This window comes from Amphibalanus amphitrite, unplaced genomic scaffold (genome assembly GCF_019059575.1).
Source record: "Amphibalanus amphitrite isolate SeventyFive unplaced genomic scaffold, NRLGWU_Aamphi_draft 000017F_arrow, whole genome shotgun sequence".
In the NCBI taxonomy this organism is placed as follows: Eukaryota; Metazoa; Arthropoda; class Thecostraca; order Balanomorpha; family Balanidae; genus Amphibalanus; species Amphibalanus amphitrite.
The window spans coordinates 1,134,366-1,206,454 of record NW_024881513.1 but is presented as its reverse complement, the minus strand read 5'-3'; the positions used below and the strand labels follow the sequence as shown (position 1 = coordinate 1,206,454).

The 72,089-nt window shown below is 52.3% G+C and overlaps 1 protein-coding gene across 2 annotated transcripts; it reads right to left on the bottom strand.

Moving 5' to 3' along the window:
• Positions 1–44,922: 44,922 nt before the first annotated feature.
• On the bottom strand, positions 44,923–61,019 carry LOC122387602 (homeobox protein engrailed-1-B-like). Of its 2 annotated transcripts, none has more exons than XM_043377945.1 (3): positions 60,432–61,019; positions 46,618–46,878; positions 44,923–45,975 (listed from the first exon to the last, which is right to left on the bottom strand). In XM_043377945.1, exons 1-3 carry the CDS (start codon positions 60,997–60,999, stop codon positions 45,947–45,949), a joined length of 858 nt encoding a protein of 285 aa, XP_043233880.1. In that variant the 5' UTR covers positions 61,000–61,019; the 3' UTR covers positions 44,923–45,946. The 2 variants fall into 2 exon arrangements, with proteins under 2 accessions (XP_043233880.1, XP_043233890.1); XM_043377955.1 differs by having other exon boundaries at positions 46,539–46,878; positions 60,432–60,946.
• Positions 61,020–72,089: the final 11,070 nt, after the last annotated feature.

The following is a 72,089-nucleotide window of genomic DNA, read 5'->3' as shown; positions in this document are numbered from 1 at the left end:
TTTGCAGGTGGGAGAACTGGGTCATGGCACAGGTATGCATGTACGTTGCAGACATGCGCATGGATCCGAGCAATGGATCTATGATCTCAGTGGATCTCAAAGCAAAGTAAGGTTAGGATCTATGATCCTATCGGATCCGGCGTGAAAAATTTATATTGGATCTATGATCTCATACGATCTGACGATAAACCAAGAACATGGATCTATGATCTGAGTGGATCCCACCATACACAACATTTGAATCCATGTTTTAAAGGGTTTTATGTCAATAAGTGCCACAAAACTATGGAATATGACGTGCAATCACATAAAATTACTAAAACAGAACGTTTGTGAGTTGCAACAAGTGTTTTTTTTTATAGGTTTCTGTGTTGACAAAAGAAGGTGAGGATCTAAGATCTCACTGGATCTCAAGCAAAAAGTGTGACTCGGATCTATGATCCCTACGGATCTCTCGATAAATGAGAGAGCTGGATCTATGATCCCGTCGGATCCTAGATCAGGATCCGTGGGATAAGATCCCAGACCCATTTTCTCGGATCCATGCACATGTCTGGTACGTTGTCCCAATTTTTCCCATACCCTCGCCTTAGTGGGGGGGGGGGGGGCATATGTTACCACCCTGTCACGTTTTTTTTGCGTGTGAATAAAAAACCGCTTGGGGTAGCTTTTGGCAGTGGCGTATCCAGGGGGGAGGCCAAGAGGCCATGGCCTCCCCCTTTGGCATCAAACATGCAAGTGGGCCCTTAGGGTCACTTGAGTGCAGTGACGTACCCAAGGGGGGACACGGGGGTCCCGAGGGGCCCCTGGTCACTTGAGGGGCTCCTGGTTATCTGAGGGGCCCTTGGCTACCTAAGGGGCCCCTGGTTATCTGACAGGCCCCTGGTTGTGTGAGGGGCCCCTGGTTATCTGAGGGGGCCCTGGTTACCTGAGGGGCCCGTGGTTATCTGAAGGAGTCCTGGTTACCTGAGGGGCCCTGGCTATCTGAGGGGCCCCTGCGTTACCTAAGGGGCCCCTGGTTATCTGAGGGTCCCCTGATTACCTAAGGGGCCCGTAATTACCTGAGACCCCCTGGTTATCTGAGGGGCCCCTGGTTATCTAAGGGACCCCCAGCTACCTGAGGGGTCTCTGATCCCTTGGGTGGCCCCTGGCCAGTGTCCTGAAGAAACCCTGGTCGCCCAAGGGGCCATGTTTACCCGGGGATTACCTGGTTATATGAAGGGCCCCTGCAGTCACATGAATGCATTTAGGTACCCGTGGAGCCCCTGGTATAACCGGCCCCCGGTTATCAGAAAGTCCCCTGGTCACCTGGTGGGCCCCTGGTCAATTGAAAGGCCCCTGGTCACCTGAGAGGCCCCTGATCACCTGAACAGTCCCTGATCACTTGGATTCAACGACATAGCCAGGGGCGAGGGGCACATGTCCGTTATAAGGTTTAGGGTCCCCACGGGCCCGAGAGGACCTGTGGTGCCAATTGGCAGCAGAGGGTTCGCGCTGGCCACGCTTCAACTGGAAAGGACACCACAGGGCTTGTGAGAACACCCCATGGTCTCTTGTGTAGTCACACTTATCTCCAGAAGGGCCCCACGCCGGGTTCTGAGGGACCTTGCCGGCCTCTGAGGGCCGTTGCCGGCCAATCAGGGATCAGCTGTAAGGGCCCCATACCCGTTTGTTATGGCCCCACGGTCCACACCAGTTGGCAGTTTCTGATGGCCTTCACTGCCACCTCTAAGGGTCCAGTGCCTCTTAAGGGCCTATTTCGGTGGCTCTGAGGCGCCTCTGGTGCCTCCGAGGGCCCTAGGCCAGCGCATCTGACGACCACTTACCAGCGACTCTGAGGGCCTCCCGGCCTCTGAGGGTCCCTTGCCGGCCTATGAAGGGCCACCAGTAACTTTCAGGGTCAAACTGCGTCAAACTATCTTAAAATGCCATTTGATGGCCCTCATAGGCCAGCGTAGGGCCCTTAGAGGCCAAGGCTGAGCCCCCAGAGGCCAGCGTGGAGCCCTCAGAGGTCGCTTTGGCGGCCATAAAAAAACTTAGACTTGAGCGTGGGACCCTTTGACGCTGGCGTAGAGCCCTAAGGAGCCAGCGCTCAGCCCTCTAAGGCCAGCGTGGGACTCTCTAAGGCCATTGTGGGGCCTTCTAAGGCCAGTGTGGGACCCTCTATATCCAGCGTGGGGCCGTCGATGTCCAGCATTGGGTCTTTTAAGCCCAGAGACATGGGACCTTCTTAGGTCAGATTGAGGTCCATTGGCCACGGAGACCAGCTTGGGGCCCTCTGAAAACAATGTGGAGCCCTTTTAGGCAAGTGTGGGGCCCTCTGTGACCAGCGTGAACCCTCTGAAGCCAGCGTGGGGCCATCTGTCATCTGACTCCACACTTCTGAGGGCCAGAGGCTGGTGCTTGGCCCTCAGAAGCCAGCGCGGGCCTTCATAGGCTGGCGTCGGGCCATTAGAGACCACCTCGAGGGCCTCGGCAGCCACTCTTCAGACCTTATGCATGTTTGGGACCCCTGAGGCCCTAAGGTAGGGGTGGCCCTTAAAGGCATGCGTGGGACCCTCAGGGGACATCGTGGGCTTCTAGAGACCGGCGTGGGTTCGAGAGCGGCATAGGGACATCAGAGCCTGACTCAAAGCCTCCCAAGAGCCAGCGGGGGCCCTGTAAGGTCAGCCATAGCATGGGTCTCCTGAGGCCATTATGGGGCCCGGAGGACAGCGTGGTTCACTCTGTTGCCGGTGTGGGGCTTTCAGAGGCCAGAATGAGCCTTCAGAGGTCGGAGTTAGGCCAATGTGGGTGACATAGAGCCCTCAGAGTCTAGATCAGAGCTCAAACCGAGTCGGGCCCTTCTAAAGTTAAGGGTACAGCCCTCAACCAGCGCAAGACACTAAGAGACTAAAATCTGCCCTTTGAAAAATGTTACAATCTTTAAAAAAAAATTGGCAAAGACATTTTGCTTTTGATGATCTTTAGTGACCCTAGCGACGACCAAAGCAAAAAAAAAAAAACTATATGCCTACTGCTGAAATAATTTTTTACGCTACAGAGCTATCGATGTCGATGCCTTTTTCACGTTTCAACATTTTTTTTTTAAACTAGATTGCCGAGTGTGCCTAAAAAGGCTCCCTCACATGGCAAAGGTGGCAAAGAACCGCACCTGGGCGTGAGTTAAGTACGCTTTACTACTGGGGCCCCTAAGGTAAGGATGGGGCCCCTCGAGCAGGTTTGGCCTCCCCCTTTCCAAGATCCTGGATACGCCACTGGCTTTTGGTACATCAATTTTGGACAATGTGTGACATTTTTGACCCCAGGTCATGTCAGGTCAGGTCACCAGGTCAAGTTAACTGACCAAGCCTAAAAAAGTTTGCAATCATGTCCAGCCTGCAGTGTTTGTCAGAAATGTTTTAAACTTGGTGGATTGCATGCTGTTATGGGCGCCTACAATTTGTATATCTCGGATTTTTTATATCCGTGACCTAAGGTCAGGTCAGTGGCGTGACCTTTCCATTACAAGTCAATGAAGAAAAATGAAAATGCCTCTAGATCCGTGTGTACGCATAGGAACAGTCCAAATATTTCAGAATCACAATGATTTAGTCCACTCGTGATGACCAAGGTGTCATTTTTGCTGATAGCCTCTAGAAAGGTCATCCGAGGTCATTTGAGGCTACAAACAGTTTTTTGCCAATAACTCGCGATTGATTGGAAAGAGATAGAACGCTGGGGATGGTCTCATTGTGTTTGTCTTGTTGAGACGCATCGACTGATATGCAACATGACCTTTTCCGGTCAGGTCATGACCTTGACCTGAGGTCAAATTTTCAAATTGACCTTTTAAGGTCAAATTATAGTTCATTCGACGCGTCGCGGCGAGGGGAACACGATTCTGGCAATAGAAATGTCGTGGCTTTTTGTAGTCGAAAGTTATTGTCGAAAAACACTTTTTGTAAAAACAGCTATTTTTGGAGTTTTTGCCCTCTGGAGGCTAAACCGTTGACCTGAGGTCAATATTGATAATGACCTTTTCAAAAGAAAAGTTCAAAAGCTATCGATTGCTCTTCCATGCGCTTTTCTAGCTACCATAGTTCCTGAGATAGCTGCATGTTTTCTGAAAAATATAATGACAATTGTCAAATTTTGACCTTTGATGACCTCTGGTGACCCCAATATTGCTCTAAGGTGAAAAATGACCGAAATACTTTCAAACGAACGCATTGAGAGCTATCGACTGCTTTTTACCGCGTCTTTCTAGCCCTCTTAGTTTTTGAGTTAGAGGTGGGTGGTAACATATGCCCCCCCCCCCCCACTAGGGCGAAGTTGGCTGAGACCGCCACTGGGGCGCGGGTTGGACCTGGAACACCCCCTGTGTGTGTTGTGCGTGACTTCAAGCATGATCCACCTCTGACTGGTTGGCGGAGAATGCCTGTATCTTCCTTAGATACCCTTGAGTGAGTCACTCTCTGCACCGTGCACCTTAAACTGTGGCTATTGCCATTTACTCTTTTTGGCTTGGTGCTTCGGACCTGTTTGGAAAAGTGACACGGCCACCGAGCTACCAGAGTGAAACGTGAGAACCTGGCCACGAAACGCCAGCCCCCGGCTGCCCGATTGATGGACTAATTACGCTGCAAGACCTTATCAACGGCCATTTGGGCGCAGCCGTGAGAAGCGATATTCAATCCCTGTGTACTTTCCGCCCATTACCACTAATCACAAGAAGCCTATTAGCAAAACCCTGGTACTTACAGATGCCACATTTCAAAAGCATTGATAGATCCATCAAACCAAATCTATTGGAAAATACAGAAGCTAATTAAGAGGTCTTTGTTTGGGATATCTTGGCAGGAAATTAACTGTGATCCATTGCCCCAGCCTCAGCAGTCAGATATCTTTGTCTGAAATCCTGACATGCACCTTTTGACGTCAGGAAAACAGCGTGTATCCATGAATCAGCTGTCAGCCGAGATACCGATACGGTGCCACCGACACCGCGGCCGCCGCCGACGGGCGCCGCAATCAGCTCTGTCCCCGATACTTGTAGCTCGTTCATTACGCCCTCTAATTTGTCTTCATATAAACCTAAGCGCCCATTACTGAAACAGACACTTTTACTTGCTGGAAACAGATTCTATTCCGCATCGCTGGTACTTACACGGGTCATATTCATCTGGTTGGCAATGAGAACAACAAATATTGGAGCCGTAGATAACTTTTCTTGCGGGCATCAAGGTGATATGCCTTAATTGTATTGATTTTGCAGTTCATTTAAGACCCAAGAATGCAAAAATTCTTACAAAGCGAAGTAATGAACAGTTGAGTGGAAGAAAAGAACTAACTTTTAACCCGCGCCAGTTTGGGGCTGTTTGGATATCAATATGTCGTTTTCCGCAAACCGTTTTAAACACACCTTTTGGCGCATCTTTTCTACTATTGTTGTGAAGAGCTTAGAACCACATGTTTGGAGACCAGGTCACCAGGTTACGTTAAGTGACTTTACCCCCAAGTCGCCATAGCGACACCGACTGAACGATCGCTTTGAAACTTTCGGAGATTGACAAGAGTAACAAAACACGAAGAAATAGTATGCAGTGCTCTAGCGAGGAACATCTTGATATATGTAGTTAGGATTTCAAATGACGTTTTCCTTGATAATTAATTGGAAATGCAATAAAAATCAATTATTATATTTGCCAAACAATGTAATAATTGCTTTTTATTGCATTTGCAATTAATTACACTATGCAACAAAAAATGAAAAATTTTCTGTTCCTGGAAAGCGACCGAATTTTTCTTATTCATTGGGTCCTATTATAACCGAAATGGGCATTAGTTTTGATCTGAAAATGCTTTTCCGGTTTTCAGAGACGATTTTCGATTTTTGGCCCCGAAATTCGGTTTTTGGCCCACCGTGTCCGATGTAATTGAGTAATCGACTCGCGGTAACTTTCATCGCCTTTCCTATGCCACAAGCTTTCGAATGATATCTGGTTTTGCATATTTGCGTGCAAAAATAACGTCATAAATCTATGTTAAAGGTAGTGTGCCAGCTTTCCTGGACCGTATGGAGTTAATGGCCCAGATAAGGAGAACCGGATTTTTAGAACTTATCCATACCTTCAAAACTCATGGAAACGTCTTAAATTCTTCAAATTTTGAGTACCCCAGTGCGAAATTCGCCCCGACGGGTTGTCGGTCGTACCCCAACCACATTTCACACCACTATGAACAATAAATGCACACACTGAAATCGCTATTACCGATATGCTCATCCAATCAAGTTTCGATAAACCCGTTCATCATCATCTCCTGCGGTTTCGAACACGCCTGTTAGGTGGTGCGGTAGACCGCGCCCAAAGCCAGGGCCCCGGTAACGTGAGGTAGCCGAGTCGGGGCAGCGTGCGCTGACCCAAGCCGGGGCCGCGCGTCCTCCCGGTGTCATGTAATAGCCCGGGGCTGCCCGCGGGGATGCGGTAGACCGCGCCCAAAGCCGCGGCCCCGGCTTGGGTCAGCGCACGCTGCCCCGACTCGGCTACCTCACGTTACCGGGGCCCTGGCTTTGGGCGCGGCTTCTGCTAATACTTTGTGGTGCGGTGGTGGTGCGTCGGGCCGCGCGCTCTGACTTGGGCCAAGAAAAATGCGTCAGCTGATCATTGTCATTTCTGCCACTTGCGTGTGGTGAAATGGGGTCATAACTTAAGAGACGGCTTTTTCATATCAATTATTTTACATAAAATCATATTTCAAACCATAAATAATGTTCGACAGCCAAATAAAAGAAACTTACAGTTTAAGGCTCGACATTGTGTTGTCTACGATTAGACAGCTGATAACTCATTCCCGTACGTCGTAACTCTATAATGACCTTTGCTTATTGTCACATGTGCGCCGCATTCGCGATTGTTGCCGACGCCTGTTTACAGGTCAGCCCACTACAATTGTTATACATATCGAAAAACCGATAAACTTTTAGGCGAAAAAGGCACTATTCCAGGCCCATTTTTGATTTTCTTTGCGATACTAGGTAAAAACAGAAGCTTCTTATCCTAGGAAAAATGAAATGGGAAATCTTTCAAAGGTGGCACACTACCTTTAAAGTAAGAAAATGTTGAAATTTTGTAAAAATTTGACATTTTTTTCGATTTCATTTCAAAATAGAGGAAAAACTAAAGGCCCCATCCAAATTCTGAGCCCAGTTCCTTGAAGAGCATTCAATTTCCGTTCGGAAGGTACCTTTTTAGTGCATTTTATCGGATTCCTGTGGCGTCCAGATTGAGTTAACCTAAACACATATCCTATGTCATATCACATAGCATTAACCTGATAACGTATGTTAACGCCATAGGATCAACGAGGGGTCAACTGAGGTCATTTTGTTGACCCCTTGTGACCTCGGGTCACACGCAGGAACTTACTTTTGAGCAGTCCTGTCGCTCAGAATCTTGATCTGTTGGGGGCCCGTTTTTCAAGTGACTCAATCTGGACGCCACAGTAAACCGATAAAATGCACTAAAATAGTACCTTCCGAACGGAAATTGAATGCTCTTCAAGGAACTGGGCTCAGAATTTGGATAGGGCCTTTAGTTTTTTCTCTATTTTGAAATGAAATCGAAAAAAATGTCAAATTTTTACAAAATTTCAATATTTTCTTACTTTAACATAGATTTATGACGTTATTTTTACACGCAAATATGCAAAACCGGATATCATTCGAAAGCTTGTGGCATAGGAAGGGCGATGAAAGTTACCGCGAGTCGATTACTCAATTACACCGGACACAGTGGGCCAAAAACCGAATTTCGGGGCCAAAAATCGAAAATCGTCTCTGAAAACCGGAAAAGCATTTTCAGATCAAAACAAATGCCCATTTCGGTTATAATGGGACCCAATGAGTCCAAAAAAATCGGTCGTTACTCAGGAACAAAATGACTGTTGCATAGTGTTATCGAGGAAAAGGTCATTTGAAATCCTAGCTACATATAGTAACAAAACACGTTTATATGGGAACTTCGATATCAGTGACTATAAGGTCCGTCTAACTCGGCTCCTAAAGCCGAGTTATGCGGGGGGGGGGGGTTCCAACAGTACACCCTCTCGGTCCGGCGAAGGTCAAGCCGAGCACCGGCCCGGCGAGGGTTAAATGTATTATCAGTTTTTCCTCAAAAATTTCGGAGGCATTGTGCGTGACGTGTAGTACGTAGAAGGCTGAGGTCCCAATCCGAAACTATTGATCCCAAAATTGCTTAATTTCCGAATGCTGGCCCTCCAGCGGTGGTTTCTTGGGTTTCCGGCAAGCTTCAGCTTCTCAGCCTTTTTGTTTGCTGCATTCGATTTCATCCAGGCTTCATATACAAAACTGCTAAGCCGAGAAGAAATTCGAAACGTCTGGTGCATTTCGATTTAAAGGGACTATCCCACCTTCAAAAAAGTCCCGTTTAGGATTCGGAAATGTTACTCATGATATTGTGACGAATTCTGCAAGTTTTTACGCGTTTTCATCGTATACTTTTTGAGATATTGCGACTTTTATATTTCATCGTGACGTCATTTAGATCGGATCTGTGACGTAATGAAGGATTTACTTCATGTCAGTGTGGGGGAAATTTGGCAGCAAGTATAGGTATTTGCTCTCAAATATGACTCGGCTCAAACAATGACAAAAGTGTCTCTGATTGGCTTATTCGTAAATCAAGTGATACTTCACTTGAACAGGCGTTCAAAAGGCAAATGACGTCAGCAGATTACCGTTAATGTTTAAGAGATCGGGCCTTGCGCAAGGCCCATTTTCAAATGAAGGGAACGAATTTCTTCAACACCACGAGGCCGCGGGGGTTGCAACCAAGATAGATAGTGGTTTCTGGACCTCGCCGCAAACTTGGCTATCTCAACTCAAACCTAATGTAACGGTGGGATAGTCCCTTTAAACCTCGCCGGCCGGTGAGGGGGGGGGGGCGGTGCTCCCATAGATTTTTGGTCGTGATAGCTCGGAACACGCTGGCGATAGAGAGCCAGAGTCAAGTAGATACCTGACCTTTGATTCAAAACGGATCTTGTGCCACCAACCTTATTTTCAGGTCAGGTCAGGTCACTGATCTATGCTAACGGTCCGAAATGTCGCAACTTCGCAACGCCCTCAGTGCCAGAGGAGCTTTCACAGGGAGATGAAACATCGAGTATCTATAAGTGACCTATGTGTGAAACCTATGCATGAAACCTAGTATCTAGTATCCTCCAGAGGTCAGACAGCTTTTATATCTCAATTTTTCCTTAAGGTCGCCTGAGGTCAGCTGGTAAACGTGATCTCACAATTATAAGTCAAGTGAGGAGATATGAAAACTGTTATTTTGGCCTTGGGAATGATCTTTAACTACAGGGTGACAGAAAAAAAACGGTCATCACCAAAATTCGAATAACTTCGGAAGTTTTATTCAGATCATCACCAAACTTCGGCCACTTTAGGTCACACCTATGTAGCAGACATCCACCAAGTTTCAAGTCTTCACTACGAATACTTTTAGTACAGTGTGTGTTTTACGGACGCTCCACAATGTGCTCCAGGTGAGCGCCCCGGCGCTGCAGTGCGTAGGCACACCTGCATCCGGCGGGCAAAGTTGTCGATAACCCGATAAGAATAACGTTTCAGGGGTAGCACATCCCCTGAGCACTGTCTCCAGAGGCCATTGCACTCTGTAAAGTGCACAGCCATCGGGTTATCGACAACTTTGCCCGCCGGATGCAAATGTGCCTACGCCCTGCAGCGCCGTGGCGCTCACCTGGAGCACATTGTGGAGCGTCAGAAAAACACACACTGTACTAAAAGTATTCATAGTGAAGACTTGAAACTTGGTGAAAGTATGCTACATAGGTGTGACCTTAAGTGGCCGAAGTTTGGTGATGATCTGAATAAAACTTCCGAAGTTATTCGAAATTTGGTGATGACCGTTTTTTTGTGTCACCCTGTATCTCAATCGCATGGAAGCGCGATTCCATGCATAGGCGGCGGAACGGGGAGGGCACCGGGGCACCGTGCCCCCCTTTGATTTTGGCATTTTAACATTAGCCCTATCGGGGCGTTCCGCGTTGCATGGAAAGAATGGGACCAAAAGTCGTCAGTGCCCCCCCCCCCCCTTAATTGAAGGTGTTCCGCCGCTATTGATTCCATGCACTTCTTGTAAGGTCCAATACTTTACTTTTGCTTCATTGACCTTGCGTGACGTCATTTAGGACGTCAGTAAGATCATAGGAGTGTTTCGTCAATAAATCCAGATCACGTTGAGCTAGCGAGTCGGAAAAGCCACCATTGGACTTGTCAATATCTACCAATTCGAATGAGTTGTAATATAACCTTCGACCAAGCTAGTGACCTGAGGGGCTCTGACTTGACCTTGACCCGAGATCAACACCTAAAGTTGAGCTAACCTAAACCAAAATTATATCATTCAACATGCTTGAGCTGAGCATTGAGAACACGATGGTGCCAAAATCGTGACTCTGCGACCATTTTTGGTGGAGTCACCCAAAACCAAGACCGTACCTTGGTGCACTTGACTTGACCTCAGAGATAATCAGCTGACCTGAGACCTTCAAAGCGGGCACAGGTTGCTGCGCTTTGTAACGGCGCACAGGTTCGCTTTTTCTGCGAGGGTCTATCTCAATTAGGAAGGAAAGGGCGATGGGGCGGAACGGGCCAAAGAGCGAAAGGGCGTCGTACCTGCTGCTTTCCCCCGCTCGGCCGGAACGTACCTAAGTAGAAAACCGATAGGTCCGGCGAGGGTTAACCGAAGAGCTAGAGTCAGCAAGACGTCTGCCATCTGCAGCTGAGTATACTTAACCCTCGCCAGGCGAGGGCCTTTTCCATAACACGGACGCACAATAGGCGGGCGGCCGCATTTAGCGCGACAAAAATCATTTTGGTGACCTCCGACAACAATATACAACAGCGATGCGTTTAAACTTAGAAATGCCTGGGGCATTCAAAAATACCAAAATAAGCTTGCTGGCATAATGCCATCAACGCTAAAATGAGCGAAACTTTCAACAATGTTTACCATCCATCACATGGTGGTCAATCTGCTATGCCCAATGCGCTGTGTTCGTTGATTTATCAAACAGAAACTACCCGACGGTAAGCCTATTTTATGAAGTTTTACGATGAACAAGAACATAGTCAACGCAGAGACAGGTATTTCACCTCCCACAACTCCTCTGCACAATATCTACATGCATTTTTGTGAGACACTACGAACAAGGCTTCAGAAAATCCAACTTTTATTTTCGAGGAACCCTAAAGTTGTAATTTCCGCCGATTTCCGCGACATAGTTCTGTTTTTTAGTTAAAATGAGTGTTAATCTACAATTTGTGATAAAATGTACCTGCTATTACCCGCGATCTTCAGAATTATAACCCTTTTTGTACGGCACGTATATGCCCGGGCGCACCGAGGCACGCGGGCGGCCGGGCGCCTGGGCGATATGAGGCATGTCGCTGACCCCACACGTGGGCTTATTCCGGGTCGCTGATTGGCTCGTAGGTTGACATGTCACGTGACACAGCTGAAAGTATTGCTACCGGTCGCAATAAAATCGATTTTTCTTCAACTAGGTTGGTACGGACTGACTTAACTTGTCCCTCAACCCTCGCCCGTATAGGGGTGGGGGTGGAACGGACCCCTCCCCCTCGGTTTTTCGCGAATAACTCGCGTAAAAAGCGACCGATCGCAACGAAACTTTCAGTACCCTCGCGTTGATCTATTATACACCAACCCTTGAAATTTCATGACCCTGATCCTAGCGACCTTTGACCTGTGACCTACTTTTCGAGACCATGTTTGGCCGGAATCGCGATTCGGCGTATGTCGGCTCGCGTTAGCCACGCCTTTGCAGTCTTTTCGTGGTTTCAAGCGTTCAAACATGGAATCTGATGCTGCTCCCATGCATTAGGGTGGGTGTCAAGGTCACCGGAAGGTCAGGTCAGGTCATTGACCTTTGATGACCTTGGCTCACTTTTTCGAGTTTTACATGTTTTTAGGCTAGTTGTTGGAGCTGAATTCGAATTTAGTAACCATATGAACATTTACGAAGTAGTTTTTGGTGCCTTCGTAACATGTTACGAAGCTGTCAGAGGCGGTTGACACCTACTACGAATACTCGGCAGGACCTCTACTGGTTGACCTGACCTGACATGACCCGACCTGGCCTATATGCATGAAGACATCATCTGTGATCAAAACTAACATGATATGCGTGATCAGCAACCCGAAAAACCCCACAGCAGCCACACTTTACGACGTTCTAACAGGTCCCGATTTTCACGACTTTTGGGTCATTAACCTGACCTGGAAGGTCAACCAATGACCTAGGACCTTAAAATTGGGTATCATCGGCTTCCTCTTGTCACGGACAACACGCTCGTTTTTTTCCGCGTAGCTCTAGCTCGATCAGGGGCGAAACGGCAAGGACAACGTCCAGCCCCCCCCCCCCCCCCTATACATTCGCGGCTGCCAAAACACCAATACGGGCGAGAGTTAAAGCAATAATATTTTAAATATTTCGCATTGTTAAGCATAAAATAAATGTACTACATGTGTCCCGGAAATAATTTCAACAACATCCAAGGACTTTTCACCTTAACATTATTCGCTCTCAAGCACCCAGAGGCTCCGACAGGCGAAACTGTATTTTTGTCGCGCTAAATGCGGCCGCCCGCCCATTGTGCGGACGGTGAGGGGGGGGGGGGGGTGGTTCGACCCCCCCTGGCGATTGGCTTCTATGGCACTTAGAAATGCCAAATTTACAGGGTAGATGGGTCCATAGAAGATCTCGCCCCCGTTAAAATTTGGTGACTCGAAGTCAATGTTTAGGGGGGTTTTGGGGGGTACAAGTGCAAAGGTTTCGCTAAAACATTTCAAACGTTTTTCGCTTATAACTTTTGACCTAATAAAGATGGTGCAAAAATAAAAGCACCAATGAACTCAACACGTCCGTGCGCATCGAATGAAATACTTTGTTACCAATTTAAGTGAACTTAAAATTTTCTTAAAAATTGTGTGAACTTAAAGTAATTAATTAAGTTTAACTAAATCAAAATGCATCATATCGCAATTCATTCGAACCGCCTGATCACAAGGAACACCGCCATTTTTGAAGCTTTAGTCTCATTGTGTGCCAAGTTATTAGCAAAAACGTAGGTAGTTTGACCTTAGATGACCTTAGTTGACCCAACCCAAGCGTTCTTGCAGCTAGCAAACACTAAGTAGATGTACAGTCCACAGCAGAAGTAATGTGGGGTTTCAGTCATGGGTATGTTCTGCTTCTGGAGCTTAGGAACGATTAACCAGACTACAATGAAACTTTGAATGTAGCTTATATGTATCGTCACCCTTACAGCTGCAACTTTAGCTATTGACATCTTCTTTTCGATCACTTCGCATTTAACAATCGCCAGTCAAAGCCAACCGTTGAGATTAATAAAACCCTACATTACTTTAGCAGTGGGCTGTACATCAAAGACGTCTGTCAAGACAGCCTCAGATTCAGATTCACTTTCAGAATCACATTCGGACCCCCTTAGATTTTCATAAAAACTGGTCCATGTGTACAGTTTTGGACGCTGATTCCAATGGTGAAGTCTGTTTTTCGCCACATATTATACTTTGGCCCCTAGAGGCATACAAAGTTTTTTTTTGGGGGAAGGGGACCCCCTTAGATTTTCACAAAAACTGGTCCATGTGTACAGTTTTGGACGCTGATTCCAATGGTGAAGTCTGTTTTTCGCCATATATTATACTTTGGCCCCTAGAGGCATTCAAAGTTTTTTTGGGGAAGGGGGACCCCCTTAGATTTTCATAAAAACTGGTCCATGTGTACAGTTTTGGACGCTGATTCCAATGGTGAAGTCTGTTTTTCGCCACATTTAATACTTTGGCCCCTAGAGGCATTCAAAGTTTTTTGGAGGGGAAGGGGGACCCCCTTAGATTTTCATAAAAACTGGTCCATGTGTAGAGTTTTGGACGCTGATTCCAATGGTGAAGTCTGTTTTTCCAAAAAAACTTTGAATGCCTCTAGGGGCCAAAATATAATATGTGGCGAAAAACAGACTTCACCATTGGAATCAGCGTCCAAAACTGTACACATGGACCAGTTTTTATGAAAATCTAAGGGGGTCCCCCTTCGCCCCCAACAAACTTTGAATGCCTCTAGGGGCCAAAGTATAATATGTGGCGAAAAACAGGCTTCACCATTGGAATCAGCGTCCAAAACTGTACACATGGACCAGTTTTTATGAAAATCTAAGGGGGTCCCCCTTCCCCCAAAAAACTTTGAATGCCTCTAGGGGCCAAAGTATAATATGTGGCGAAAACAGACTTTACCATTGGAATCAGCGTCCAAAACTGTACACATGGACCAGTTTTTGTGAAAATCTAAGGGGGTCCGAATGTGATTCTGAAAGTGAATCTGAATCTGAGGCTGTCTTAACAGACGTACATCAAGGTAATATAACACAGAAACGTTAAAATAAAGCACAAATCTCTTATCTTTACACTGTCGGACAACATTTCCTTAAATATTGTCAGGACCTCTAGATGACCTCAGGTCAACCGAATTGAAAAATAACTGGGGTTCATATGATCACACTTGGTGACCTAAGAATATCCTGCAAGTTTGAATTAAATCGATGAAGAACTCTACATAGTTTCCATGAACATAATATGCATGTGCAAAAAGTTGTTTTGACACCAGCTTTATAGTTTATTGGGAGCTTTCGAGGGAGTTTTATGTCCCAGCTGAATAACAACATATACAACTCCATGAACAAAGTATAGTGCATTTTTAATGCCATTTTGGCAATGTACCGGTTTTTGTGACCTTGTGACCTGACCTCAAATTACTGGAATCTTAACCCGCGCCTTACTGGGGTCTGCGTATAACACGCCCTGCTGGAGGGGGGGGGGGGGGCTCTTCATAGCCCCCTCCTAACTCCGAAACTACTGGTCCGATCGTAAAAATTCAAACGGGTACTGATAGCCCCGGAAAAACTGTCGAGCAAAACCTAATTTCATTGACCTCGAGGTCACCGATGACGTCACAGGTCAGGTCAAAGTAAAAATTATTAGCATTGCGGCTTGTTCACATTTTGGGCTCTGGCCGCCGTCTTAAAAGTCAGATCAGGCTCATTTTTGGTTTACCCACTCGTGAACAGATGCTCTAGATACCCTGAGGGTACCAAACTTGTACTTGGATTTTCAGGTCAGGGTCAGGTCATAACAGGTCACGGAAATATATCATGCGTCGGTCACGTGACACATGTTTTATGGTCCATTTAGGCCAAAGATTTCGAATTTGATATCGTCTGTGTCATTCGAGGTCATTTTGAGTCGAATTTAGCTTAGGTCAAGTCACTTTCAGGTCAAAAAAGTCAAATTTGAAGTTAAAATTTTTCAACGAAAAAGGTGTCTATTGGATGCAGTATGAGCTCAGGAACACGATGGTGCTATTTATATTGGTGTACGATGTCAAATACGTACTGAAAAATTGATTTGAAAAATTAATAATTGTGATTTTTTTTTTGCAACAATGCGTATAACTTGACCATTTTTGAAGATATTTAGCTAAAACTTGCTAGAGTTAGTCCTAAGCATGTGTTCTATCACATTTATTCCGGTTTTTTCGAAAAGTCAAAAACTTTTTGAAAAAATATAGAAATATAAATATTGAATTTTAATAAATATAATTTTCAAAATCTTCAAAATTTCAAAATCCGAGATAGCAGTTTGATAGCGCAGTTCATTCTGAGTCCTTTCATGCAAAGAAAGTTGATTTAGCTTAAAAACTGAGCGGGAGCGATTGCCGTGGTTCCATGTTTTGCGTCGAAATCGGCCGAACATGACGTTACTCTGACGTCTTTTCCGGCCGACTTATGGTAGCTACGAAGTTCATATTTTGACACAAGGTGTCAAATTGATGCAGCCGAAGGTAGGTACTGAAAGTTTGGCGTCGATACGTCAAGCGGTTTGGAAGTTATTGCAGAAAAACGGGAGGGGGCTATGAATAGCCCCCCCCCCCCCATGGGGCGCGGGTTAAACTCCCAGGTCATGTGTTGAATAGATGCCCCAAGTTGTGTCTGAAATTTGGTAGTGCTACGTGCCATAACACCCACGCTATCAACGAATAACTCTGGCATTCGGTTGCCGCTGAATTAGTCCAATTTTCCCCTAACCTTGTACCGGTTGTCGTGACCTGGTGACCTGACCTGAAAAGACTGGGACTTGACATTTTTAGGCTAGGTGCGAAAAGGCTCCCCCAGAAGGTATGTCAAATTTCGCGGCGCTACGCGCCACCGTTTTTACATTATTTGCGAAAATTCTTAGGGGGGTTGCATCAACCCCCCTCGCCGGGCAAGGGTTAATATTTTTTTAGACCGTCCTTGGCTCGTACAAGCCTGCCAGATAGCTGGCGTGGTGGTTGATAATTATCAGTCACATATTTTCACAATGTCCGCTGATCTGGTGTTTTACCGACCAGGCTGATAACTGACCAGGCTCTCCGTTAGCCAGCCCTGCGTCAGCCCTCCTCCAGCCCTCCCTCCGCCAGCCCTCCCGTCAGCCAGTCCTCCGTCAGCCCTCAGTCAGTCAGCCCCATGTCAGTTTACTATACCTGGTGGCCGGTCAGCAGGCCGGTCAGCGGGCAGCAGTGGGACGGCCAGCGGGCCGCCCGGACCAGCGCGCGCTGGGTGGTCCGCGGCCAGCACTAAGCTCGGATCGTGTGGCCAGTCTGAGCAGTCCGAGCCGCGCCGGCGGCCCCACTATCCGCCATTCCTGTGATAGTTATGTCAACTGCAGACCGCCGGAATCTGGCGGCCCGGCGGGCCCGGCCGACCGGCTGTTGTCATCTGCCGCTCCGAACATCCGTCAGCCTCGACTGCAGCTATGTGCAGGCCGGCCGAGCTGTATGGCTTCTCAGAGTGGTGACTGAATCATGCTCATTGCACGGCACTTTTGGCAGCTTATGCCGATTTATTAACGCTAATGGAGGCTAAAGGAACTGATGGCCGATCTCGTATCAATATGGAATGTTGATTGCTGATCACTGTCGAAGGCTGGATTTGTTAGCTATTATTGCAACATGCTGGGCAACATTTGAGGCAAATAAAATGTCGCAATTGTGTGTGTTCTTATCTTTTTTTGCTTTTGTTAAATATCAATTATGCTGTTCAAAACTTCGAATCGGAGCATTATTCAGAGAGAGTCAAAACATCTTATAAATCATTCAGGTGCGACAGATGTCCAACGCGACGTAGGTATATGTATTTGCAGTATAACTATGTATTGTAGTTTCGACTTGGAAAAAAGGCACGTAAGAAAGGTAGGTACAACAGGTGAAATGAGCAACAACAAACATTCAAATAAATGTATTTTGCCCCCGATCTACGATCGAAATACGATCTGCCATTGAGAGAGTAATTCTGGTAGATGATACGCTAGGCCATTACGGCTGGAAGTCCTAACGAGCTTTCCATTGAACGGAGGCGTGATAGCTGCATCCCCGTTGGGTTCTTCCGGAGCCGCCGTACCGGTAACAGAGGTCTCAACAGTTACGACACCACCATTGTCGTCCTCCCATGCCGGCAGCGGAAGAAATGTGCCGCTGCCTTCCCGTCGGCCACTAATCCTCGCACCCCATTCGTCCCTGGCAAACTGCCGCGCCAAACGGCGCCCGGCTCGTTGGCATTCCAAATCACCTCAGTTCACCGTGTTGTCACACAAGCCCCAGTTACCCGATTATGATGATGACCGCCGTCCTGTGCCCGGATTAGCGTTCTGCCCGGACCCAGGTGCAGCGTCGGCTCACTGCAGGGGCGTCGCCGACGGGGGGGTCGGGGGGGTCGCGACCCCCCCACTCGTGAGAACCGGGGGGGTCGACCCCCCCGCTTTTGGCGACGCTGAGTATGCTTTTTTTAGCTATCATGTCAGTAGTGAAGTTGGCGTCAGCAACATCAACAAAGACCTACAACGTCGGATTCCAAATCGCTTCAAGAGCTCCCTAGTCCCTATTGCCTATAGGTCAATAAGCTGTGGGCGTGGAACATCAGCATGACAATATTTCAAAGTAGCCACTATTCTAGTCTCTTTTGATCCCTCAAAGGAGTGAGCGCGCCAAAACTGACCCAAGCGTTCGTCTGATTGTCAAAATAATGGCTGCAGTCGATTCGTCGGATGACGTATCAGTAGCTACGAGGTACAGGTCTCGTGGGTTTTAGCGGTAGGTATTGCGCCTAAAGTTAAGTGAACTTCAGGATATATCTTCGTCGTCTTCGTCGTTGAAGATGCGATCGACTTGTTGGTTCACAAGCCGCCCGTGATCGTGTAAAATGGCTTCATCGTAGATCGATTAGTTTCTGAGATATAACCGGAAATGTAAAAGTGCAAAACCTACCGCTTAATCTCGCGAGAGCCGTGCCTAACTAGCCTTAGCCCTGACTACCCTCGGACCTGCCTGCATAGGGGGAATGGGGTCAGATGGTGGACCCCTCTCGGGCTTTCCCAATTCGACGCGCAAAAAGGAGCCTATTGCAACGAAACTTCCAGTGACCTCGAGTTAATCAATTTTAAACCTACTCTCAAAAGGTATTGGCCCTGATTCGAAAATAGATGATGGTTCACTTTTTTGAGTTTTATTTGCTTCCACTTAAGAGGGTAGTTTTTGGAGCTGATTTCGAGTTTAGCGCCCGTTTGAACTTAAGAAGTAGTTTTGATAAATGGTGGTTTTGTAACATGTTACGAAGCTATCGTTGGTGGTTGTCGTCCACCCTAGATGGCCGGCAGGAAGCCTGCTGGTCGACCTGACCTGACCCGACCCGATCTACCCCAAATGCATGGAGTCATCATCCTTGTTCAAAACTAACATCGAACTCGTACTCGGGACCCCGATAACGGCTACGGCTCACAAAGTTCTAGCAGGCCAGATTTTTCTGCTTTTGGGCGTTGACCTAAGATAGATGACCCGGCAAAGACCTTGAAATTGGGCATCATCGGCTTTCTGTCATCACGGGCAGCATCCTTGCTTTTTCGCGAAGCTCTACCTCGATCAGGGACCGAGCCGAAAGCATACCTTAGCGTTACGTTGGTAAACGTTTTACCTTAGCGAACCGTAAAACACGAATAAGAGCTACAGCGACACAGAAAGCGTATTCGATAGCTTTTTCAGATATGACTTCGGGTCTATGGCTTGTGTACCACAGAGGCCAAGCAGCTAAACGGACGGATTTTACCGAAACATTTATTCTGTAACAACCAATGATTCAGTGAATGTGTATGATATTCATGTTATCACCACCGTGTTTGTTTCGTCGGAACACGTCGCATGGCTTAATTTGAACTTAAAAGAAAACTTGACATCAGGTAAAGGTCATGTCCTGACCGGAAAAGAACCTGCTGCGTATGGATCGATCTGTGTTGCTGAGCTGAACACACTCCAGGTGCTGTCATCACTCTACAGCGTCTCCATCAAAAGTTGTTGTGTTGTCGAAAATGTGTGAGACCTTTGATGACCTAATGACTGACCATTCGAGTCACCACTGGTCATTAGCATTTGTCTCTAAAATGAGCAGAGGTGCCATGGCTACAAAAGTATCTAGCGTTTTAAGCATATTCGTTCAAAGCAGAGGGCATTCGTGCATTTTCCCATATCTTATCATGATTGGTGAGGTCACATATTTGACCTGACTTCACTTCTCAGATGTAAAAACCAAGATTCATGAACTGTTGGCACTTATTATCCCATTCATTACACCAAATTTCAGGCTTACAGGAGACAATCTATAGTAATGACAAGATTGCAGTTTTAGAGGCATTAAAACTGAACTTGACATGACATTGTCACCGACATGACATTGTGACCTGACCTCAGGTGATCTGTGCTTGATTTTTATGCACGATGCAAAAGTTATGTACAGCCCACCGCTAAAGTAATGTAGGGTTTTTACCAATCTCAACGGTTGGATTTGACTGGCGATTGTTTAATGCGGAGTGATCGAAAAGAAGATGTCAATAGCTAAAGTTGTAGCTGCAAGGGTGACGATACATATAAGCTACATTCAAAATTTCATTGTAGTCTGGCTAATCGTTCCTAAGCTTCAGAAGCAGAACATACCCATGACTGAAACCCCACATTACTTCTGCTGTAGACTGTACAATATAAGATATACCGCTGCTTTCGTGGCGCTGCGCGTCGAGGTTTTTCTCAACACACGGAAAAAACGGGAGTATGGCTAAAAACACCCCTACCCACCAAGACGAAGACCGAAAACCCGACCCCCCCCCCCACTAAAAAATCCGTGGCGACGCCCCTGGCTCACTGGCAGCCTTTATCTCGCCCGGGAGAAGGCATCTCTCGAGCGGCGACTGTAAGCGATAATGTTCCATTAGCCGGCCGGCGGGCCGAGTGTGCGGCGCCGCGCGACCTCTGCGACCTGTGACCGGCGCGGCGGCGCGTGGGCCGGCTCGGCGGCTCGTTAGGGCGCCGCACTTCAGAGGCGCCGCCGCCGGACGATCGCCGCGACCGGCGGCCGATTTAACGAGCCGACGCGTGCGATGGTATCGGGGCGCGCGGACGCGCACTGTGCGTGTCGGCGGCGCCGGCAGCTTCTGCTGGGAGGACCGGCAGCCGGGCTGGCCGACACCAGCAGCCGGGCTGGCAGGACCGGCAGCCGGTCAGCTCCGAGTCGGGACAGCCGCGCGCCCTCCGCCGCAGGATCTCGACACTGGCTGGCGGCTGGGCCGACTCCACACAGTACGCACTGCCAGATCCTGCTGGGTACAGGAACGAACTTCGTGACGCTTTTGAGATCAGCTACCTTATTCAATTATCAGCAGATGATGTCCGTTAATCAGAACTCTGAGCTCCCGCTTACGAAATACCCATACCACTCGTTCTCCTACTTGTCGGTTCGCCGTGGTAGCATCGAATCACACATGCTTCCTGCTCACGCCAGGTTGTCAGCCCGACTATGCCAAGGTCATGGTGACCTTCAGTGACCTTCAGTGGCCTTGAGACAGTGAACGTCAGTGGCCTTGAAAAAGTGACCGTCAGTGACCAACAGTCACTAATATATCAGAAACAATATCAGTGACAATCAGTGACCTTCAAACAGTGACCGTCAGTGGCCGTCAGTGACAAGGTATATCAATTATCAGAAGCAATACCAGTGCCTGTCGGAGACCGCACCGGCGGCTGGACGGACTCTCCAGCTCCGTGCATGACTGGCCGCTCTCGTTCGGGCGGTACTTACTTCAGCCGGACCGCGATGACCTAATGAGCGGCCTCAGTCGGATCATGACTGGGAACAAGACCGGCAGCGCCTGAGCTGTCAGGCGCGCTCCGCCGAGTCGGGCCGGGGGGGGAAGGGTGCTCTGCGGTCTTCTGCCGCCTTTGGTGACGTCAGCCATCACTGCTGACCGTGACGCTGCTATCACTGTGTCTGTGACGTCATAAATCACTGTTAAATGTGCTCTACCGAGTCTCCTCTGTCCTGTGTCTGTGACGCTGTTATATCTGTGTCTGTGACTCTGTGTCTCTGACGTTGTGTCCCTGTGACGTTGTGTCCCTGTGACGTTGTGTCCCTGTGACGTTGCGTCCCTGTGATATTGTGCTCCTGTGACTGATTCCCTCCGTCGGTACCGGTTCGGTCCGACAGTCGGTCCGACAACGCTGCGCCGCCGCTCTCTGATTTGTTTACGACGTAAGGGAGGGCTCGCTTGGCCGACCACCAAAGCAGCACTCACACTCATTCAAGTTCAATGAAGACTTCAGCCAGCTTTATCTTTTCAATGCTGGGTGGGCCGCTCGGCCCGGCTCTTGTAGGAGCTAATCTGGGGGCGCGGCGCGCTCCGCGTCCTGTTTTCGGTAATAACAGAGTGTTTGCCGTGTTTGGAGAGCGATAATGCCTCGCTGCAGAGCGACTGCGCCGTGCGCCGCATTCGTATCAGCCTTGCACGCGCCGCAGACGCGGCCAGACGGCGCGCCAAATTAAGCGCCCGCCAACCGGCTGGGCGGCGCTGCCGGCGCCGTGTGTGGTCCGCCGGCTGCACAGTTAAAGATGATAGCATTATATGCATGATAATCACCCCCCTAATTACGCTTGCAGGCTTCGTTTATGTGACATGTGAAGAATGGCGCGACCGGGACCGATCCTTAAAATGTCGTTTTAGCGACGGATGGCTGTCCGGTTCTGTCGCTTTTCATAAAAGGAGCGCGCGCGAGTCGCGACCTCAGCTCTCTGCCCTCCAACCGAGCGACGAGGCGCGCGCGCGCTTCGGACACGCGTATCGCGATCCTGCTGTCATCTTGCCGCGCTTTTGCACAAACGAGCAGACAGACGAACAGGCAAAGACGGCCGGACAGGCAGGTTCGTGAGCGGACGAGTGGGCACACACACACAGAAGTGAAGTGCGGGGAGAGAGAGAGAGAGAGAGAGAGAGAGAGAGAGAGAGAGAGAGAGAGAGAGAGAGAGAGAGAGAGAGAGAGAGAAACGGAGAAACGGACATGAGACACAAGACGCTCAGCCGAGGTAGTCTGCACTGTAAAAAAAATTCACTAGCTAATTTTGAAATTAGGCATTTTTTACGAGTGCCTCCCTTGCACCTCGTTACAACATATATGGATATTAGTAGTCAGAGCCATGCACGTTAACAATGCCCTTTGTGGAACAAATGCCTACGAGCGAGAGCATGTTCAGGAACCTAATTTTGCGCAATGTTAATGAACTACGCACAGCCTCACAGTGTTACCCGCCGTTGGCTTGTTCTCGGCCAGTTTTTGGCGTGTCCCTCAATTAGGTAATTTTGCTATTAGCTCAGCTGACGAGGCCCCGGCTGGCACCTACTAAACGGATAACCTTGCGTGCAACCCCGCTTGTTGTCACGAACGCCTGCAGCTGGTAAACGTGCTGGTAAGCTTGCGTGGTAAGCAGCTTCGGATGGCTATGAGGATGTGCCTCATAGCTATCCTCGTCGCATGTTACAACCTAGGAGTCTGTGGCTGCTTTCAGAAGGAGTCCCCCCCCCCCCGCATCCGGGAGCCGGCGTCCATTTTGTGTTGCGTCGCCATTACTGTGTGTGTCTGCCCAACTGCTCTTTGGCTTGATTGAAGGTGAGGCATCTTGTATCATTTGCTGTGTGCTCAACAAAAAGGTTGTCCATTTGTAAACAAAAGTTATTATGTTGTTCAGCTTCTTAGAAGATGTATGTATCGCATAATGTTGCCCGTCGTTGGCAGAAGTGCGCCGGTAGGTATCGTCTATCCAAGTCAGAATAGCTATATGTTTGGGACTTACGCTAGCTTGTGGCAGGAATATATCACTTTATTCAACTTTAATTTAATCATTTTCCAGATTGGTATGCCTTATGATAATAATAATGTTAATATTGTTTTTTTCACCTTTTACAGACTTCTCTGGTAAAGAATGGGCCTGGGGCCATGTACATATGTCCTGGCCTACCTTCACCCCGCGACTGCCGCTGGTGCAGAGCTAATGAAAAATCACAAATATTTGATTGTGGTTATTTAAGAAACCTGATTGCAAATTATTCAGTTAGTTGTTGTTGTTGTTGTTGTTGTTGTTGTTGTTGTTGTTGTTGTTGTTGTTGCTGTTAAAGTTATAGTTATTGTCCTGGCGTTGTTATTGTTCTCGTTCTCGTTCTCGTGCCCGAATAAATGTGCTGCAGCGCTACTCAGTCTGTTTACTTGCGGGTGGCGGTCGAGAGTCGGGGCACTGGGTTGACGGAATTCCGTCGACGGAATTCCGTCGACCAGTGCCCCCGACCCCGAAGGCCAGTAGTGGTACTAGTTAACTAGTGCCACTACTGGCCTTGAGCTAGTACCACTACTAGCCTTGGGGGCTAGTACAATTACTGGGTATGGATTAGTAGGCAGTGGCTAGTTACTTTACCAGGCAGGGGCTATTATGACACCTAGTAGACGCACTACCCACGTTATTTACGTGCGTGTTGTCAAACTAGGTGGAGCACGGTGGTCGTATGCATACGAGGCACAGCCTTGTCGAACAAGCTTGTTACTCGGCAACTAGCCTAAAATTAGCCAAATTTACACGCTCCTGCAATGTTATTTTTGCGCTGAGAATTCCTCTACGAGGGGCTTGTAAGTTTTTTTTACAGTGTGGCGTGCCCTGCCTAGTCCGAGGCACTAGTCAGGCTCGCCCCGCTCCGTGCTCAGTCCCAGTCGGGTCCGAGACAGGTCACTGCGCTCAGTCCCAGTCGGGTCCGAGACAGGTCACTGCGCTCAGTCCCAGTCAGATCGGTATGGCCCCATCAGACGGCTGAGCGCAGGCTGCCGGTCACTGGCCTATCAACGAGATCGGCCCTGCACAGCCCGCTCACGGCTCAGACGATAGCCCGACAGTCGACAGCCCGACAGTCGACAGCCCGAGAGTTGACAGATCGGTCTGTCCGACAGCCCGAGAGTCGACAGCCCGACAGTCGACAGCCCGAGAGTCGACAGCCCGACAGTCGACAGCCCGAGAGTCGACAGCCCGACAGTCGACAGCCCGACAGTCGACAGCCCGACAGTCGACAGCCCGACAGTCGACAGCCCGACAGTCGACAGCCCGACAGTCGACAGCCCGAGAGTTGACAGATCGGTCTGTCCGACAGCCACGTAAGCCCGACAGCCCTGCAAGCTCGACAGCCCTGTAGACTCGACAGCCCCGTAGACTCGACAGCCACGTAGACTCGACAGCCACGTAGACTCGACAGCCACGTAAGCTAGACAGCCCTGAAAGCCCAACAGCTTGAAAGATTGACAGCCCTATAAGCCCAATACTCCTATAAGCCCGACAGCCTTGTAAGCCCGACAGCCCTGTAAGCCCGACAGCCCTGAAAGCCCGACAGTCCTATAAGCCCGACAGTCATATAAGCCCGACAGTCCTATAAGCCCGACAGCCCTATAAGCCCGACAGCCCTGAAAGCCCGACAGTCCTAACTCTGAGATCCCGACAGTCGGGTCGCCGGTGACGCGCCGGCAGAGAGGTGGACGTTTATGTTCTCTCTCTCTCGAGTGGTCGAGTTTGCCGGGTCTCCGCTCTGCGGCTCACGCGCGCTCGCTCACTCTGTCACGCCGATGTAACTCAGCGCGCGCACACACACACACGCATACAAACGCACCCGGTCCAAGATGCGTTGTCGCCTCGGCTGTCGGCCGGCGGGTTGTGGTGGTGATGGTGATGGTGGTGACGGTGGTGCTGGTGACGGTGGAGGGGAGGGGCGGGTCGCGGCGCCGCCAGAGTGGATAGAACGGTAGCGCGTAGGGACAAGTGGGACAAGTGGGTGGAGGTGAGGCTAGCTCTGGGACGTGGAGGTAACGGAGGGACGGGCAGAGCCAGCCCTGGGGCGTGGGGTGGATGCTTCTCCTATAGATAGGACATTTTCCCTCCTCCAGCCGGCAGATGGGCATCTGGTCTGGTCTGGTCTGATCTGGTCCGGTCTGGTCTGTGGAGTGTTCAGTGTTCATCCATGCCGCCCTCCGCCCCCGCTCCAAACAGGCTCCCCGGCTCTCGGGGTACATACATATCTTATACCCAGTGTCCGGGTGGTGCGCCCGCCGGCCGTTCCGACATCTCCGATACACGGCGCTCGGCAAATAACCGCGGCGGCTGACGGCGCGCCCAGTTTGTTTAGCATGTGCACAATGGCGCCGTGACTGCCCCGGTCCGCCCTGCAGCTGGGGCCGCCGACAGGAGGTGTATGGGTGGCGCGCCCCCGGTCCGGCGCGCCTTCCGCCGCCACTGGATGGACGTTTCGAGACACACGATGAAACACTGAATCTATTGGTGCCAAAATTTGATCGTTTTTTGCATGTTTAGACTAGTATATCCTGGCTCAAACTTTGACCAGTTTGTGTGTAAACCCTATGGTGAAGGGAAAACTTCACGCCCGGCTGACGTCATTACTCTGCTACCAAATCGTGTCTGGTGGGGGTCGGTGTGGGGTAGGCTCCCACTTCAGCCGTAGCCTGGGGGTGGGGGACAGAGGCCGAGAGGAGGAGGAGCCCTCCTGTAATTGGGACGATATAAGAGCCCGTTGGAGGGAGGCCTGAAAAGAAGTTGCAGCACTTTGGATTCAGAGGGGCATGAGGGGCTAATGCATTTGAATACCCCCTCTGAAGTGGACTGGGCAAAGAGGCCAGCTTCCAACTGGCCATGAGTTGCTTCTATCTGGACAACAAACGATATTGACATTTGAAAATATTGTCATGCGCTTATTTTGGCCGCTTTTCCGTTCTAAGGGCTACCAAAAAATGCAATGCACTGTTTTTCCATGGATAACCTTGCATTGTTTTCTGCAGGTGGGAAGATGACAAAATAAATATCCACCCTCGCTTAAACCTTTCGCAACATCAACAATTCAAGTCGCACATGAGGCGACTATCCTGTTGCTCATATCGGAGCCAAGAAATCGCCGGTGTCCGCTTTGCTCCTGGGTTGGGGCAAAGCGGCCAATATGCAAAGTGTTGCCAATGTCTCCTACATGTGAACCCCCTTTAGACATGAAACAAAGTTGAAATGAAAGGTAGTTAAATAGGGATCATGTTGGATATTTGTATGTATGTTGGTGACCTTAAGCCCTAGTGTAAAGACGAAGAAACCAGACTGACCTCCAGATGATGTTGAAGACGATGCTGTAGTCGACGATGATGAGAAGAAGACGACGATACAAATATTCAAGTACAAACAATGCCCTACATCCAAGAGGCGTTCCGACAATTAAACAGGGATCATGTTGGCTTAGGAAGAATATTTCCAAGTTAGAAAATGAAGCGTCGGCATTGATACAAACATTAGGGTGGCCGCCTTGCCCCGGTCTCCCCTACATAGTGCCGCTCCTCAGTCGTGTAAGAAATAAATTGAGGCAAAACAGGGAAGTTGAACATCTTTCAAAGATAGATTGCACTGCTTACCGCTGATACCGCTGCTAAGATCGCACAATGATGTCAGATCGCACAGTGGCCTCATATCGCAGTGATACATGACAAAGTGACGTCCCATCGCCGAGTGACATCATATCGCAGGATGACGTCACCCGCGGGCGTGCTTTGCGGCGACCCGCCGTGGGTGACTCTGACGTCACCCCGCCGTGGGTGACTCTGACGTCACCCACGTCCAGTTGTGGTCCGATTCCAATCCCCGGTCCATGGCGGGGGGCATATTAATAATGGAGATATCATCGCTATTTAGGTCAGGCAATAGCTCAGTGGCTTAATTTGGCGGCGCTGCGCCGGTGGTCCGGCGGCGCCCGCGCCCGCCGTCCATGTCTTAATGAACAGTATCTGAATGTTTGGGATGCCGGTAGCGAGCGGGGCGGGTCGCCGCGGCGTCTGGCGTCCCGTCCAGGCCCCGGCAGCTCGCCTAATTGGGCCGCTTTTTGTGCCATGTGCCGCCGGTGTGGTCTGCAGGCCAGCCGACCAGCCACCGCCGGCCGCGCCGGCTAACTAGCCTGAAAATTGCAGTGCATGCGGATGATTGTTTACACAATCCATGTAAGCTTCTGTTGCCTGGTGTGGGTACGTAAGATTGCTTCTGGACGTAGGAGTGCTATAGTTACGCTGATTCGGTGTTTTACAGCTGGATGGAACCAAGAGTGCACCAGAAGCTGAACGCAAACGATCACTGTCTTCAAATGATCATTCGAACTAGATCATTTGAACATAGATGGATGGCATAGATCATTTGAACTATACTGGTTTGGCACACAATTCCATTAGCGTCAGCTTGATGACGTCGAGAATGGACACCTGCTCTTTAGCACGGCCTGGAGTGGAAACCATATTCGGCATTCGTCTGCTTCATATTTCGTCCAGAAAGAGTGTTTCCCTCTGTGATCGTCAGAGCCACTCCGTACAGTGATCACCCGAGTGCGTGTGTGCTGTATGTTCAGCGTTCAATGACCAGTTTTGAATCGGAGGCCGCCCTGTAGCGGAGTGCGGCGACATCCATATTGTGAGTGCGCCGCGCGGTGATGAAGCCGTATGCGCCATAATAAGGTCGTGACGGCGCGGAGAGGCGCGGCTCGGACTGGAGCCCCCCGCCGCGGCCGGACCAGCGGCCACTGACACAGATGTGTCGGCATTTACAGCTCGGTAGCCCGCCCAGCACCAAACAGTCCCGAGCCCGGACTAGCTGCCGAGAGTGGCGGGCCGCTCCCGCGCAGTCCAGTCGGCAGGGCGGCAGCAGCTCCCAGCGCAGTCCAGTCCAGTCGGCAGGGCGGCAGCAGCTCCCCGCGCGCGCAGTCCAGACGGCAGGGCGGCAGCAGGTTCCCGCAGTCCAGTCCAGACGGCAGGGCGGCAGCAGGTTCCCGCAGTCCAGTCCAGTCGGCAGGGCGGCGGCAGCAGCTCCCCGCAGCAGACGGCAGGGCGGCAGCAGCTCCCAGCGCAGTACAGTCCAGTCGGCAGGGCGGCAGCAGCTCCCGCGCGCGCAGTCCAGACGGCACGGCGGCAGCAGCTCCCCGGCAGCGGCCCGCCGGCAGCGGCCCGCCGGCAGCACCCAGCCAATCGGTCCTCATTGTGGCCGTGAATTACACCCTCTGCAGAACACACACAGGGCGCAGATTACGCCCTGGGTAGAGCACACACGGCACAGAGAGCAGCAAGCCCCTGTAGCAGGCGCGTGGTCCCATCCGTCTGCCCAGCACGCCCAGGACGCCCAGCACGCCCACGCACCTCGGTGCGCCGGACCGCGGTGCCGGACACGCCGAGAGCGCGGCACGCCCGGCCGAGCACTGTCTAATTAGTGGCCCGAGCTGCCCTGACGAGCTGCCCTGCCCTGATTAGTGGCCCGAGCTACCCGAGACCGACCTGCGGCGGTTCGGCAGCTGCCCTCCGCAGCCCCCGGGCCCTGGTTCACCGCACATTACACCCTTCCGGTGTCTATGTCTATGTCAACAAAATCGGGAGCTCACAATGAAGCATGTTGATGTTTCCACGGAAACTGAAAATGCCAGTAGCGCTAATCGCGTTCACAGCATGCCATGAAACAGGTCCCATGTGACGGCAGTATGAGGTGTCGTGGTATGGCGGCTCAGCACCCAGAACGGCTGCCCCAGCGGTCAGGCTATACGGTAGACTACTCAGCCGAGCTCCCCGCAGCTTCCGGTGCGACCGCTGTCCTATCCTGCCCAGCCCACCGATTCTCGGCCGGGCGCGGGGGGCGGATGTCGGCTGGCAGTTCGCTGTCGCCGGCGGCTGCAGCTCTAAGAGCGGCGCACCGGACCTGAGCTGCAGCTCTGAGCGGCGCATCGGACCCACCGCCACGGACCAGCCACCGACCGCAATGTAAATAATCATTTGTCTCACGGAACAGAGACAGATAGCCAAGATAGGGCCCGCAGAAATTAATGGTTATGTAGCCGGCGTACCATTTGCATTAGGTGACGTGTCGAATCGCGCGGCCGCACGGGGCGCCGAGCCGGTAACGTGTGTAGCGGCGGCGGCCGCCGTCAGCCCGGCCGACCACCCAGTCCGGCGACGGCGGCGGCAGCCCCGCGGTCCTCACCAGGGCACAGACAGCCCCGCGGTCCCCACCAGGGCACAGAGACAGTCCCGCGGTCCCCAACAGGGCACAGAGACAGTCCCGCGGTCCCCACCAGGGCACAGAGACAGCCCCGCGGTCCCCATCAGGGCACAGAGACAGTCCCGCGGTCCCCACCAGGGCACAGACAGCCCCGCGGTCCCCACCAGGGCACAGAGACAGCCCGTGGTCCCTACACCAGGGCACAGGGACAGCCCCGCGGTCCCCACCAGGACACAGAGACAGTCCCGCGGTCCCTTCTAAGGCACAGAGATGGTCAAGCATTTTAGGGCACAGAGACATCCCAGGGGAATAGATACAGCACTCAGCTCCATTCAGCGGCTCCGTCTATGTTTGTCGGGAGATGGCCGTTCTAGCCTGCTGCAGGATGCCCCGGTGTCGCGTTGTGTGGCGTGGTGTGGCGTGCGGTGAGCTGCTGCTCGGCTGGTGTCGGACTGGGAGACTGCACCCTGCCAGCTCCTCCGCCGGCCCGCGGCTCGGTCAGCCGGACACACGGTCAGGCAGCGGTGTCCTGCCACCGGGCGCCGCGCCGGCCCTCCGCCTGGTGACCGCTGCAGCGCGCCGATCGCCCGGTGACCTGGGCGCCCGACCTCCGTCCATCTGTCCGACCGGGCGGCGTGGCCGACCGTCGCCGGCGACAGGGCCGTCGGACACGACCTCACCGGAGCGCCGCTATCAGAGTCCCATCGACGACAGGCGGCTGGCGCAGTGGGCCGCGCAGACACACATACAGACGCGGACACACGTGCAGACACGGTGACCCTGAGGGGAGACACAGTAACCCAGTGGTAGCAGAGACACAGAGTCATACACAGGCACACAGACACAGACACACAGACACAGACACACAGACACAGACACACAGACACAGACACACAGACACAGACAGAGACACACAGACACAGACACACAGACACAGACACACAGACACAGACACACAGACACAGACACACAGACACAGACACAGACACACAGACACAGACACACAGACACAGACACACAGACACAGACACACAGACACAGACAGAGACACACAGACAGAGACACACAGACACAGACACACAGACACAGACACACAGACAGAGACACACAGACACAGACACACAGACACAGACACAGACACACAGACACAGACACAGACACACAGACACAGACACACAGACACAGACACAGACACACAGACACAGACACACAGACACAGACACACAGACACAGACAGAGACACACAGACACAGACACAGACACACAGACACAGACACACAGACACAGACACACAGACACAGACAGAGACACACAGACACAGACACAGACACACAGACACAGACACACAGACACAGACACACAGACACAGACAGAGACACACAGACACAGACACACAGACACAGACACACAGACACAGACACACAGACACAGACACACAGACACAGACACACAGACACAGACACACAGACACAGACACACAGACACAGACACACAGACACAGACACACAGACACAGACACACAGACACAGACAGAGACACACAGACAGAGACACACAGACACAGACACACAGACACAGACACACAGACAGAGACACACAGACACAGACAGAGACACACAGACAGAGACACACAGACACAGACACACAGACACAGACACACAGACAGAGACACACAGACACAGACACACAGACACAGACACAGACACACAGACACAGACACAGACACACAGACACAGACACACAGACACAGGCACACAGACGACACGGTGACCTGCGGTGCAGCTGTGATCAGATGGCTGCTGCGGTAGCGGGGAGCAGCGGCTGCCAGTTCAACTGACGTCCGGATACATGAGGTGATGTAAGGTGACGCTGGGTAGCGCGCACAGTGCGACACAAAGCGGTGCCGCGCGGCGACAGGCGGCGACAGGCGGCGGCGACTCGGACGGCAGCACAATGGGCCGCCGAGATGGACAATGGATGGACTGGCGCGGCCAGCTAGTGGGGGAGCCTGACGCCGGATGTAGCCGGTTACCGGCTAACGGTGGCTCAGGATAAGGACCGCATTACGGCCGGATGATCATGTACTCACACAGAAATATTGAGCGATGTCAAGTTCAATATACTCGTAAATAGTTCAATTAGCTTCAAAGTTCTGCTTCACTTAGTAAAATATCTTTAGTTTAAGTATTTTCGTGATAAATAAGCAAGGTATCCGTCGCACAACGCCATAATAAGTAAAGGCATCAAGAATAAGTTTGTTTTTATACGACGTTTATTGGTTATCTAACAAACATCGGCAGTTTTATTACACCACACAAGCATCTTTACGCAAAACAGGATAATGTAACAGCATAACAGATGTTCAAATACCTAACTGATATGTTTCCATGCAAAGCAAGTGTATCCATACGCGAATGAGTGTTGTGTCGCACTGGTAATTGCGGTACACATCCAGAGCACCGTTCGTTTACGTCAACCAGTGTAAATTTAGCGAAATTTTGAGCTATATGCTGACGGCGGCGGCGCCATTTTCGCAATCTGTCAGTTGTGCGCCGGGGACCGCGGGGGCCGGCGGGGGAGTATTGTGGCTGCAGTGCGCAGAGTGGGTTTGCCCATTCTTGTGCGATCAGTGAGATAAAACAGTGCTGTGGTGTTTATCTAGTTCGATAATAAGCTGAGTAATGAGTGACTAAGTGAATAATAAGTGAAATACTGCATTGTGGTCATCGTCCGATAACTGCAATCAAGACTGAGTCTGAAATCTGAAGCGGAGCGACATTGGAGGAGCTGCTGGAAATTATCCAGCTTTGTCGGAGTGCTAAGGTGGGCTTGTAATTTTTCAACTGAGCTGCTGTCGTGTTATGAAAATAATGGATGCACTTTCATGCTTTTCTAGGGTTAGGTATAGGTATGCTAATATTTTGCCAGATAGGCAACAGAGAGCCGATGGCTAATTAAATGAACGATAATTTTGGCAGAGTGAAGTAGTGCGTACAGATGATATATTTTTTATTTATTAATTAATTACGGGCAGTTGACGGGAGACGGGCGGTGGCTGCGACCTGTAGCGGCGCCCATGCGTTGTGAAATATCAGCTTATATACATGATAAGGTATATACGCTTATCTAACTTTTATTTCCGTCAGATGTGCTGTCGATTCTTAACAATAAACGACAAACAAACAAACGTGTTTGCAGCATGGGGTAGGCATTGAGCATCACAATGTTTCGTTGCATTTAGCTAGGCTCGCGGCTGGCGACAACGTCCCGCCGCGTGTCGCTTGCGTTACAAATTTTGCGGGCCCAACATTAGCTTTACCAGAAAAAATCGTTATAATAACCGTCATATTTGTGTAAATTTACCGTCGTGAATTTGTGTACGATTACCACGCGAGTGTTCCTTTTGGTACTTTTTACCAAAAACACATATTTGTGCGTAAATGTAACGCGAGATCCGCGGTAAAGTTACACTGAAAGCGGTTCTCCTACACAATAGTGAAGCACTCAGAAGCTAGCAAAACACACATATAAGTGTTCTTTTACCCAGAAAACAGAGTAATTTTACACCAAAAAAATGTTCCTTTTGGTACTTTCAATTACACCGTTTTTCCGCTCAATATTTCTGTGTGTGTAGGTACTTTGGGAGAATCGAGCTGCATACAATTTGATGCAATGTGATGTTGGAAAGGTGATAGCAGCTTGAGTGGAGATTAAAAACTATTTGTTTTTTAAAGGAACCCTCACAGGCGTATTTCGTTTTTCAACCAATTGTATACCTTGTTGCATTTTTTTCAGAGTCTATGATGTTTGGCAGAAAATGACGTCAGAATGACGTTATTTTCGGCCATTTTCGTCCAAAAAGTTTTGCGCGAGCTGTCACTTTTGTTTTACCTATAAAAGTAAAACAATAATATTTTAACGACAGCGAAACCTTATTTCATTGACCTCAAGGTCACAGATGACGTCACAGGTCAGGTCAAAGTAAAAGTTATCAGCATTTTGGCTTGTTCACAATTTAGGCTCTGGCCGCCGGCTTACAAGTCCGGTCAGGCTCATTTTTTGTTTACGCACTCTTTGATATATGCTCTAGATACTCTGAGGGTACCGAACTTGTACTTCGAATTTTTCAGGTCAAGGCCAGGTCATGGAGACTTTATAGGGGAGGGTGGGGTAAGATGCCCAGGGTGGGAAAGACGCCCCACCCCCTCTAGGGGCGAAACAAAGAATCGAACCTGGAAATTAATGTTCTTAGTGTAAAGCGGAAGCCTGCCTTGTTAACTGCACAAAAATTTGCGAAGCTCAGTTGGGCAACGGCTGGCTGGTGATTGCATGTTTTTTATTTGCTGCTTTCAAAAAATATTTTGGCGTCAAAACATTGTAAATATCAAAGAAGGTAGATAATTTTTGCGTCCCTTGCTATAGTCGTGATACATTAACATGCGTGTACTGTGTCCCAAACAGTTTGTTTCAGGGTGTAGTTTTATGGCTAACAAATTGTGCTGATTTAATGTTACTTCGGTACCTTGGGGTAAGATGCCCCCTGTCCTGATGGGGAAAGACGCCCCCCTAAATCCGTAGGCTGTCCTTCAAGCAGCCCCTCAAATCATTTATTACATACTTGTGATGAGGGACAAAAGCCGATCTGGGTGCTGGGACTATTGAGAGTCCGGTACGGTCGGGTGCTCCCCATGCCGGTCTCTCGGCCCACACAGCGACTTTTTGGGCGGCATCTGACTCTGAGAGCCCTCACAACGGCCTCTGTGGGCCCCATTATTGGTTCCAGGGCCCCTCACGACATCCTTTGAGGGCTCCCACGTTGGCTCCACGGGCCGCGCTGGCATCTGAGGTCCCCACGATGGGCTCGAGGGCCCTCAAGCATCATGAAGACCTATAAGGGCCCCACAGTGGTCTCCGAACGCCACCACGGAGGCTTGTTTGGCCACGCTGGACTATGATGGCCCTAACGATGACCTCTGAAGCCCCTTACGACTACTTTTGAGGGCCCTTACGATGACGTTTGGTGTCTACTGCAGGCTCGAAGGGACTACTGATTCGTTCAGGCGATTCACGTGCCCATTTATGTCACTTATAGTGCAGGGGGCATCTTACCCAACGACAGGGGGCGTCTTTCCCACCCTGTGGGGTAAGATGCCCCCTTTCACTTCTTCAGGAAAATGCTTAATAGCAAAAAAAAGTTATCATATTTCAGGCACGAAAGTGTGATATTTTTGGAGAAAAATGATGTCGGCTTCCGTTGAAACTCCAAGTTTTTGCTTTCCGATCGTCATTTTCGAATAATATATGACATAGTCAAACCCTGGGCATCTTTCCCCACTCTCCCCTATCATGTATCGTTCACGTGACTCATGTTTTATGGTCCATTTCAACCATAGGTTTCGAAAAGAATGCCGTCCGCGTCATTGGAGCTCATTTTCAGCTGAATATAACTGAAGGGCTATAAAAAGGTCAAAGTTTGACCTTTATTACACTTTCAGGTAAAAATGGTCAAACTTTGAGGTTGATTTTTTTAACAGAAAGGTATCTAGCAGATGCAGATTGAGCTCAGGAACACGATGGTGCTTTTCATTTTGGTGTACGTACAATGTCAAAAACGTACTGAAAAAAATTATTTCAAAAGATGAAAATGGAAAAGAAGATGAAAATATTGACTACAAAACGATTAACTCAGCTATCTTTTTTGAAGAAATTGGGCTAAAACTTCCTGAAGTAGATTATCGGTATGTGTTCAATCACATTAATTTTTTTCTCGAAAAGTACAGAAATTTTAGGAAAAAATTCAAAAACAATTTTTTAGACTCTATATTTAAAACTTACAAAATGTTCCAAATTCTGAACATAACGAGATTGAACAGCTCAATAGCCCTGTGTATTGTTAGTCTTCTCATGCAAAAAATTGGCTCTAGCTTAAAAGCTTAGCTCTTGAAAGCGATTGCTATAGTTCAATATTTGGCATCAAAATCGGCCGACATGACGTCACTCTGACGTCAGTTCCAGCCAACATATGGCAGCTAAAAATGTTCTTTGGACACAGTGTGTCAAATTGATGCAGCCGAAGGTACTGTAAGTTTTTTGCTGATACGTCCAGCGGTTTAGAAGATATTGCAGAAAAACGGGTGGGGCTATATAGAGTCCCTTCCCCCTCCCATTCATGAACGGGTTAAAAGGTCTGTAAACAGTCGATACGTCCAGCGGTTTAGAAGATATTGCAGAAAAACGGGAGGGGGCTCTATACAGCCCCCCTCTCCCAGTCATGAGCGGTTTCAAAGGCCTGTAAACGGTCGAAAATGCGACCTATGACCTGACCTTTGTTTCAAGTGAGTGAGTTTAAGGGAGACCTGACACTATCGTCCATCCACGCTTTGCAGTATCTTAATTGTTCAGTTCAGGTGCCCTCTCCTCTGCGCCCAGGAGTGTAACACAGACACAGACACGGACTATGCTGCGGCAGTGTAACACACAGACACGGACTGTGCTGCCAGCTGCGGCAGTGTAACACACAGATACAGACACGGACTGTGCTGCGGCAGTGTAACACACAGACACAGCCGCAGACTGTACTGCGAGCTGCGGCAGTGTAGCACACAGACACACATACGCAGACTGTGCTGCGGCAGTGTAACACATACACACAGCCACAGACTGTGCTGCCAAGTGCCAGCTGCGGCAGTGTAACACACAGACACACAGCCGCGGACTGTGCTGCCAGCTGCGGCAGTGTAACACACAGACACACAGTCGCAGACTGAGCTGCCAGGTGCGCCGCGCGCCTGCCTATAGGCGGCTCCCGGTAACTCGCGGCCCGGCGGCGCGATAGGAGTCCACCGCGCACTGCAACGACCACAATGGTATGCAGCGAGGCAGTCGCTTTGTTTAATTAGGCTGCTGAATATAAATGGATGTGTTGGATCGACTGATGCAGCATTCTAATGACCACCAATACATGAGTGCAGTGCTTCTCAATCGTTTGTCTTCCATTTGTCATCTGTATAAATGCGAACATGCATGTAGCTACGTGCATTTAGCTAGTACGTCCTGTAAGGTTACTCGGGACACAGCGCTAAGAAGGCGTGCTGCCCATGCTTACACGACTGATTCGATGCTTGTTCTGAATATTACATGCTAAGCATGCCGATTTAATTAGGTCTGCCTCACGTCCGCTGCAGCACGTCGATGCTAAAGCGCACTGCGCGGCCGGGGCGGCCGATGGGCGAGCGCTGATCCAGGGGAGCGCTGAGAAGGCCCTCCCAGGCGGGGATCCCGCACTCCCAGCTCCCTCCCAGCCGGGGATCCCGCTCTTCCAGCCGGGGCTCCCGCACTCCCAGCTCCCTTCCAGCGGGGGCTCCCGCACTCCCAGCTCCCTCCCTGACGGGGATCCCGCACTTCCAGCTCCCTCCCTGACGGGGATCCCGCACTCCTAGCTCCCTCCCAGGCGGGGCTCCCGCACTCCCAGCCGCGGCTCCTGCCCTCCCAGCTCCCTTCCAGCCGGGGGAGCTATCCGATCAGCTATTGCGATCAGCCGCCTCTGACTGCGCGTGTCACGGTAGCCGCCTCTATCGTTGACTGCATTGGTACCCGCTATCCGCCTATGTCGGTGGCTACATTGGTACCCGCTATCCGCCTGTGTCGGTGACTACATTGGACACTGGTACCCGCTATCCGCCTGTGTCGGTGGCTACATTGGTACACGTTAGCCACCTGTGTCGGTGACTACATTGGTACCCGCTAGCCGCCTGTGTCGGTGGCTACATTGGTACACGCTTGCCGCCTCTGTCAGCAGCCACATCGTTACACGCTGGCCGCCTGTATCGGTGGCTACATTGGTACCCGCTATCCGCCTGTGTCGGTGACTACATTGGTACCCGCTATCCGCCTGTGTCGGTGGCTACATTGGTACCCGCTATCCGCCTGTGTCGGTGACTACATTGGACACTGGTACCCGCTATCCGCCTGTGTCGGTGGCTACATTGGTACCCGCAATCCGCCTGCGTCGGAGGCTACATTGGTAGCTATCCGCCTGTGTCGATGGCTACATTGGTACCCGCTATCCGCCTGTGTCGGTGGCTACATTGGTACCCGCTATCCGCCTGTGTCGGTGGCTACATTGCATAGTACCCGCAATCCGCCTGCGTCGGAGGCTACATTGGTACCCGCAATCCGCCTGCGTCGGAGGCTACATTGGTACACGTTAGCCACCTGTGTCGGTGACTACATTGGTACCCGCTAGCCGCCTGTGTCGGTGGCTACATTGGTACACGCTTGCCGCCTCTGTCAGCAGCCACATCGTTACACGCTGGCCGCCTGTATCGGTGGCTACGGTGATACCCGCTATCCGCATGTGTCGGTGGCTACCTTGCATAGTACACGTTAGCCGCCTGTGTCGGTGGCTACCTTGCATAGTACACGTTAGCCGCCTGTGTCGCCACTCGGCCCCGGGGCGGCCGTGATTCCGAGTCCGCTGGCCGGGCATCACGGGACTCCGGGCTCTGACGGGATTAACGAGGTGTCCTGAGTGACTGTGTAAGGCGGTCAGCCCGAGTAGACAATCCCTGAGCCTCATATACTCCCGCAAAGTCAGACAGCAATTAAAGACGCAACTAAACCGGCCTGCTCGCCAGCCGGGTGAGGTAATCAAGAACACCGACTCCCTAATTCAACAAGCAATTTAGAATCCGACTGAGTAAGACCTTAAGTACACCAGTAAGTCGGCGGCAGTAATTAAGTGGATCATTACAGTGAGTGGGTGGTCGGCCGGCCACAAGGCCGCCCACCGGCAGACCTGTGACACATACCGGTCTCAGCTCTGGGGATATTCCGCGGATCGGTGCGCGCACTCCACGGTATAGTGTCAGACGACACGAGCGCAGTCCGCGTGCACTGGCGGTATGTTTTCAGTGTATACGGCGTCCGGGGTGTGTCTGTCTGCGTTCGCCCGTCCGAGGTGTGTGTGTACGTCCGTCCGGGGTGTCTTTCTGCGTTCGTCCGTCGCTCATCCGGCACTCAGAAAACACTTTGAGAACATTTTTGAATAAGGGCTCATATGAGTGCCAAAACAGGGCTCAAATCTGTATGATTTTAAAATCGGGATCAGTTAGGCGCCCTTTTCGGGCTCAAAGTACATTAGCCCCGAAAGCGGCATCAGTTCGTCTTCCTTTTCGGGCTCAATTCGAGCTGCGTTTTAGGGCTCCATACGACATTCCGCCATTCCGTCTTTTGCTGTTTTCAGTGCCATGTGTTGGTGTACCTACCGCCGTGATTTCAAAATGAATGGTAAGTTATTAGTTATCAGTTATCGCTATCTTTTAGAAAAAATCAAGATGTTGATTCTCATGCCATTTTAATCCCTTATCAATTAAAATTGTGGTGGCATTTGTTCAGAAAAGGTCTGATCTACAATTGTGGCGCCGTTGATACGAATACGCACGGGTTTGATTATTCGTTTTTCTTGTATTTGCGCCACATGAAAGCATCATATCTGGATTCAGGATGTCAAATAGTGTAAGAATGTGCAAAATTTTTGTCTGGTTCTTCGTGATGATGTGATTGAAGCAATACTTTCAAGGGTAGGTAAGGATTTTGTTACTTGTTCGTAATGGTTATCTTGATGCTCAACTAAAATTAATCCTAACCTTGCCTACTAACCTATTAAGTTAAACTTAGTACCAATACCTACCAACCTACAACCTATTTGGATCTTTCATATACTTATAACATGCTGCTGCTTCTGCTAACATGCTGCGGAATGCTGGTTGACATGATGGAATGCTGGTATGACAGTGTTCCATGTTTCAGAATTTTAGGTGAATAACCACACATGATGGGGAAAATATTTTCATCCTAAAAATATGACAAGTGGCTTTATTTCATCTTTGCTAAAAAAAATATGTCAAAAGTTTGATTCAACAGCCAGCTGCCAGGTTACGCATGACTTGACAGTTGATGCATCTACTCTACATCATTTCATTTCAGATCCTTTGAAGGTTCTGACAAAATCTGAGGTAAAAAATGGCATTATGCAGTTTTGCGGAAAGACTAAATCTATCTCATTTTGTCTTCAGATTTTTTTTTTATTGGGACACCCAATTGAAATCCAATTTTAGAACACTGTGACACCATGCCTGTGTGCCAAGTAAGAGGAAGGGTCTACAAGTATACATCAAGATAACCAATTATGGACAAGTTGAGACTTGAGTCATGAGCTCTTATTTGTGGTTACAATACCTTCAACTGCATGATTTTGCACAACTTCCATACAGGCATCCAGACTGGAAAAGGTTCAAGTCCATACTTATTCTGGTGCTTGAATATGGCAGTTCAAAGATGGAAGGCATATGATGCTACAAAATGAAAAAAGTAATTCAACTTACAAAAAATAGGTATTCATATCTATCCTAAACTAAACTAACCTAAACTTACCTAACCTAATCCAACCCAACCCAACCACCCCAACCAGCCCAGCCCAGCCCAGCCCAGCCCAACCCAATCCAAAACCTACAGTCTAAAACCTAGAGCTAAAACCTGCAGCCCAAACTGGAAAACATCCATATGGTACGCCGGACGCCCGTGAAGCCGTCATGCGCCGAAGTTCGGCGCAAGCTATTTTCCAATTTGCGCTGAAATTTCTGCATTATTTGCGCCGAAGGTAAGTGCCCTTTTGCGTCAAAATTAAGCCACTTATACAAAAAGCACGTTTACATCTGCTGGCCAAGGTTTTATAAACCAGACAGAACGCTCTGGGCCTTAACCACTCCTGACTCCCATGTTTGAGCGTCCAAATTAGTTGATGTTTCCATGGAAGCTGAATACCACAATACGTGTAGCGCACTGTAGCATCGTGCCGTGAAATAAGGCTCGGGACGGAAGTTCCGGGGTCACAAAAATTGGTGTGGCGGTGTTGTCGCGGCTGGCGGGCGCCAGCAAGGGGTTTAAGTTTACGACACCACTCTTGTTTCAGGAGAGGTGTCAGCGATTCGAGACTACTTGGGCATGCGGGCAGCGGGGTCGGCGTGGCTGCCTGCGGCTGCGGCCACACATCTTGGCGTCCTGGAGGCGGAGATGCTGATGGTGGCATGAGTCATCACTGGCTGCCCGATTTCCATGCTCCAAGACTCGCCGTGAGGGCCGAGGCGGGCGTCGTGCCGATGGAGAGATGAGGAGGGATGCGCTGGCATCGCGCCTACTGGCGAAGGCGCTCTCCCTCCTGTCGGAGGACCCGCCGCGTCGTGGCGGAAGCCCCCCCCCCCCCAACCGTGACTGAAGTCAGTGACCGGCTGGAGAGAGCGCGGGGGAGCGGTGTGGGACCACTGGAGTGGCGCTGCCCGCCGAGGCGCGCTTATCCACGAGACTGCCCCCGTAGACGCCAACAGACGGCGTCACGGTCCACCTGGACCTGCTGCCGATCGGGGCGTCCGCGACAGCGAGGAGGAGTGCTGCGGAGGCGTGCCTGGGAGCGCTCCCCCAGCGTGCGACGTGGGCCTGGGTCGACGGGTCTGCGACCGGGGGAGTAATAGGAAGGCGGCGCTGGGGTCCTCACCGAGCACCCAGACAGTACAACATTGGTACTGCGGGAGGCGGCGGGGAGGATTTGCTCCATTTACCGATCTGAGATGGTGGCGCTCAAGACGGCAAAGCAACATCTCCTGAAGCACCCGTCCTTCGAGGAAGACCCCATAATCATTTGCTCCGACTCGCAGGCGTCGCTGGCGACGCCACGAGGTGGACAAGTGGCCCACACCCCCCCCCCCCTCATCCCCTATGTGCCGCCATCTGGGAGTATATGATGGCCCTAGTGGCTGTAGGGGGCCGAAGAATCCACCATAGAAGGAGGGCGGCGATAGCCCGATTAAGCTGGGCGTCCAGTGGAGCCTCGGCTCTATCATGGGCATTGGGCAAGGACTCTGCGAGCACCCCCGTCTCCTCCATCTTCGACGGCACTCCAGTCAGAAAGCTGTCCCCACCCGAGTTTCCCAGCAGCATGGGCCACATGAAACCGAACAGCGCCGAGCCGCTCGACGCTGAGGACCAGGCGAGAGTAACAGTGAAAAGGTGAAACGCTCGAAACGGCGCGCGCCGCCGGCCGAGGGCGCCGAGCCGGCCCAGGCCGGCTGCGGGTCAAACAGAAGCCGTCTCCGCGGCGGCCGCCCAGTGACAGCGACTCGGACTGACGTCGAGGCACCGCTGCCGCCTCCGCCGACCAACCCGCCGCCCAGCAAGGGCAGTTTGAAGGCGGCTGCGCCGGTGAAGGTGGCGCGGCCTGGCAGGGGCCGCGGCCGGCCCACTCCCAGCTACCCGTCCCGCGAGGTGCTCAGTACCACCGACTCGTCCGATTCTGAGGCAGCGCCGTCGGCGGGCCGCCGCCAGCAGTGACGACGACCGGCTGGCGGCGTTCGCGCGGGACTTGTCCGACTCCTGGTACTCGGACTTGCCGCCCAAACTGGACGCCGGCGGCGTGAGCACCAGCAACGCCAATAAAAAGTCCACCTTCATCCGGCTCTTCTCGCACCGTGTCAAAAGGACTACGCCGCGCGGCCGGCCGGCCAACTCGAATGAGCGCAGCGAAGGGCACACGTCCCCGACGGCGGCACTGGCGCCTCCCGCCGCGCCGCTGCCGGCGTTGCTGGCAACGCCGATCCAGGCCCATCGATTTCTACTGTTTTGTTGCCTACGTGCCGCTGCCGCCGCTCAGCCAGCACAATGGCGTGCCGGTGTTGCGCTGTCGGATCGAAAAGCGGCTCGTGCAGCGGACGGACGGGTGCGGCCCGCGCGATGAGCCGCCGCCGCACACCGAGCTGCGCCGCGCGGACGTGAAGGTGGAGCTGGCAGCGGCCTGCTCAGTCCCCTCAACGGCGTCGACCGGCTCTCCGGCGATTTGCGGTCAGAAACGCCGCTGCTTCTGGGACCAAGGTGTCAGAGCGCGGCGCTGCTCGTGAGACGTTAAGTTAGCACAGGCAATGTCGTCTGCACTCCTTGCAGTTCATGTTGAATACACAACCATGTTGCGAAGTAATAGGCGCCGGGTTTTTCAGTTCATAGAACTTTTTCCCTGGCTATTACACCCCACAACCGAACACTGACACCTTGCACAAGTATGACTGTGTGTATGAATGTTAATAAATACATGAACCAATGTTGTGTTTTCGGTTCCAGTACCTTCTTTGGGCACCTCGGCAACAAGTAAGTAATCCGTTAGCTTTGCCACACCTAAGATAGGCTCCCACGTTGTTATTTGCTCCCGGGTTAACATAAACCGGTTTAACGTAACTTTTGCATCCCGGCCAAAATTGCCGGGTTAACTGTCCCACCGCTCGAGACTGGCGCTAGGCTGGTCGAGCAAAAAAAAAGTTTGTCCGCGGCTTCGTCTTATTCGCAGCTGCTGGACACGGGGGAGGGGGGAGGAGGGGCTGCATCGGACGAAAAGCGGGCTCTGGTATTAACTGGATTTTTTTTTGCCAGCTGGCGCCGTATGGTGGCGCTAGCAGAGCTTCTTACATATCAATGCTAGATATAAAAGAATAAATATTTACCAATCAATTTTTCATTTAAAGCCATTTGAAATATTTATGTCCATCCTACTACCGCGCTTAGGTATATCTAAAATTAAATACCTTTCGTGCGTCGCCAGCTGGCCAGCCAGCTGACGCAATCCAGCTTTTACCAAAGCCCCGAAAAGCGATGACGTGAGCCCTAATATTGGCTTCACCACACAATTTGAGCCCTCAAACTGGAATCAGGTGAGCTCGAAAATGGGGATCAGGCTGAAAACTGGTATCATAGTGAGCCTAGTTTTAGAGCTTGACACCGATAATGGGTACTGACTGAGCTCTGTTTCTGCGATCAATGATACCGATTTAAGGGATCGTATGAGCCCATGTGGCGTTGCTCAGAAAGTATTCTCGAAATGTGCTGTCTGTTTTGAATATGGTACATTAGCCCGAAAACTGGTCTCTGAGCCCGAAAATCGGGACACTGTTTTCTCAGTGGGGGTGTCTGTCTGCGTGTACCCCTGTCCTAGGTGTATCTGTCTGTGTAAATACGCCCGTCCGGTGTTCATGTCCGTGTGCCCCTGTCCTAGGTGTATCTGTCTGTGTACATACGCCCGTCCGGTGTGTGTGTCCGTGTGCCCCTGTCCTTAGGTGTATCTGTTTGTGTGTGCACGCCTGCAAGGTGTCCGTGTACACCCGTCCTAGGTGTATATGTCTGTGTAACATATATACGCCCGTTCCGTGTCTGTGTCCGTGTGCCCCTGTCCTTGGTGTATCTGTCTGTGTATATGCGCCCGTCCGGTGTGTGTCCGTGTACCTACACCCGTCCGGTGTGCATCTGTCTGTGTGTCCACGCCCGTAAGGTCTGTCCGTGTACCACTGTCCTAGGTGTATCTGTCTGTGTATGTACCTACGTCCGTCCGGAAGGAGGCCGCGCCAGCGGCCGGCCGGCAGAGTCCGTCAGCCGGAGGAACACACAGACAGACACACCGGACGGGTGTACCCGGTCAGCGGGCGGCCGGCAGAGTCCGTCAGGCGGACGTACACTCACAGACAGACACACCGGACGGGTGTACACGGCCAGCGGGCGGCCGGCAGAGTCCGTCAGGCGGACACTAACGCCGCGCCCGCGGCGGGGCGCCCGCTGTTTGCAACAGCCGCCGTCAGACCGGTGCGGAATGCCACTGTTTTGATCGGCGCTGATCGGAGGAATGTACCCTCCGCGGCGGCACTGCAGCACCACCGCGCCCGGCGGACGGCGGGGTGCCGGCGTCGGCGCCGCGGGGACAGACTGGCTCCACCTCAGCACACCGAGCCGGTATGGGCGCCTCTGGGCGTTATGTTGTGGCGTGCCGTTTGAGACGGTAGACATTTGCTCATGCTAGGGACATTTTGCAGTACATAGTTGAACGCATCTCTCTGGGAAGGTACTAGCCGTTTTCACGACGGCCATCTGGTACACTTTTCGTTCACATCTGTTGCAGATTAGGTGTAGATTTGGTCAAATTAGGTTCAGTGTGTCTCTTGGTAGCTATTAGCATATATAGGGTTGTACTAATTGCTTATATGCCTGCTTAGTCATATAATTATCAGAGAGCATCATCGGTTATAAAACACTGAAATAAATTCATGAAATAAAGATATTTGCTGTAAAAGAGATTAGGTGCAGATTTGGGCAAATTAGGTGCACTCGCCGGATAGCCCGTCGTGAAAACGGCTACTACTACACCTTTGTTCATCTGGGGGTACATCTGTACCTATCTGTTGGACGGGGGGACGTTCAGTGTGTCACCGCTCCCGCGAGCTCGGGCACCTGGCGTGTCGTCGGACCGTCCACGATGGCCAACACACGCTCTCACAACACATGATGTATTGAACCGACACAAAACATGTACACACGCATTAAAGGTTGTAACGCGAACATAAACGATAGCGCTATGGCTCTGATAGTCATTCTGGCATCATATATCACTAGTCGGCCGCTGCAGGTGAGTTGTACAATGCACGCACTGGCGCTCGTCCTCTGTCTCCCCCCCCCTCTCTCTCTCTCTCTCTCTCTCTCTCTCTCTCTCTCTCGCTCTCACGCTCTGTCACGCCGGTGAGGATGGCGGGTTTCTATGTACTAATGAGCCGCCCACACTACGGCGCGCTGCCCGGTGCCGACTGCGGCCTAGGAACATTCACTGCGATAACAGCTCAGACAAACAAAACGAGGACTGAGTCAAAATGGCTAGGCACCGGCGATTTATACATACACAGGCCGAACTGAAACGCGCTACATGTCAAACTGAGAAAAAAAGCTGCTATTCCAAAATTGACGATCTCGTGAAGCCCAAAATATGAAGCAACAAATGCAATTTTTAGTAGGACGGGATAGCATCAAATCTAGCAAGCATTTCATCAAATTCAAATCTAGACACACCCTACGAAAGGTAACAACATCGCACCAGCCTGCTGCGACTCATGCTGGCGGCAACCGGCGCGGTCCGCAATAAATACACGGCGGCGGGTCGACCCGTCCCCGCTGCAGAATACGACGGCGCCCCGCGGCGGCGTACAGTCGACCGCCGCTGACACCGGAAGTGTCCCGCCGCTCCGAGATCGTCCAGTGAGTGGCCGCCACCGCACCCGTCTTCATTAGCTCATTCAGAGCCACTGGGGCGCAGCGGGGGCGCCGAGGGTCGCCCCTGCGCCGGCAGCTGAGCCGAGCAGGGGGGCGGTGACTGACAGTGACCGCGGAGCGGCCCGTCAGGTTCGGACGACACCCCCGGAACACCCGAGACCGGCGTCCGTCCCAGCTCCTGTCGGTGGACTGTGGGACCGGCTGAGACCGCCGGACAGCGGCACTATCACAGATAAGATGTCTTTGGTAGACCCGGCTAGCAGCCCGAAACGCCAGCACGGCAGCCTGCGAACGGGAGAGCAGAGGCGTCAGAGAGGCGGTCACACCGGCGCCCTCAGTCGTGACGGTCACACCGACTGCCGCGCGGTCCGGGCCCCGGGGCTGAGCCCTCGGGCCCTGTGGCGCAGTGCGGGGCCCGCGGGTGTCGGCCGACCCTGCGCGCCGGACCCAGGGCTCTTTCGCGCCCTGACAGGGTCAAGACGGATCGCCCGCCGGGGCCGCGGACAGCGCTCGGCGGCCACAGGCAGCGTGCCGTCATTACGCCATCTGCACAGTCATTGTGCCCATGTCGTCAGCAAGCTTTATTGCTTTAATTTAAGACACTGGGATTTCGTGTAAGTTACACGGTGTTTACTCTAGCCTAATTTATGAGCCGGCCCAGGAATTATGGTGCGCAGTCGGTGTGCCCCACGGGACACGCTATTATACAAATTGAAGGTAATTGAAGGAACATTTAAACAGCTGGCGCTAAAGCAATAGGCTTCAGAGGAAATTCAGATCACGGCAGAGCTAGGAACAATGCAAAACACCCGCCCGGGTCCCGTTTATCCCCTGCTGCGACTACTTACGTTGTTTATAGGCTAGTTTTGCACATTTTCAGAATTTCCTCCTCCTCCTCAGCCGCGATAGTGGCGTGGTTGTACAGACCCTGTGCCATCAGACGTGTCGCCAGCACCGGCTTCTGGCCGGAGCTCTTCTTGATCTTGGCGCGCTTGTTCTGGAACCAGATCTTGATCTGGGACTCGTTGAGGCCGAGCTGCTGGGCCAGGTCCTGGCGGCGCTTCTCCGAGAGGTAGCGGTTCTCGTCGAACTCTCGCTTCAGCCGGTCCAGCTGCTCGGTAGTGAAGGCCGTCCGCGGCCGCTTCTCGTCCGACGACTTGGGCTTCTTGGTGCGCCGTGACCGCGGGCCTGCGGAGAGATGGCGCGCGTTAGAGGGACGCTGGCTCACCGGTGGAGACGGTCCGTGGGGGATTCACGGCACGCTCGTTCGTATTCGTATGAGGCACGCTCGGAAATGTATTCAGGCAGTGGCAGAGGTGTGTTTTTACCGGTGACGCTCCGAGTGGACGGTCACCGGCCGCGCGCCGCGCCGCATTCCGCTCCCGATCTGGTGTCATCCGTTCACATTCCACGGTGACAATCTGCCGCGGTGGCCGTGTCAACCCGGCCTTTATGGGGCCGCCGCTCGGCAAAAAACGGCCCATTACCGGATCTAAACACCCCCCCCCCCCCTCCCCGTCACCGAGTCTGCCGGCCGACCTCGACCGCTGCAGTCGGGCCTCCGCAGCGCGTCCGAGCTGCCAGCGCCGACGTCTTAATCCCATCCGGTGTGAAATGGAATCGCGGTCGGCTTAGTCGGGCTGTTTTGTAATCTGGCTGTTGCTGTTGTGTGGTCCGTTCGTCTGTGCGGAGACCACAGAGGCGGCGGCGGCGGCTGTTTTTACTGCGCGCCCAGCCGTGTAATAGCCGGCCGGACCGGCGCGGCGCGCGCCCGCCGCACCGGCGGACCTCGGACGGAGCTCGGACGGACCTCGGACGGACCTCGGACGGAGCTCGGACGGACCTCGGACAGACCTCGGGCGGAGCTCGGGCGGACCCCGGGCGGAGGGTTCGGCTCTCCCCGAGGAGAGCTGAACGCGCGGCAGTTGACGGCCGAGCTGGGCCGCGCAGCTCCAACTCCGCGGCCGTGCAGGTGGCGGCTCAGAGTGTGCCGTGTGAGCCGCTCAGAGGCGGCGGACGGTGGACGGCGCGCCGGCTCACAGACACGGCCCACAGCACCGGCCCACAGTACCGGCCCACAGCACCGGCCTAGAGCCACGGCCCACAGCACCGGCCCACAGCACAGCCCACAGTACCGGCCCACAGACACGGCCCACAGCACCGGCCCACAGTACCGGCCTAGAGCCACGGCCCACAGCACCGGCCTAGAGCCACGGCCCACAGTACCGACCCACAGCACCGGCCTAGAGCCACGGCCCACAGCACCGGCCCACAGCACCGGCCTAGAGCCACGGCCCACAGCACCGGCCCACAGCACCGGCCTAGAGCCACGGCCCGGCCCGGCGGCCAGCTATGCGCCTCGGACGGCAGTGGACGGCCCGGCTGGTATGCCGGTCGGGGACGGGGCCAGTGCGGTCCTCTGGCCGGGCCGTTACACAGGCGGCCGGGAGGGATTCCCACGCCGGGTGACGGCTGTCTGTCACCGGTAACCGATCCGTGGGAGCCGCTGTCGGGGCGCCGGGGGTGGTCCCCATTGAGGACCGCTCGGTCCGGCCCTGTGACGGTGACGGTGGGCGTTAGTGGTGTACCGTCTGGCCGACACCCACGGAGCCCCGGCTCAGCAGTGGCCGGCGTTTGGCCGCCGCCGCCGGGCGCTAATGAACTCATCGTGCACCAGCACCAGGGGCGGCGGCACCAGCCGGGCGGGGCCCGGCGCGATGGTGACTTCCGCCGACCGCCGCCGCTGCCGCTGCCGCACGGTCGATGTTGCGTGCGTCGGGGCCGTCGGTCGCTCGTGGCGCCTCGCGCGCCGACCCGACGGTCGCCGGCGCCGACAGCGACGACCCAACGCCACCGGGTGTTGGGGGCTGCGGCGACCTGACCACGCGACACGGAGTCGGGGGAGAGCAGGCAGACGGCGGCGGCGGGAGACCGATACGTGCTCGGAGCGGTCGGACGCGCGGACCGCCGCGGGAAGGGGCGCTGGGACTGCGCCGTCGATACGCCGCCGTTTATTAACTGTCGGTGTCAATCTGATAGTGTCACCGGTGCGGGGTCGTCCGACAGAGAGGGAGAGTTGGAGAGAGGGGAGAGAGAGGGAGAGAGGCTGAGTGAGTTCAGGTCTGCGGAGAGGGCTGATCAGTGGAGACTCCCGAGCAGTACACCCGCACACCGTACCGCCCAGCCGACCCGAGTTTCACTGGCGCTGGTACTGGTTGTATTGATAGTGTTGGACTGGTTGGTCTGACTCGGACCCGAGGTGAGCGTAATCAACCAAATCAACCGATACAAAATAGCATAGGACTGGCTGAGCTTCACAGTCGAATACTGCAGCACCAGTCGGTACCAGTCGGCACCAGTTGGCACCAGTTGGCACCAGTCGGCACCAGTTGGCACCAGTCACTCGCCCACATCTCGATACCGCCGGACGCCCGGTCGCTGATGTGCCGATTAACGCCCATCCGGGCGCAGAATCAATTAAACACCCTTCATGCAGCTTCATCGCGTTCATAAATCGCGCTGCGGCGGGGCGACTGTGGCCCGACTCCGGCCCGGCTCCGGCCCGGTCGGGGCCGCCCCTGCCAGTCGTGATCCGCCGACCGCCCTGCACGCGGCGGCAAAAACGGCGCACTGGCGACGTGGGTCGGCCGGCGGACGCCACTGGTCGCTGGTGGTCCCGCCGCGGTAGCCGCCGCCCGCCGCCGCCCGCCGCCGCCCACCGCCGAGCGGCCAGCAGGGCGGGCGGCCGCATCGGAGAGGCGGTGAGGCTTTTATCAGTCATATAGGTATAATACAATTTAACCAAGAAGTGTAAATATCCGACTTTTCATCGAAGCAGCGTGTCCCATTCGACGAAGTGGACAGCTCTGTGTCTGTGCCCAGTGGCGGAAAAGCTGTGTGCTGGGGCCAAAAGCCCATGAGGCGTGAAACATGCGAAATCACCGTGCCCTCAGTCCACCCTGGGGGTACTGACCGGGTCCTCAGCCCCCCCCCCCCCCGGTGACCGTGCCTTCAGGTGACTGGTCCCTCAGCCCGCCTTCCCCCAGGTGGTCGGAGGGCAGTCGAGCCTCACGGACAGCGACCACCTAGCAGGGGCCTCGGCCGGCACACGCCGCCGCCGCCGCCGCCGACACGCGCCAACAGCGCGGCCGTCCGCGGGACACTATCGAAACTGCGCCGTTTGTTTAATCAAAAGCACGACTCACTCTTCAGAAAACATCTGCCTCTTTCTCGTGATCGATAATGGAGGGTTGGAAAGGTTGGTCTTTCAATCAACTCGTATATTCATTGTGGAATGTGTGAACTATGGGGCGGAACAGAATAAATTCACAGTGCCATTTCCCGGCCGACTTTCTCCCTGCGGAACACCCTTCCCCACTGTCTCAATTTTGCGCCATTAATTCCGCGTTATTTGACTCGGCTATTGTTTTCGCGCCAGGCGAATGTAAATTTAATCCAATTCCAGTTTCAACTATGTCGAATGTGTCAATTTCGCGGCGATCGGAATGTGGGCGCGGAGCGCCGGGTGCCGACTGGGCGTCGACTGGGCGCTCCGTTTGGACACTGCTATTGGCACCGACTGAGCCGTATGTCAGGATGGGTCTATCCCAGACACAGGCCAGCAATGGCCGGTGACGCTGCCCCCGATAGAAAAAAAACAATGAACATTCTGGTGAGACGGCTGGAACAAATGCTACTCGAAAAGTCGTGTAATTCACTGAAAGGAACACATTCTAGAGACGTTGAAGGAACGGGATCACAATAAACGCATTTATAGATTAGCTCGAGTTATTTTGGTTACTTTCATGAGCATTCTGATCAATTGCGAATTGTTCTGTCAAGGTACATAGATTATTAAATGGTTGTTAAATTGACAATTAATCGTACAAATAGTACCTACCCATTTATGTGAAAACGTAAGCGCAGTTTAAATAAATAATGGCCCAAAAGGCAAATACAATGTTATTGTTTACCGTTTGCTTGCATGTGGGCTTTCTGTGGGATGCATAAAGATTATTTACATATAACACAGGATAATAATGTCACACTTTATTTCTCAAAATTGTATTCATGATTATTCACCGTTATTTTGCAATTCTGTCTCTGTCTCTGTCTGTCTGTCTGTCTGTCTGTCTGTCTATCTGTCTGTTTCTCTCTCCCTCTCTCCCTCTCTCTCTCTCTCTCTCTTTCTCTCTCTCTCTCTCTCTCTCTCTCTCTCTCTCTCTCTCTCTCTCTCTCTCTCTCTCTCTCTCTCTCTCTCTCTCTCTCTCTCTCTCTCCCCCAGTACGGAATGGTTTAAGCGTTCCGTCAATAGATCTACCGCCTTTCCCGTGGTATTGCCAGAGATATTCACCTGAGATTTACCGCTCTGCGCGGTGGGGTATTTTCACACGCCGGACACTGGTCAGGACACGGCCGTCAAGTGGCCATCCCGGCCGGGTTCCGGTCCTCCTCCCCTCCCCCTCTGTCCTCAGCGCCGCGCTCTGCCCGGAGAATGTCACCACCGCGTCCCGGACCCAATAAATTACCGACAACGAGACTTTTACCGGCCGCAGTGGAGTCAGACGCTGTTAGCGCTCTGGAAATGAGCCACAACAGTGGTGAGCCAAATCACCCGCCGCGCTTTCACGTCAGGAATTTTGATTGGTAAACAGAAACCAGGAGCGCTAAATGAAGAAAAATGCCACTGAAAGTGGTGTCGCCAGCTCACGATTGCGGCCGCCGTGGCGCGTTGGACACGACTGATACGCACTATAAACAACAGTTGGTCACGCGCCGCACACGGTATCACGGTGTGCGTGAGAGAGGAGCCGCAGCTCTGTCGGAGCACTTTCACCCGGCCGTGTTTTTAGCGCGTGCTCCGTGCTCTGGTCGGATAATTCACTAACGGCGGCGCGCTCGCATTCGTCAGCTCCTGGACAGCTCGCCGAGCTGAAATCACCTCGCGAGGAAGTGTCCAATGCGGCGAATGGCACACCATTCACCAATAGCCATTTCCTGTGACCTTGGTGTCACCGGCCCGGGGTCAGGCCAAAGTTCAGCCGTGGTTGTGAAGTACAGTGGTGATTGTTATGACCTGCCCTTTCACTCAGTGTCCGACTGAGGCTCGGGCAGCCGAAGGCGCCGGGTAGAAGTTAGTCTTCCAGTCGGCCAGCCTTGGGCCAGCCATCAGCCACATCAGGCAGTGCCGGGTCAGACCAGGAACTGGACACCATCAGGGCCACATCAGGCAGTGCCGGGTCAGACCCAGGAACTGGACAGGTCATCAAACGCAGCAGCTGCCCCGCTCAGTCCGGACGGGTGCTGAGACTGCCGCCAGTGAGCGCGGAGGTTTACCCGCGCGGTGCACACTGCACAGTATGACCCGCACACCAGCACTCCCGACCTCCCGCCGCGCTCGATCGTTGTATCTCGACTTACACCGGTGATCAGCTGCGAGAGATTACCATTTCGCCACCAAATGGCCGACGAATAACTTTATTTCAACCAGCCTCCGTCGCTAATTATTTGTAATGATGCAAAAAGCGATCAAACCGCCCCTCAACTGCGTCCTTAAACTTTAATTGCCGCTGGTCGGAGCGCTTTATTGTGGATTTAGCCATTGTTTGTAACGAGCCGGTGCCAAAACGGGCGGCGTTATTGCCTGGGAGGCGCTCGACGGTACAGCCGTGGCAATTTGTGAGTGGCTCAGTCTCTTCATTAAATGTGGAATACGGACGAGCCTGCACGCCACAGGTGCTCGTAAAGGGACGCGCCGCTGCGGACGGCCAGTCGGCGCGCCGCTCGGCCTCAATTTACGGCCGGGCAGAGTGTGGGCCCTTGCCGGACGGGTCGCGTCGATGACGGCTGGCGCACAGTGGAGTGACGGCGCGGGACGCGGGAGGCGCTCAGTCCCACCTCCGCCCGGGCCCCGCCGGTCAGCCGCGCTCCCAGTGATGACGTTATGACGGCACTGGGTCGTGTCACACGCCGAGATAAATGGTCCCCGCTAAAGCACCCATTAGCGGCAACATCTGACCGCTGTTCGATTAGCATATTTCCGCTGTTGCACACCGGTGCGCCGAGCTCACGCCGGTCGTAGGAGGGTGGCTGGCGCTGGCCTCTGGGTCGGCAGTCGGCGCCGGCCCCCCTGACCTGGGTCGGCCAGCACCGGCAGACGGGGCGGAGTGCCGGCCGGCCCAGATGGAGCGCCCGGCGCCACCTGGCTGCACATGCAAATCAAAGTGGCGCTAATGCGAAATGGTTGTGAAGCACGGCGATCACGCGCCGGGGCGTAACTGGCGATAGTCGGCCGGCGTAACTGGGCGTAACTGGCGATAGGAGCCGGCGGCGGGCCTCGGCCGTGGGAGTGAGACGCTTCCCAGCCGTACCGGTCACCCGGGGAGGACTGGCGAGGCCGTGCCCGGCCCACAGCCCGGCCCCGGGAGGGGGCAGTGGAGGGCACAGCGCGGCCCCGGGAGGGGGCAGTGGAGGGCACAGCCTGGCCCCGGGAGGGAGCAGTGGGTCGGCACCAGTGCCGCTGGCACCATATCGTCAGCGGGTGGGCGGCGCCCGATGCTGACCGGTGCACGGGGACGCCCTCAGTCGATGTGTTGTTCCAACAGCGGCGAGGGCGGGTCCGTCTTCCCCGGCGCCACCGCCAATTTCCCGAACATTACCGCCGAATAGCCAATGGGCGCTCCACCCGAGTATAGCAGCCCACCCCGCTGAATGTTGCATTGTGCCGCCTGAAAGGGGCCGTGTCGGGCGGGCCGGCCGGCAGCGTGTACCGGCCGCGCCGCTTTATTCTGGCCGGTGGACGGGGCTCCTACCGGGCGGCGGGCTCGGCTCGGAGGCGGCAATAAGTCAGTGTGAAATTCGGGACCACACGGAGCCAGGCGGGCCGGCCCGCGAGGGTCGGGTCGGGCCGGAGAGCGCACAGTGGCACCGAGCTCGTTAGGAGGCAGCGGTGACGGCCCGACAGGGACACGGCGGGATGTGACGCCTCGCGCGCAACATCAGTAGCCGCACACTGGTGGGGAGTGGCTGAAGGTGTCTGTAATAAGCCGATTCTTCCTCTCAAGTGAGCGCCCACGTTTTACAATGTAGCACCTCGAGGCTCATTAACGGCGGATTCATTGGCGGATGTGGCGGCCGATTGTCGGTTGGTCGGTAACGGAACATGACGGCAGCTGGGAGTCCGTCGCGGCGGTCGGCGTCCGCTGAGACTGCAGCATGCAAATGAGCGGCGGCGCGGCGGCGTGGCGCGTGCGCCGGTGCCGCGGCACAGGTCACAGGTGACCGCCGGCGCCCTGCCGACCATTCATGAAACGCGCTCAGCGCGGGCGCGCCGACAGGCGGCAGTGAGTCGCTGCCGGACTGCGGGGTGGCCTGGGTCTCTGGGTGTACCGGAGCTGGGTCCGGCGCGGGGAGCGGCGGCCGGCGGCGGTCGGGAGCTGCCGGACTGCCCTGGTTGCCCCGCTGGCTGACCGGACGGACGGGCGGGCTGCGATGGCCGACCCGCGGCGGTCTAATCGGCTTAGTGGCCGGCTGTGGAGCTGCGCGGCGAGCTGGCCGGCCGGCGCGGCGGGCTGCAGCCGCGGCCGGCAGCCGCCGCCGCCCGGACCACCCAGGTGGCCAGCCGGCCGGCCGCTGACTCAGCAGTCAGCACACAGCAGTCAGCAGTCCGTCGCCGGCCCGGGCGGGCAGATCCGCGGAGCGCGATCGGACGCCAATGGACATATCAGCAGCGGGCCTGGACCTGACCTGGTCTGTCCCAGCGCGTCGCTGGTGGCGTTCCAGCCGGAGAATATCGCTCATTACCCACCGTTGTACGACTTTGCAGCAGACGCGGGCGGCAAAAGTTCAGCGTCGTGGGTGGCACTTACAAATGTTTGTGTTCTTTCCGGCTCCGGAAACTGTGAGTCATCATCACCCAGCATTGAGGCGCACACTGCGGCTATGTTGCCATATGTTCAATGTAATGTTTCATTTCATACGTATTTACTGTTAGGGTGCGACCGCAATAGAGACAAGGTTCTGACGAGGTATGCAATATTCTACCGCCCAAGAATTAATTCAAAAAGGCGCTAAAATGTTTGCCGATAAAATGGCATTAAAGGCCAACGGTATTCATCGTTTAGATTCAATGTTTGCCAGTAAGCCGGCAGCTCATCCCGAATTTAGGATTCACTTTAGCCCATTGAAAACCGATGCCTGCATTGTGACCATCTGTTGTGTCTTGTTGCACGTTTAGCGCAGGCAGCGTCATGTAAAATGCAAGGCGCGCCTCACGTCCCTCCTTGTTCGGCGCACCGTTAGATTCGAACCCGTGTGCCAGTCGTGCCGATAGATACGAGTCCGGGGGTCCGCGATACGGGGGTCTGGCCTGGTCTGGTCAGAGTTCTCGTCTGGGTCTGGCCTCAGGGCAGCACCAACAGAAAACGGCCCCGCAGCACCCCCAGCCCCGCAGCACCCTCAGCCCCGCAGCGCCACCCCGCAGCACCCTCAGCCCGGCAGCACCCTCAGCCCCGCAGCACCCCCAGCCCCGCAGCACTCTCAGCCCCGCAGCGCCACCCCGCAGCACCCTCAGCCCGGCAGCAGCGCCGCCCCGAGCTGGTGAGACTAGTCAGCACCCTCAGCCCCGCAGCACCCTCAGCCCCGCAGCGCCACCCCGCAGCACCCTTAGCCCGGCAGCACCCCCAGCCCCGCAGCACCCTCAGTCCGGCAGCACCCTCAGCCCCGCAGTGCCACCCCGCAGCACCCTCAGCCCGGCATCACCCTCAGCCCGGCAGCAGCGCCGCCCCGAGCTAGTGCGGCTGGTCAGCGCGCAGCGTGCTCGGAGTTTCGCCGGCTGGGCATACCGCTATGCGGTGGAGTGTTTTGTCGGCTGGTTAAATTCAAACAGGGAATTATTCGCTGTTTTTGACGTCCTTCAGCAGCGGTGCTATTATTGCCCGTCTAACTGTGCCTCAGTTTCCAAATGACCTGCTTTACTTGCCAGGAGCGTGTCCACAAGTGGATAAACAAAATCCTCCACTGTGATCCGAAATTGCCGGTTGGTTCCGACAAAGCCGATCGGCTATCCCCAGCGGCCACTCGTCGGCGCTCGACAGGCGGAAAAGCGCATCTAGATAACATACAATTTCCAATTTGTCCGTGCGGCGCGACGCACAATGGCGGACCAGCAGCGTTCGAGCGGACCGACCACACCGCTCGGGCGGTTCGCCCGTCCGGGGCAGACCACCGCCCGGGCTGCCCACCCGCCCTATACAGGACGCCGAACCGGCCCGACGGCTGCTGGGACCCCTGAACACGGCCCACTGTTATGTTAAGGCTTCCGTGCTCAGCTGGGATCGGTGTGCCGATCGGCGGCGCTGGGCCACCGCTCGGCCACCGCTCGGCCACCGCTGGGCCGGGTGTCGCGCTAACCGATACGGCACCCGGCCGGCCGAGCCGACACGTGTTCTGTCCACCGCACGAGCCCGCGAGCCGCGTGTCAGCGCGGCGCCACGCCGGCCCATGGCAGAGACAAGCAGTTGTCGACGGCGCCCCCCGGCTCCGATGATAATTTCGGCTAGCGGTGCGCCGGCGACAGAGTCACGTGACCTGATCGGGTATGTTGTTTCCGACGGCGAAGACGGGAAAATAACGGTATCGTAAATCTAAGCAGGACGCGGGGTCGGCCGTGTGTCCGGGACTGTCGGACACGGTCGCGGACACGGTCCGAATGGCGAGCGCCCTATCGCCGAGATATTCAGCAGCTGGCCCGTGCGCCGGGCGCCGGTCGGGAGGAAATGTGGAGAGAGGTGGACACTGTGCACCGGCCAGGAGTCTGGCTCAAAAACCAGCGAACTGGGGACTGCCAGTCCGACAGCCTGCAGTTAGACTACGGGGGTGGGTCGAGCAGCGATTTAATGGGTATATGTGGCACTTGATATCAAAGCTTGCAGCGATGAAAAACTATGGTTTTTATTTATTTATTAACCTTCATCTGTTATTTTCCTCCTTTGTTCAGCCCGTTTGGTGATCACGGTCTAGTAGGATAGGGCCGAGGGTCTCAGTACCGCGGGGTTTGCCCTGTCCAGGTCAGTCCGACTCCGACAGCAGGCCGAGGGCCGAAGAGAGCCCTGCGCCCACGGCCAGGGGTCCCACGAGGCCTGGCTCAGCCAGGGTATATAGAACAACGGGTACACCAACGACGCGGAAAGCGCCCATTTTACCTGGATGAGTTACATGGTAGGTGATATATCTTTTGAATATGGAAAAAATAGAGTATTCTATTCTGACGAGTAAAACTAAATCCATAAAGCAGTTATTTTTTTAATTTATGTACCAGAAATAACATACTGACCATAGTTTAAAACTTAGTCTTAAGTTAGTTGAAAAGCGTATAGTTGATACTAAGATGGAAGGAATCAATGGAAGGCGGAAATGGCGCAGCTGTTTCATTCTTAAAACGTGTTCGCAAGCAGGATTCACGTGATGCTAGCGACATCTATTAATGTAATCGGGGACGCTGATTGGCTGACCGAGTCCGTGAGCAGTATCACTTATGTACGCCAGTACAGGGTTGAGGCAATGTGCGCATGCGCAGGAACTTGTGCTCTCATGGAGGGGCTTTTGGTACCTCGGGCAGCGCCCAATGCTTTTTGGACCTGTTATGGCCTCCGCATCGAAAAACGCTAGATAAAAAGGTTGTAGAGGAGGCTTGAAGCTACCTTTCCCCACAATAATATTGGCACTTTATCTTTTAGCTTACGTGTGAGGCTCGCTTGAAAAAGGTCGATTTAACATGGAAACCCTATGGGGTAGTAGTTTTTGAGCGCCCATTTGGCCTAATGCTACCAACTGTTACTGGCTACCCCTGGGCTCAGCTTCTGCTGCTGTGGCAGAATCACCAGTACCCACACCACTGCACCAGTGCACTAGTACTAGACTAACAGACTCCGGACAACGTGAAGCATTTCTAACCTTCAATATTCCTCTGGGAAGTACAAAATCAGTCTACCCTCTGCAGCTCTGAATAGATCCTTCGGTGATGCTCAATCGATACGAACCATGGATTTCTCAATACCTAAATATTTTCACTTTCCTTGTTTTGCGTTTCGAATTTGATTCTGACAATACCTAGAATCTGACTCACCAAAGGTGTTTACGACAAAAATGGTAATTAATCAACCACGGATATCGTTTTTTTTTTAACCAAAAGTGAGAAGGTCCGAGCAGAGTAAGCATATAGAACATCGGGTACACGAACGGCGCGGAATGCGCCCATTTATCTGGATGACTTACATGGTTCTATGGATGGTTCTATAGTTTTTGTATGTAAAAAACTATGATATTGAATTGTGACGAACTTAGCCAATTTCATATAATATGTTCTTTTTAACTTATATGTGTCAGAAAGTGCATACTATCCTTAGTTTAAAAGTTAGTCTAAAGCTAGTTTAAAAGTATATAGTTGATACTAAGATGCAAGGAATCGTTAGAAACAGAAATGGCGCAGTCGTAACATAAATCAAATGTGTTCGTGAGCAGGATTTACGCGATGCCGGCGACATCTTGTAATATAAACAAGGATGCTGATTGGTTCATTGAGTCCATGATCAGTAGTCTGCGGGGCCTGTCTGAGCCCAATGTGCCGGGGTCTGCGGGGCGGCCCGTCTGAGCCCAATGTGCCGGGGTCTGCGGGGCCTGTCTGAGCCCAATGTGCCGGGCTCTGCGGCGCCTGTTGGAGCCCACACTGAACGTGCCGGGCTCTGCGGGGCCGCGGTCCGGACAGCTGACACCACCTGAGCTCACCGGCAGGGTCTCCAACTACACCTTTTTAGGCGCAATTTCAAAAATTTAAAGACCAAATTCAAAAAGTTTACATTCAAAATGCACGTGAACGTTTTGAATTTGGTCTTTAACTTTTTGAAATTGCGCCTAAAATGCTGTAGACGTGGGGGCGGGACATGGTAGTAGAGCTGCCACATCGCCGCTACCCTCCAGCCACAGTGCAGTGACCATTGCAAGTAGTGAGAGGATCGAGAAGGGAAAAGGCGCGGGCTAGCTCATACAGACAAGGCGACCGAACGCGGCGCTGATGACTGCCTAGAGTTGCAAAGTTTCCCCCAAAGGCTGCTACCGGCACCGCCCCGCCCCACAATTTTTTTTGGGGATACCGGCATGCTACCACGCCCAAAGCAAAAACACCACCAAATTACCGGCATACTAAAAAACCTGCATTGTTGATTCCAATTTACCCCTACAAGAGATGCCACATTTTCCTCTTAGTGTCCAAAGTTTGAATCATATGCTAATAATTTTTTTTGTGCAAAACCAAAAATACCGGCATGCTACCGGCAAGACATGCCAGATACCACAAAAACCTGCGGTAGTGAAAAATTACCGGCATGCCGGTAATGCGGTAGGGAAACTTTGCAACTCTAACTCTGCCGCACATGTGACGGTATGCGTGCAGGAGGCTAACAGAATACTTCAATATCAGTCTGCGTTTATTTTATGTTCAAAACACACATACATAGAAGGGATCGGCTCATATTGGCAGGAAGGGTGCTCCTGGACAGTGAATAGAGGGGGGGGGGGTCGTAGGGTAGCACACAGCCATAGTGGACAGCGAACTCGTAATGTGATATTGATTATTGGGCACAGCACATAGTGACACTACGTTCACAATAACGAGACGCAGGATCAGGTGTCCGTGGTGGGGACAACAGAGTGTTTAATCCCTGCATTGTGGACGTGGACAGCAACAGCGAACTCGGCAACAGCACCAAAACTCCTGAGCTGGCCATACAGAAAACCTGGAAATACAGAAAAGTCCCAGTGACCAGCAGGGGACGGTGCAAAATGAGTTCCAGTGACCAGCATGAGACGGCGACCGGCGGACCCAGCGACCAGCAGTGAACGGCGGACCAGCAGTAGACGGTGGACTGATCACTCAGCCACCAGCAGGGGACGGTACAAAGCGAGTCCCAGTGACCAGCATGAGACGGCGACCGGCGGACCCAGCGACCAGCAGTGAACGGCGGACCAGCAGTAGACGGTGGACTGATCACTCAGCCACCAGCAGGGGACGGTACAAAGCGAGTCCCGGTGGCCAACAGGGAACGGCGGACCTAACGACCAGCAGTGGACGGTGAACGGTGGACTCAGTGACCAGCAGTGGACTGTGAACGGTGGAATTAGCGACCAGCAGTGGACTCTGGCGAATAGCAGTGAGGGTATGGGTCCATAACGACCCTGCCGCCAACACATCCTAGAACCCCAGCATATACGAACTGGGTCGATCGTGCCCTCAGCAGTGGCCAGCGTGGAGCGGCGGCACCGGGCGTGGAGCGGCGGCGCGCGCGCCCGCTGGGGCCGGGAACCCCGACCGGTCGACCGACCGACCGGCCGACACCTGGACGGACGGGCGCCGGTACAGCGGAGAGCGGCACACTCGGAGCGACGGTCGGCGTTACCGGCATCGGGTCACCGAGGGTCACAGGGGTCGCCGCGGGTCACCATGGGTCACAGGGGTCGCCGTGGGTCACCGTGAGCCAGTGGAGCCAGTGGCAACTACCGAGGGGCACAGCGGCCAACGACGAAACGAGCACGACCTGAATCAACTGAATAAAGTCGCCGCCACAGCCAGTGCAACCATACGGGGCAGGGTTCGGTCCCGATATTTCCGCCACCACTCCCTCAGACCAGTCAGCGAGTTCCCGCCGGCCGGCCCCCTTCCCGGCAGCCCCGGGTGGGCTGTGACTTACCTGACGAGGGTCGGTCCGAGTAGCGCGTGCAGTACACCCAGGCCGGCCAGACCATCTTCTCCTCGGGCGGCAGCGGCGGGTTGGCCAGCACCTGCGGGTCGGAGGTGGCCGGCGGCGGCGGCGGCTTCCGCAGGTCGACGGGCCGCGCTGTCCCGGCGGCGGCGGCGGCGGCGGCCCGCCGCGGCAGCGCCGAGAGGGTCGGCAGCCGCGGCAGGCACGGCGGCCGGCCGAAGTCGGGGCGCAGGATGTTCTCGATGGAGAAGGGCAGCGGCCGGTGCGGCGGGCGCGGCGATAGCGCGCCGGGGCTGGTCGGGCCGGGGCTGGCGCTGAACGACCGCTCGCTGTGCGGCGGCGTCGGCGGCAGCGGCGGGCAGACGAACAGGCGCGGCGAGCCGGCCGAGCTGGCACTGGGCGCCGGGCTGACCGGGCCCACACTCAGCGGCGAGGCCGGCAGCGGCATGGTGCTGCTACACATGGGGCGGCGGCGGCGACCCGCTGGCGCGGCGGCGGACAGCGCGAATGAAGAGCCACCGGCCGGCCAGGGGCGGCCCGCCCGAGACGTCATCATTAGCCGCAGGCTCCGCCCGCCGCCGACTGGCGCGCCAATCAGAGGGGGCGTTACAACGGCTGGTCGGCCGCTGACTGGCGGAGCTCAGCCGCCGCCGCCGGGGGGAGGAGCTCCCGGCCGTCAGACAACGTGGGATATCGTTTGGCCGGATCACTCTATTGGGCAGCTTATTAACAGACTTCTTCGTACATGTCTATTATGCATGTGATAAGCTACAACCTTTGCGGATGGTTTGCAGCAAATGCAGCGTTTTGTCTCGTCGGACTGAATCACTTAAGTGTTTTTTTTTTTTTTTTTATTCTGAATGAGGTATTTTATGGCATGGCTACTTCGTCGTGCACTCAATACCTATTTGGCGTGTGGACCAGCAAACAGATGTTAGTTCTGCAAATGCAATTAGTGAATGGCGAATTGCCCTGGGTAAAATGGAAATTGAAACGCATTTACCTCCCTAACGACGGGCCATGCATGAATAATAATCATATTAAACATGACGGCTGCCATACATCATAGGTACCTGGCTGTTGGGTCAGACAGCGCTGAAATGAATATTGGCGCCATCTTCTTGAAAGAATAGAAATGCATTGAATATTACTTTTCATTAAACGAAAATCCTGCAAAGTAACAAATATTGGGTAGGTAGCAATGCAACCACAAATGATAGGGGAGATCCGTGTAAGACGCCCAGGGTCGGTAAGAGGCCCCATCGCTTTTTTTACCAAACCAATAATGTTATTTATTTTTTAATGTTCTTGTAAAGCAGAAGCCCTCTTGAAACAACAACTCACGAAACCTGAGGTATCAGGTGCGTCGCAGCGACTTTTGGTAAGCCTGTTTCAGTTTTTGCCCCTTTACTTGCTAGATATATGCATCTTTATCACCCTTATATATCTGAAAAAAACAATGGCTATCAAATGCAATCTTTTCTCATCGAAATTGTCACATGTTAGCTTCAGAATAGACCATGTTCTGGTGCGCTGCAAATGTCTCATAAACCATAAATATTGTGGACGTTAAAACACTGTATTTTTTTAAGAGGCCCTCCCTTCGAGGATGATAAAACGCCCCCCGATAAAAAACGCCCCCGATGCTAAAACGCCTGCACCTGCGGCAGGCGTGGCATTCTTTTTTCAAGGAGTTTGTTTTTTGGAGGTAAGCTATGGTATTTCTGAGCATGATTAATAATGTAAATAGAGCACATCATATACGAACAATTATACATTTGATGCTGATGTGGCGTCCCAAACGAAGCTAACAGCGTCTTCACCATTTTGAGACGGTCGTTGGGGCCAGTGTCCTTGTAGCTTCATGATCCCTACGAAGTCCTTCACAGACAGTGGCGTAGACAGGGGGGGGGGCCATGGGGGCCATGGCCCCCCCCCCTTTCCGCCCAGCCGCCCAGATGGCGCCCCACTTAGCGCCGACTAGGCTGATGCCGTTTTACAGAGGGAGCATGAATTAAAAAGCGATGTGCAGGCAGGGATCGAACTCAATATCTCTTTAGGGGTGCCTGGACACCCCAATGTTCTCCAGTCCAGGGCACCCCCAAATAGGACCTGAGCCCCCCAATGTTTAAGGGCGCCCCTCCGGAAACCAGAATAGGTATTCCGAACCCCCAGGGTCGATGGCGCCCCTGAAAGCCGCTGGCACCCACCAGAACGGAACAGTCGCCCCATTTAAGGTTAATTGCACCCCTCTGAAGTTCATAGCTGCTCCATTCGGCCCCATCCAAGGTCGATGGCGCCCCCTGAAACCACTGGCGCCCCTCTAAAGCACCCGCATTCTTCTCAAGATCACAGTCGCTCTATCCGAGATCAATAGCGCCCTCAAGAGAGTCACTAGCGCCCCCCCCCCCTTGAGACTGAAGTCGTCCCGCTTGAGACTAAAGTCGCCCCATTCAAGCCCAATGACGCCCCTCCAGAGCGCCCGGTGCGCTTCTGAAGATCACAGTCGTCCTCATCCGAGGTCGCTGGCGCCCCTCAAAAGTCACCGGCGCCCAGCTAAACGGAGATCACAGCTGCCCCATCTTAAGATCGATGGCAACCCTTTGAAACCAATGGCGCCCTTCTAGAGTTTATTCGCCCCATCCGAGACAACGCCCCTTGAGACTACAGTCCCCCCACCCAATTTCAAGGCGCCCCTCTAGACTGTCCGGCGTCCTGCTGAAGGCAACAGCGGCCCCATCCATGCCCAATGGCGCCCCTCAACGCCCCTCTAAAGATCACAGTCGCCCCATCAATCCAAGGTCGCTGGCGCCCCTCAAGAGCCACTGGCGCCCACCTGAACCGGGACTTCAGTCGCCCCATCCTAAATCAATGGCGCCCCTCTGAAACCACTGGTGCCCCTCTGAAAATAACAGTCGAATCATCCGAGATCAATGGCGCCCCTTCAGAGCGTCCGACGCCCTACTGAAGGCAGCAGTGACCCCATCTAAGCATTACACCCCTCTAGATCACCCGGTGCCCTTCTGAAGATCACATTCGCCCTATCCGAGTTCGTTGGCGCCCTCCAGTAGTCACTGACGCCCATCTGAATGGAGACTTCAGAGTCGCCCCGCCCCATTCAAGATCGATAGCGCCCCCCCCCCCCCCGAAACCACTGACGCTAGGTAGGTAATTATTTTACAATGGGGCTGTCTCATCGACACCAAGGACCCTTTTCAAGATGCAGCAGCCAGGCGGCGCCGAGCTGGGCTAGGATGTGCCAAGCGTTTCTTATAAGGCAGCCTCGATAGTGCCACCCCTCGTTGCGATACCGCCCCTCAATGCGACGCCGCCCATTCACCGTACAATGCCACCCCTCAATGCAAGTGCTGCCCCCAGCGCATTGCCCCCCATTATTGTGATGCCGCCCCCGCTTAGCAGTGCGGTGCCGCCCCAGCGTACGCCACACCAACGGAACGATTACCTTTAAAACTATCAGAGATTGATAAGACTAAGAATATGTATAAAATGTTTATCTCGGACTTTTGATATCCATGACCTAAGGTCAGGTCAATTTTGCGACTTCTCCATTAGGTATAAGTCAATTGGAGAAAATTGAAATGCGCCTCTTTTGGACGAATGTGGTTCAAAACCCTCTCAAACATCGGTACATAGGTAAACATAACACACTGAATCGATAAAATGCACCTGTGACCCTTCTGTGTGCCCCTGAGGTCATCTCAGGTCATGAACGGTCACCAGCATTTCTTTGGCTATACCTTTTGATAGAGACGTGCTAAAGCGGTGAAAACACGTCAGATGTGTTCAGCTCGACGATACGGATCGAGTGATATGCAGCATGACCCTGTCCATCAAGGTCATGATCTTGACCTGAGGTCAAATTTTCAAAATGACGTTTCAAGGTCAACGTATAGTTCATTCGACGCGTTTCGACGAGAGGAATACGATGCTGGCAAAATAAATGTCGTCACTGTCTTGAGTCAAAAGCTATTGCAGAAAACGATTTTAATAAAAACTGTTATTTTTGGAGTTGTTTCCCTCTGGAGGCGTGGCAGTCAGTCACTGGAGGCAGTCATGCATGTCCAGAAGTAGGGGCTGCACGCACTAGACATCGAATTGTAAAGGGGATGTGTGGAGAAAAAATCCAGAACGTATGTCAGCGTTCGGTCGCCTCTGACTGCAGTCGCTGCTGGTATGACAATGAGTTGGGATCTCATGGTGGATCTCATGGTCTTAATTGTTCAAGTCTTTCCTTGATTCCAATTTAGGCAATAAGTCGCAGCGTGTATCCTACATACGTGCGCTCTGATATTCTAAACACGGCAACCCCGGTCGACCACAGGCTGCAGCCCACAGGTCACTTCGGATCAGTGAGTGAGCCCGTATATTTTTCTTTTCTTTTTTTTTTGCAAAGAATAAAGATTCTGCCTATCGATCAACGTATAGTTATTTTACCGTTTCGAATTCGCATGGATGCGTATTTTGAGAATAAAATGTCCGTAGCCTGAGCTCGTTTCCTATATCATGCTAAAAATTCATCTAGATCAAGGTTTTTTGATAAAAAAAACACCAGGCTGCAAATTGCATTAATTGGACTTTATGAAAATCAGCGAAAGCTGGTTCTTATGTATTTTGCAACACCTATAGTAAATCATGCATGAACATGACGTTACATTTTAGCCTGACACCCCTGTCACTAGCTGACAATGGCGCCCCTCTCAAGGGAAAAAGTCGCCCCCTCGAGCACCATGGCCCCCCCTTTCGCTGATCTCTGGCTACGCCACTGAATAGAGTGAATAACCTTATGCTCATGTTATATGTTGCAAATTGATATAATTAAAACTAAATTGATATATTTCGATATTGCACCGTCATCAGAATGAGAATAGCAATTAAGCAGCGATACAAAGCCGATTCAAACGGAATACAAAACGTGCATCTTTTGATATGGTTCTCGTTGGATAAGGTCGATCAGTACGTATACAATCATTCAAGTGCGTGTCAACATTTGCACATTATACATGGCAATGCTTTCAAATATACATAATGTACATAATGCCAAAAATACATATACGTTTACAATATACATACTTTACATAATAGATGGATACATGGATGGATACATACTTTACATAATAGATGGATACATACATATGCACATACAATACACAATATGCATAATAGATACATACATAATATGTATATACAATATACATAATACATCTAATATATAGTTGTCTATTGTTACTCATACATACACAAACACATGACATATGACAATGTTAAATAATAGGTATTCTACAATATTGTATGCTACACTGGAGCTACCGGAGCCACTGGGGGTGTGTATGGCGGGGGATTGAGGAGAGGCCATGATGAGGTTTGTGTGTTGAGGTGGGGTCGCTGGTTTCTGATTTCGATTGACTCGGCTATTTTGAGGTTTGGTACATCTTTACAAACTTTTTCGATCGACACGCTAAACGACTCGGGCCCTACTATGCTGGTTGGGTGTGTCCTAGCTACATGATCTCCGAGTGGAGTGTCCTTAGTTTGGTTTTTTGCGTCCCTCAAATGCTCGTGAAACCGCTCCCGGATGCGTCTTTTAGTTTCTCCTATGTAAATACTAGTTTTGTCTTGGCACATGTTACACACGATTTTGTACACAACGTTTTTGGTGTGGCAGCGACCAGGCAGCCCCGCCTCACAAGTGTGACATTTCCTTGTACCTGCCGGGCAGGGAGGACTTTGCATGGCTGACCTGGTGAGGTGTTGCGCTAGTGTTTTTCCACTGGTCCAAGCGACCCGCGCATTCAAACCTGAGCCCCTGAAGACCCCATCCACCCGTCGTGCTAGGGTTTCGTCGATGTATGGGAGTGTGATATATGTAGGTTCGTTTTTTGTTCTGTTTTTTGCTCTGTTTCTGCCGTTTTGCTCACTACTAAATAGAACCCGATGCTTAGTTCTCTGAATGAGTTTGTTCGGGTACCCGTTATGCCGGAACAGCGTTTCGATCTTAGCCATACCCCGCTTTTGTGCCGCCTTGTCAGATCCCAGACGTTTAGCGCGTAGAAGCTGTGAATACAGGACGGATCGCTTACACTGCATGGGATGAGCTGAGCTGTAGTGCACTATGATCGGTGCCGCCATTGGCTTGATATACAGCTCTGTGTTGTACGTACCATCGTCACGCACACTTATGGTGGTGTCGAGAAAGGGTATTTGTCCACCAGCTGTTTTGTCGGTCCTCTCGATGGAGAATTGGAGCGCTGGGTGAAAGTCATTTAAGAAGCGGAAATATTCATCGAGTTTGTCTGCACCGTGAGTCCATACTCCTAGCACGTCATCGATGTATCGCATGTATGCGACGGGCTGGTACTGACAGTTGGGGGACGTTAAAAGCAGTGACTCTACGGCGTTCATGAATATGATTGCTAACGGAGGGGCAATTCTTGAACCCATGGCTACACCCATGGTCTGTTTGAAGTATTTATCACCGAACCTAACATAGTTGTTGTTTAGGCAGTGTCTCAAAAGTACTTCTATGTCCTGGCGGGTCAGGCCGAATGTGTCCACGTCATCGTTATGTCTGTCGAAGAGCTTAAGCGTAGCTTCTATGGCCTCAGTGGTGGGGATGTTGCCGTACAAGTTCGCTACGTCTACAGAGAACACGATAGTGCCCTCTGGGAACTTGCCATCAAATTGGGACCTCAGTCTCTGCAGATAGTCCTGAGTATTTTCTAAGTGTGCTGGCACAAACGCTAGTAATTGAGTGGTTATTCTCTCTAGAAGCCATGTGAGCTTATCCAGCGGATCACCGCAGGCAGATACGATGGGGCGTAAGGGGGCATCAGGTTTGTGTGTCTTCGGGAGCCCGTATAGTTCGGCGGTCCGAGACCCAGAAGGCAAAATGCTTTTTGCTACCTTGTCGGGCACCTTACCTGCAAGTGTAGTTTTGATTAGCCTTTTTGTTGTCGCTTCGAGCTTTGGGGTGGGATTTTTCTCAACAGCCTCGTACGTATCAGTGATCGTTTTAGCTTTTTGCACGTATTCAGCTTTTGACAGAACCACTAAGCCCTTGCATTTATCTGACCGTTTAATAACAATCTCGGGATCTTTGCCAAGTTCCTTTAGAAGACCCAAGTCACTAGACTGGTGATTAGGTTGTTCTACTGTCTTGTGGTTTTTAAAGAGTGTCATCACTTTTTGTTTTACAGTTTTGAGGGCCTGCTCAGTGTGGACTCCTGCGGTAGGGGCAGCTTTGGAATCGGTGTCACTGAATCTAGGTATCAGTGTCACCTTGCGTTGGGCAATCGGCGCTTCATCCGGGCTGGGGCGGTCCGTGTGAAGGTTGTCATCAGCATTCGATGTGTCGTCAAGACAAGATGAAGGGCCTGCATGGTACGACTTGGCTTTCTCTATAGATTCCCTCCAGCGGAGAGCAAAGGCACCTCTCTCCAGACCTAACTCTACATCTTTAAGGGTATGACTATTCACGGATTCTCCCAGAGCCGCTTGTCAACTTGTTAAACAAAGGCCCCAATTTTGCTCTCTCTCGATCCGTGAATAGTCATACCCTTAAAGATGTAGAGTTAGGTCTGGAGAGAGGTGCTTTTGCTCTCCGCTGGAGGGAATCTATAGAGAAAGCCAAGTCGTACCATGCAGGCCCTTCATCTTGTCTTGACGACACATCGAATGCTGATGACAACCTTCACACGGACCGCCCCAGCCCGGATGAAGCGCCGATTGCCCAACGCAAGGTGACACTGATACCTAGATTCAGTGACACCGATTCCAAAGCTGCCCCTACCGCAGGAGTCCACACTGAGCAGGCCCTCAAAACTGTAAAACAAAAAGTGATGACACTCTTTAAAAACCACAAGACAGTAGAACAACCTAATCACCAGTCTAGTGACTTGGGTCTTCTAAAGGAACTTGGCAAAGATCCCGAGATTGTTATTAAACGGTCAGATAAATGCAAGGGCTTAGTGGTTCTGTCAAAAGCTGAATACGTGCAAAAAGCTAAAACGATCACTGATACGTACGAGGCTGTTGAGAAAAATCCCACCTCAAAGCTCGAAGCGACAACAAAAAGGCTAATCAAAACTACACTTGCAGGTAAGGTGCCCGACAAGGTAGCAAAAAGCATTTTGCCTTCTGGGTCTCGGACCGCCGAACTATACGGGCTCCCGAAGACACACAAACCTGATGCCCCCTTACGCCCCATCGTATCTGCCTGCGGTGATCCGCTGGATAAGCTCACATGGCTTCTAGAGAGAATAACCACTCAATTACTAGCGTTTGTGCCAGCACACTTAGAAAATACTCAGGACTATCTGCAGAGACTGAGGTCCCAATTTGATGGCAAGTTCCCAGAGGGCACTATCGTGTTCTCTGTAGACGTAGCGAACTTGTACGGCAACATCCCCACCACTGAGGCCATAGAAGCTACGCTTAAGCTCTTCGACAGACATAACGATGACGTGGACACATTCGGCCTGACCCGCCAGGACATAGAAGTACTTTTGAGACACTGCCTAAACAACAACTATGTTAGGTTCGGTGATAAATACTTCAAACAGACCATGGGTGTAGCCATGGGTTCAAGAATTGCCCCTCCGTTAGCAATCATATTCATGAACGCCGTAGAGTCACTGCTTTTAACGTCCCCCAACTGTCAGTACCAGCCCGTCGCATACATGCGATACATCGATGACGTGCTAGGAGTATGGACTCACGGTGCAGACAAACTCGATGAATATTTCCGCTTCTTAAATGACTTTCACCCAGCGCTCCAATTCTCCATCGAGAGGACCGACAAAACAGCTGGTGGACAAATACCCTTTCTCGACACCACCATAAGTGTGCGTGACGATGGTACGTACAACACAGAGCTGTATATCAAGCCAATGGCGGCACCGATCATAGTGCACTACAGCTCAGCTCATCCCATGCAGTGTAAGCGATCCGTCCTGTATTCACAGCTTCTACGCGCTAAACGTCTGGGATCTGACAAGGCGGCACAAAAGCGGGGTATGGCTGAGATCGAAACGCTGTTCCGGCATAACGGGTACCCGAACAAACTCATTCAGAGAACTAAGCATCGGGTTCTATTTAGTAGTGAGCAAAACGGCAGAAACAGAGCAAAAAACAGAACAAAAAACGAACCTACATATATCACACTCCCATACATCGACGAAACCCTAGCACGACGGGTGGATGGGGTCTTCAGGGGCTCAGGTTTGAATGCGCGGGTCGCTTGGACCAGTGGAAAAACACTAGCGCAACACCTCACCAGGTCAGCCATGCAAAGTCCTCCCTGCCCGGCAGGTACAAGGAAATGTCACACTTGTGAGGCGGGGCTGCCTGGTCGCTGCCACACCAAAAACGTTGTGTACAAAATCGTGTGTAACATGTGCCAAGACAAAACTAGTATTTACATAGGAGAAACTAAAAGACGCATCCGGGAGCGGTTTCACGAGCATTTGAGGGACGCAAAAAACCAAACTAAGGACACTCCACTCGGAGATCATGTAGCTAGGACACACCCAACCAGCATAGTAGGGCCCGAGTCGTTTAGCGTGTCGATCGAAAAAGTTTGTAAAGATGTACCAAACCTCAAAATAGCCGAGTCAATCGAAATCAGAAACCAGCGACCCCACCTCAACACACAAACCTCATCATGGCCTCTCCTCAATCCCCCGCCATACACACCCCCAGTGGCTCCGGTAGCTCCAGTGTAGCATACAATATTGTAGAATACCTATTATTTAACATTGTCATATGTCATGTGTTTGTGTATGTATGAGTAACAATAGACAACTATATATTAGATGTATTATGTATATTGTATATACATATTATGTATGTATCTATTATGCATATTGTGTATTGTATGTGCATATGTATGTATCCATCTATTATGTAAAGTATGTATCCATCCATGTATCCATCTATTATGTAAAGTATGTATATTGTAAACGTATATGTATTTTTGGCATTATGTACATTATGTATATTTGAAAGCATTGCCATGTATAATGTGCAAATGTTGACACGCACTTGAATGATTGTATACGTACTGATCGACCTTATCCAACGAGAACCATATCAAAAGATGCACGTTTTGTATTCCGTTTGAATCGGCTTTGTATCGCTGCTTAATTGCTATTCTCATTCTGATGACGGTGCAATATCGAAATATATCAATTTAGTTTTAATTATATCAATTTGCAACATATAACATGAGCATAAGGTTATTCACTCTATTTGAGTTTGTTTTTGTTTCTTTTTTCTGTTTCTTTTCTTAGAGGTTATAGGTACAATTTTCGTTGGTCATCAGCGTTTGGTTGTGCTAGTTTTCGCATTGTTCGAGCGCTTTGGAAGTGTTATTGGTTTCGATAACACCGTATTTGCTTAGCTTTTCGAAATAAAAGGCCTTGCAGCTGTGTTCGCAAAGCGTCTTTTACAAGTCGACTTGACTTTTAAAACGCCCGAGGGGGGGGGGGGGCGTCTTACCATACCCATAGTGTAAGAGGCCCTTTTGCAACTTTTTCCAAAATGTTAAAGTTTACGGTTTGTGTACCCCCTAGATTCATTTTGAATGCAAATATGTATGGAAAATGATGCATGCTCACAGCGCATGCACACGTTAGCGCTTAAATATTATCAGTTGTCTAAAAATAGTAACTGAGCTTAAGGGGGGGGCCTCCTGCACCACTCTCCCCTAAACCTGCTGTGCTAATGCCTGACGAATTAAGAAGAGTCAGCGAATTAAGAAAAAAACTGGTTGTAATAGCCGTTTTCAGTTTTCACGACGGCCATATGTTACACATTTAGTGCAGATAACGTGCATATTTGGTGTAGATTTGGTCAAATTAGATTCGTTGCTTTTTATTAACAGATTCAGATAATTAATAGATTATTAACAGAAAAGTTGTTTGTTTGGGTTGCATATATGCTTATAAATCTCATCTTTTAAATAATCAGACATTTTTTCGATTAACCCTCGCATGTGTAGGGGGGGGGGTCGGATGGACCCCCCCCATGGTTTTTCGCGAATAACTCGCGTAAAAAGCGGCCGATCGCGACGAAACTTTCAGTACCCTCGCATTGATCAATTTTACACCTACCCTGAAAATTTCATGACCCTGACCCAAATGACCTTTGACCTGTGACCTCTTTTCCGAGACCATGTTTGGCCGGAATCGCGATTTCGCGTATGTCAGCTCGCACTAGCCGCGTGCTTGCAAGCTTTTCGTGGTTTCAAACGTTCAAACATGTTATTTGATGTTACTCCCGTGTGTGTCAAGGTCACCTGAAGGTCAGGTCAGGTCATTGACCTTTGGTGACCTCGGTTGACCTCGGGTCACTTTTTCGAGTTTTACATGTTTGTAGGCTAGTTTTTGGAGCTGAATTCGAATTTAGCAACCATTTGAACATTTACGAAGTAGTTTTGGTGACTTCGTAACATGTTACGAAGCTGTCAGAGGCAGTTGACACGTACTACGAATACCCGTCACGACGCCTACTGGTTGACCTGACCTGACCTGACCCGACCAGGTCTAAATGCTTCAAGACATCATCTGTGATCAAAACTAACACGATATTCGTGATCAGCACCCCGAAAAACCCCTTAGCAGCCACACT

Excerpts from the sequence above, each read along its gene's own strand:
- LOC122387602 (XM_043377945.1), bottom strand. The coding sequence starts at position 60,999 with ATGATGACGTCTCGGGCGGGCCGCCCCTGGCCGGCCGGTGGCTCTTCA. Across the intron at positions 46,879-60,431 it reads CTCGGACCGACCCTCGTCAG|GCCCGCGGTCACGGCGCACC; the intron begins GTAAGTCACAGC and ends ATCTCTCCGCAG. Across the intron at positions 45,976-46,617 it reads GACACGTCTGATGGCACAGG|GCTGCCGTGCTGGCGTTTCG; the intron begins GTCTGTACAACC and ends TCCCGTTCGCAG.